Below are 72,089 nucleotides of genomic sequence, written 5' to 3'. Positions count from 1 at the left end.
TTATTGTCCCTCCTGTCCTGATCATCCGGGTCTTTGCATTGGTGAATGTTTCAAACGCTACCACACACTAGTGGAGTATTAGCATAGGGTACAGCACTGCACAGACTAGGACACACTTACACAGGGTCTCCAAAGATGCCATTGATTTTTGCTGAGAGGCATGCTGAGTCCATGGAATATTTGATATTTAGCTACAAGTTTCAGGAAAATAATTTTTTTTTTTTACACAAAGTTGTCACTAAATGATATGTTGTTCAAATGGCATGGTTATATGTGGAATTACACCTCAAAATACATTCTGCTGTATCTCCTGAGTACGGGGATACCACAAGTGTAAGACTTTTTGGGAGCCTAGCCGCATACAGGACCCCAAAATCCAAGCACCGCCTTCAGATTTTCTAAAGGTGTAAAATTGTGATTTTATTCATTACTACCTATCACAGTTACGGAGGCCTTGAAATGTCCATATAGCATAACCCCTCCCCCCAAATTACCCCGTTTTGGAAAATAGACACCCCAAGGTATTTGCTAAGAGGCATGGTGAGTATTTTGGAGCTTTCATTTATTTTTGAAAATGAAGAAAGAAAAGAAAAATTTTTTTTTTTTTCTTTTTTCAATTTTCAAAACTTTGTGACAAAAAGCGAGATCTGCAAAATACTCAACATGCCTCTCAGCAGCAAATAGCTTGGGGTGTCTAATTTGCAAAATGGGGTCATTGGGGGGAGGGTTGTGCTATCATGGCATTTTATGGCCTCCGCAACTGTAATAGATAGTGAGGAGTGAAATAAAAAATGTACGCCGTTAGAAAGCCTGAAGGCTGTGATTGGTTTTCGGGGTCCTGTACACGGTTAGACTGCCAAAAAGTCCCACACATGTGGTATCTCCATACTCAGGAGAAGCAGAATGTATTTTTGGGTGTAATTCCACATATAACCATGCCATGTTTGAACAATATATCATTTAGTGGCAACTTTGTGTAAAAAAAAAAAATAAATAATTTTCCTGAAACTTGTGGCAAAATATAAAATATTCCATGGACACAATATGCCTCTCAGCAAAAAGCTTGGAGTATCTTCTTTCCAAAATGGGGTCATTTGGGTGGGGTTTTGTGCTATCTTGACATTTCAGGGCCTCCGAAACTGTGATAAGTAACGAGGAAGCGAAATTTTACGCCCTTAGAAAGCCTGAAGGTGGTGATTGGTTTTTGGGGTCCTGTACAGTTTATATAGCAAAAAATAAAAATTGCAGAGGCAATCAAATAACATCAAAAGAAAGCTCTATTTGTGGGAAAAAAAGGACGCAAATTTTGTTTGGGTACTGCATTGCATGACCGCGCAATTAGCAGGTAAAGCAGCGCAGTGCCAAATTATAAAAAGTGCTCTGGTCATTGAGCAGCCAAATCCTCCGGGGTTGAAGTGGTTAAGCATAATTAAAATCACTGTTCCTGAAAAAAAATTATCTTTTTTTTTTTTAAATTGATACATGTCCTCCAGACCCGCATGCCCCTTTTTATGGCCAATTACTTGCATATAAGCCTTCAAAATGGGCACCTTTTTCCTGGTCAGCTTCCTTAGACTTCATTGGGGTTCGCCATTCTGGTTAGAACATTTCCCCTGTTCAGGAGTTCTGCTGTGAACCAAACAGGGAGGTGTTTGGCACATCCCTAGTCCCTGGTATCCATACTATAAGAGAGTTCAGCCTTGTGTCCATGCATTAATCTGGGCAGGAATACAATTGTTTTTCTTGTTAACTCTACTTGTAATTTTTAATTGTTTATTTGGGTAATACCCCTCTTGATACTGAGTTGGGCTGTCTTGTATATTAGTCTAGGCAAGTAAAGCATTGTTCTCTTTGTATACCAGCTCTAGCCATGTCCAACCTTTTTCTTACAGTAAGTATACCAACCCCCGACCATACATCATTTATCTTCCCACACCTGGTAGTCATGCTCAGATGTAAACTATCTGTCTCTTTTTGCTTTACAGTGGAGAACATCATAGGCAAATATTTGTTTCAAGAAGCCTTGCTTACCCAGCTTGGGCATTCATTTACCCAAGAAAAAGTGAAATTTAGAGTTAGTCCTGAAGTGAGCATTCTGCTCAAAGATGTCAAGGTTCAGGCCTTTGAACTGGAAAAGGGCAATTTTGGAAGAGGTAAGTCACACTAAGATGACAATATTGACAATCATTATATATCATTTTACATGTATCTTTAGCACATGGTGATCTGATCCCACCATTGCAGACAAGATCACCAACTCTCTAGCCACTAACATGCTCCTTATTCTCTTCCTTCTCACATTGGTGTCTTCTATCCTCAAATTATCTTTACTCTACCCCTCCTCTCTTCCCTGCAGCATGCACATATCACCCTCACTCCTACCCTCTCCCTACTATGGCACCCATCATCTCCTGCATTTGCTGCACCCACATGCTGACATAAACTCCAGGGCCACTAGACACGTGCGCTCATGCACATCCCACTCCCACCTTGCCTTCCTCACCCTCCTCCTTCTCCTAGTCTCAGGTGATATTTCTCCTAATCCTGGTCCGCCATTTTCCAAATGCAAGCCACATATCCAATACCCCTCCCCCTCTGGCAACCACCGCAATCCGCTCAGTTTAATTTCTATCCCCCTACTTCCTCAAAGCACCCCACCAATCTCATGTGCCCTGTGGAACGCCCGCTCCATCTGTAACAAGCTAACATCTGTACATGACCTCTTCATCTCTCATGGCTTGAACATACTGGCCATAACAGAAACCTGGCTGCAAAATTTTGACTCAGCTTCTCCTGCTGCCCTCTCCCATGGTGGTCTCCATTGGACTCACTCCTCCAGACCCAACAGACAGAAAGGAGGTGGAGTTGGCTTCCTTCTGTCCCCACAAAGCACCTTCCAAGTCCTTACTGTCCCTCCCTCTCTATCACTCTCTTCTTTCGAGATGCACTGTATTCGTCTGTTTTCTCCCATTTCTCTGAGGATTGCAGCAATTTATAGGCCTCCAGGACCGGTATCGCGCTTCATTGATGACTTTGCTGCCTGGCTACCCTACTTTCTCTCCTCTGAAATACCCACCATTATTCTTGGTGACTTTAACATTCCTGTCAATGTCAACAGCCCAACTACAGCTAAACTTCTCAACTTAACCTCATCTTTTGACCTAACCCAATGGACACATACTTCCACTCACTCCAATGGTAATACCCTTGACCTTGTATTCTCCCATCTCTGCAACCCTGGCAACCTCACCAACACCCCCTTTCCTCTATCTGATCACAACCTCATTACTTTCACTGTATCCTTGCCTCCAACCACCCATCCCTCCAAGCAGCAAACAATTACTTGTAGAAACCTTCACCACTTTAACCCTTCTCTTCTCTATTCTGCTACTGACAACCTATATGACATAATCTCTACCCTGTCCTGTCCTGACCTGGCCACTTCTGTCTACAACAGTTCACTATCATCATCACTAGATGCACTTGCTCCCCTAACCACACGCAGAATTAGGCCCCGACCGTTACAACCCTGGCAAACTGACAACACTAGAAATCTCAAGAGACATTGCCGTGCTCTTGAACGACTGTGGCGTAAAACCAAATGCCTGCAAGATTTCACCCTATATAAATCTGCCCTTCTAAAATACAATTCATGCCTCCATGCTGCCAAACAAGCCTACTTTGTCTCTCTTATTAATTCCTTGTCATCCAGTCCCCGTCGGCTCTTCATAACCTTTAACTCTCTGCTTCGTCCACCACCCCCTCTACCCACTAACTCACTCACTGCCCAAGAGATTGCCAATCACTTCAAAGACAAGATCAATGCAATTCGTGAGGACATCTCCACTGTGCGTACATCTTCCCCACCCATCATACCTTGCCCAGCAGCACATTCAATCCTCTCCTCTTTTGAATTGGCTACTACGGAAGAGGTTACAAAAATTTTCTCGAATGCCCACCTATCCAATTGTCCCTTGGATCCTGTTCCCTCACAACTACTACGGTCACCCTCTTCTTCTATCCTATGCTCCCTCACCCACATCTTCAATCTCTCCCTTTCTAGTGGCATTTTCCCCTCCCCTCTAAAACATGCACAGATCACTCCCATTCTTAAAAAGCCCTCACTGGACCCTACCGACCTGAACAACTTAAGACCCATCTCATTACTCCCATTCACCTCTAAACTTCTAGAACGCTTAGTCTACAACCGTCTTAGCTCCTACCTCAATGAAAATAACCTTCTTGACCCCTTACAGTCTGGCTTTCACTCGCAGCACTCCACGGAAACTACCTTACTAAAACTCACTAACGATTTACTAACTGCTAAAACCAACAGCCAGTACTCCATACTCCTACTACTTGACCTCTCTGCGGCCTTTGATACTGTTGACCACCCGCTCCTTCTCAATAAACTACATTCCCTTGGCCTCCGAGATTCTGCTCTATCCTGGTTCTCTGGCTATTTATCACAGCGCTCCTTCAGTGTCACCTACAACTCTGTCTCCTCCTCTCCATTGCCCCTTTCTGTGGGGGTCCCCCAAGGCTCGGTTCTTGGACCCCTTCTCTTCTCTATCTACACCACCTCCCTTGGTCACCTAATAACTGCCCACGGCTTCCAATACCACTTATACGCTGATGACACCCAAATCTATCTGTCTACTCCTCACCTCACTCCTTCAGTCTCCTCTCGCATTACTAACTTACTAACTGACATATCAGCATGGATGTCGCACCACTTCCTTAAACTAAATCTCTCTAAAACTGAGCTATTAATATTCCCCCCCGCCCGTGCCCCCCTCCATGACTTTTCCATCAAAATCAACAATGCAACCATCAGTCCCTCCCCTCACGCCAGGGTACTAGGTGTAATCCTAGACTCCGACTTGTCATTTCAGCCTCAAATCCAATCATTGTCAAAAGTTTGTAGAATTCACCTCCGTAACATCTCTAAAATTCGCCCTTTTTTAACAAATGAAACCACCAAGCTCCTCATTCACTCCCTTGTTATCTCTCGCCTTGACTATTGCAACTCCCTTCTCATTGGCCTACCGCTCCATAGGCTATCCCCTCTTCAGTCTATCATGAATGCTGCTGCCAGACTTATCCACCTTACCAACCCTCTACTTCAATCCCTACACTGGCTCCCAATCACCCAGCGAATTAAATTCAAAATTCTAACCACAACATACAAAGCCATTCACAACTCTGCCCCAAGCTACATCACTAATCTTGTCTCCAAATATCACCCAAATCGTCCTCTCCGCTCTTCTCAATACCTCCTGCTTTCAAGCTCTCTCATCTCCTCCTCCCATGCTCGTCTCCAGGATTTCTCCAGAGCCTCTCCCATCCTCTGGAACTCGCTACCTCCATCTATCCGGCTAGCCCCTACTCTTGCTACCTTCAGGCAATCCCTGAAAACTCATCTCTTCAGGAAAGCCTATCACGTCTCCAACTAATCTCCTACCACTTCCACCAGCTCATTCCCCACAGTTACAACCTTTTGTACCACCTGCCCCACCCTATTAGATTGTAAGCTCTTCTGAGCAGGGCCCTCTTAATCCTATTGTATTGTATTGTATTATATTATAACTGTATTGTCTCCCTTTTATATTGTAAAGCGCTGCGTAAACTGTTGGCGCTATATAAATCCTGAAAAATACTGTAATAATAATAATAATCACCAAGCTCTGCAGAATCATCTCATCAAGTCGTTTGTTACATTTGTCCTTCTTTTAACACAGACTTTACATTCAATATTTAAGTTTGCTTTGTATTAAAGTATAACTAAAGAGTAAACTTTTTTTTTTAATGTTGGTTAGAGTGGAGAAGGATTAGAACACCTGTCATATTTTATTGTTTGTGGCCCCCCATTAGAGAGATTTACGCTCTCTTTTTATCCTGTTTACCATAATAACTGAAAGTGAGAGTAAAAAATAAATCCCAAAATTTGAATTGCCACCAGAATAGGAAGTGAGAGGAAATTTTCCAATGGAGACACTCATTGTGGTGACAACCAGGAATTTCCTTACTTTGAAGGGATTTCCTCTCACTTTCTGTATAAGCTTTGGGATAGGACACAGATGGCAAAAAATTACATGAGTTATACCCCAATCCTCCTTCCCCCCTTCAAGACTGACCTTTAATGGCCTCTTTTTGTGTGTACAATATCTCTATAGATATCTGTCTATCTATCTATCTATCTATCTATCTATCTATCTATCTATCTATCTATCTATCTATCTATCTATCTATCTATCTATCTATCTATCTATCTATCTATCTATCTATCTATATATCTATCTATAGATAGATATACAGTGCCTTGCAAAAGTATTCACCCTCCTTGGCTTTTTACCTATTTTATTACATTACAGCCTTTGGTTCAATGTTTTTTTTTTAATCTGAATTATATGTGATGGATCAGAACACAATAGTCTCAGTTGGTGAAGTAAAATTAGAAAAATATATACATAAAACAATTTTTCAGAAATAAAAAACTGATAATTGGTATGTGTGTATGCATTCACCCCCTTTGTTATGAAGCCCATAAAAAGCTCTGGTGCAAGGCGCATGCGCGGCGGCTCCTGACATGGACGCTTAGTCAGGGAGCTCCGTCCCGCTTCAGCAGACCGGGCCTCCGCAGTGGCACTCTGACCGGCGATCGGCGCCTGGATTACCCCCCCCACGGACACCGGAAGACTCAGGGACTCTCCCGATGTACTCGGGAGCAGTTAAGAGGAATTTAAAGCCCGCATTTGAAGCCGCTCTGTCCCACGCTGAGACAGCTAAGATGGCGGCCGCTCCTTACTGCTCTGCAGCTACATGCCCTCCCTGTGCCCAGCTCACAGCATCCCCCTCCCTGCTACAACAAAACTCCTTCACAGGTAACTCTCCCCTGGAACCAGCTTCCCCAGCATCCACCGCATCTCTCCTAGAACACTCCCTGACAGGACTGGAGTACTCCCCCATGGATGCAGGCCCTCCCCAGGCACACCAGCTAATACAGCCCGGGGATTCAGGCCTACTACAACCGACCTCTGTGGCAGAAATGTTTGCCAAGTTTGCTGAACTACTGGACAGAGGCCTGCACAACACAGCCCTGAAAATAACAAATGACATTAAAGCAGACCTACAGCATATAGGCACCCGCATAGACCTCATTGAGTCCAACCTCGATTCCACCATTTTGAGAACAAACCAGAACACTACCTGTATACAGACCCTCCAGGAGCAATTAGAGACTGCCAATGCCAAACTTGATGACCTCGAAAACCGAAATCGGAGGTACAACTTTAGAATCAGGGGGCTCCCTGAATCGTTTAAGGATATTCCTGAAACTATACAATCCTTTCTTAAGGAATTACTCCCTGATACACCTCAACACAGACTGGAGCTGGATAGGGCTCATAGAGCTCTCAGACCTCCTAGGGCGGACGGACTCCCCCGTGATGTTGTGGTGAAACCGCACTTCTTCTCCGTCAAGGAGGAGGTCATGAGGAAATCAAGATCCATGCCTAAAATAGTGTTCCAGGGTCATCAGCTGCAAATCTTTGGTGATTTATCCCCCCTCACTATCCAAAAAAGGAGGGCCCTAAAGCCACTACTTCAAATCCTGATGGACAGAGAAATTAAATACTGGTGGCTCTTCCCATTCCAACTTAAACTAATCTTCAAAGGCAAGGCTTACACCTTTGGAACCCTGCAGGAAGGAGAACGACTGTTTCTACAACTGGGCCTCATCAGCCAAGACCCTAATACCCGTCAGTTGGGACTTCAACCAAACTCTGCGAAAAGACATATGCCCACCAGTCCCCTGAATCCAGTTTGGGAGAAGGCCAGATCCAAGAAGTCTAAGGAAACTATCCCTCCATGACTTCCGTAACTCGTTTATCCTCCAGGAATCACCTTTTTTTTCCTTGTCTCCTTTTCCTCTCAGCTACTGGCTGAGATGACGGAGCCCCCCCCACTTGAGCTTCCCGTGACAGGTTTTCTATTCACTGTTTAGATGATCTCACGCCTCGGCTGAGGCGGTTTCGGGTACATCTCAAACTGGGGAGGACACTAAATAAGATTTTTTTTTTTTATTTATGTTCTTTTATATTTTATATTTTTTAATTTTTTTTTTTTTTTACTGGCCCCATTAGGATGCTCCATTACTACCTCTAGGCGGGAGTTGAGGGAAGTACTTATGGCGCCTGTCTAATCCAGATGAAATTTTTTTATACAATCCACAAGGTTTTGGGGTGCCATACCAAATGTACGCCTTCCCCATCAGTCCTTTTCGCTTCCCCCTCCTATATACCCTTTGTCCCCTTTGTCCCCTCCACTCTATGGGAGACTCTCTTGTCCCCCGTCTTTCTTTCATGCTTTTTCTTTTTTCTTCCCCAACAATGTCTTATTTTACATTTCCCCGTAGAAGTCGGCTGGGGGGAACTATCCGGACAACAACAGGACATCTCACCGGTCTTTGCTCGCTATGCGGGATGTCTTGGCATCCGTGGACGTCAGATGGTAAGAGCTGCAGATTTCCTAGCCCTGCCCCCTCTACTGCTCGATGGCTGATGACCCACCGGTAAATGCACCACTTAAAATAATATCACATAATGCGCAAGGCCTAAACTCACCGACAAAAAGGCGCAAAGTCTTCCAATACCTACATGCACAAAAAGCAGACGTAGTTCTCCTCCAGGAAACGCATTTCCCCAAACGCTTCAATCCATCTTTTATACACTCCAAATTCCCCTTCTTCAAACTAGCCAATGCGGAAGATAAAACGAAGGGGGTGGGCATTTTTATCTCTAAACGATGCAAATTTACCCTCAAATCTGAACACAGGGACCCTGATGGTCGCTATATCCTCATTGTGGGGGAATTAGATGATCAACTGTATTCTTTGATTTCGTACTATGCCCCCAACAGAGGCCAACTAGCCTTCTTTCAACGCCCGTTTATAACACTAACACCACTGCTGGAGGGCACAGTGATATTTGGAGGCGACTCTAATTCGGCCTTTGACCAGGGCCTGGACAAGTCTGGCCCCCCTGGTAAACGCCTCACCAGACCCACTAAACAGAGTCTACGTATAGCCAAACTAATCTTTCAACATGGTCTCGTTGATATATGGAGGGAAGTGAATCCCACCCTACGAGACTTCACACACTTCTCTAACCCCCATAGATCCTTCGCGAGAATCGATCATATCCTCATCGCTTCTGCTTCTATTCCCCTAACAAACAGGGCATATATCAAAGATGTAGTCTGGTCGGACCACTCACTGGTGATCCTTTCCATTCAGCGCCCACTGGGCCCTAAACCCGGCAGACGTTGGAGACTAAATGAGTCCATCCTGAGAGATCCGATTAGAACCAAAGAAATCGAAACCAATATCTGCAAATACTTCACCACAAACGACCAACCAGAAACTAGCCCTTCATGCCTTTGGGCAGCACATAAGGCCGTAATTAGAGGTCATCTGATCCAAATTGCCTCTCAGATTAATAAAGCCAACAAAGCTGACATAGAGAAGTTAGATAAGGATTATACAACCTTAATTAAAAAACACAAGGCCGACCCAAGAGCTGTTCCCACCAGCAAGCTGGATGCAGCTCGCACGGCATTGAACCTCGCCCTGACCACACGGGCCGAAAAATGGCTACGGTGGAATAGATCCCGATTCTATTGCCAAGGCGATATAATTGGTTCTATGCTTCCAGGCAGGCCGTCCCCGAAATTTAAATCCCCAGCCCTTCCCAAGATCAAAATCCAAGGCGGCACTCTGTCCCAGAACCCTAAACGAATAATGGGGGAATTCCTGACCTTTTACAAATCCCTATATAGTGGTGAGAACGGTCCCACTACAGAGACGGTGGATCACTTCCTAGACAACATACAAATCCCCAATTTAGAAGAAAGACACCGCCAGAAACTAGACTCACCTATCTCCGCTGAGGAAGTATGTGCAGTTATTAAACACTTGAAATCTCACTCGGCGCCTGGCCCAGATGGTTTCTCCATACCATATTACAAATCGTTCTCTTCCATTCTTGCCCCTTATATGGCCCGATTCTTTAACGCACTAAGGCAGGGGACTTCACTAGATGCCTCACTTAACACGGCATACATTACGGTCATCCCTAAACCTGATAAAGATGCCAGCTCGGTTAGTGACTATAGACCAATATCTCTCATTAATAATGACTTAAAGATTCTGACTAAGATCCTTGCAGACCGCCTGGCCTCCTTCATTAGATTATACATTAACAAAGACCAAGTGGGCTTCATCCCAGGGAGGCAGGGACCTGACCAAACTAGACGAGCGATTGATATAATATCTCTTCTCAATTCTAACTGGGACGAGGGCCCTTCCAGACAGGGATGTTTACTCTCTCTAGACCTCCAAAAAGCTTTTGATACTGTCCAATGGCCATATATCTTCAAAACTCTTCAAAGGTGGGGATTTGGGAATTCATTTCTTAATGTCATGCATGCCCTTTATTCAACCCCCTCGGCTCAGGTGCGTCTGCAGGGATTTTACTCGGAATCCTTCCCCATAGCTAGAGGCACCAGACAGGGCTGCCCCCTATCCCCATTAATCTTTGCCATAGCAATTGAATCCTTGGCGATAGCCATCAGAAACAACCCGAATATTCAAGGCATTCAAAGTGGCCCCAAGTGTCATAAATGCGCATTATTTGCGGATGACATCTTTCTATTTGTTTCCTCCCCAATAACGTCACTCCCCAACGTATGTCACCTCCTAGATGAATTCGGGGCGGCATCAGGCCTTAGAGTTAATTACGATAAATCACAGTCACTCAATATTAACATCCCAGAACCTCACTTGACCAGGCTCAGGGAGAGCTTCCGGTTCTCCTGGAATGACTCCTCCATCTCATACCTGGGGATCAAACTGACCCCCAGGATAGAACTCCTACACCAAGCCAATTACCCACCTCTCTACAAAAAACTGGAGGAAGACCTCTCCCGGTGGTCCCGGCTATCATTGTCATGGCTGGGTAGAATCAACACAATTAAGATGACTCTACTCCCCCGCATTCTCTACTATTTTAGAGCCCTCCCGATTCCTGTAGACAAAACTCGCCTACAACGACTCCAAGCTAAAATCGTAAAACACATTTGGGGTAGAGGGGGACACAGATTCCCCAAAGCAGTCCTGTTCAGATCTAGAACTGAAGGAGGCATGGGACTTCCAAATCTGCTTTGGTACTTGCAAGCTGCTCATCTAGCTCAGATCTCAGCGGTATACTCACGCTGGGAACAACCTGACTAGATTCACATAGAAAGGCAGGCAGTCCCTCTCCACACTCTAGAATAGCTTCTCTGGAGCCATAGAAAACTCAAACCCTCCATACTTTCCCCAACCCTCTCACACTCCTTCGCACTCTGGGATAGTCTACGTTGCAACCAACATCTGACTTCCCCCACAAAACCATTGCAACACTTATTTTGAAATCCTGACTTCCCTCCGGGCCTTGACATATCAGCATTTAAATGGTGGCTCGACAAAGGGTTATACAGAATAGGGCACTTCCTTAGACCTCTTGGCCCACTCTCCAAAGCATTCTGTGTTAGTAACCTAGACATGCCTGTCTCTGAATCCTTCAGATTCTCTCAAATCTCAAACTTCTTACATAAAAGGTGTAAAACACTCCAAAATGGGCCCCAAATAACTCCCTATGAAGTATGGTGTGGTCAGGCCAGGGAGCAGAGAGGGGGCCTCTCGGTAATCTACAAAGCCCTGTCCTCCGCGCAATCCAAGACGTCTTACATGCAGGCTTGGGAATCTGATCTTTCCCAACGCTGGACATTGGAAACGTGGCACAGGAACTTTTTCCAATCCTACAAAGGTATCCTTAACTCCAACCTCATGGAAGCTAGTTTAAAAGTGTTGACTAGATGGTACCTGGTCCCTTCAAAGCCGGCGCACATGTACCCATCAGCATCTCCCCTATGTTTTCGGGGATGTGGTCTTAAAGGCAATATGCTCCATATATGGTGGACTTGCCCCAGAATTCGACCATATTGGCACAAGATCTTCACTTGGATTGGCAAGCTAACCTCAATACCTATCCAAATGTCCCCCCTCATAGCGCTCCTTAACTTCCCAGTGAAAGAAGCCTCCAGGTTTATTCAACGCCTTATATTCTTTATCATCTTAGGTGCCAAACTCACCCTGGCTCATGCATGGAAAAAACCATTGGTTTCATCACTTCTAGCCAAAAGAAAGATCTCTTGGATTATGAACCAAGAGAAGATGGCAAGTGTAATCCTGGATCGCTCAGCCAAATTTGAACGAATTTGGGAACCCTGGGCTACCTTTGTGGGGGTCACCCTCTAATTATCTCCTCCTGAATGTCTCCTTCCGGCTCTCTCTTTCCCCCCAGTCGACCCGTAATCACCTCTTCTATCGTTTACCCCTTCTTTCTTTTTCCTACCTTTTCTTTCCTCTCGTATTCTTTTCTATCACCTACCTCTCTAGGTCAGTCTTGGATCTCAGCCATTGATTGACTGGTTGTGACCGGGGCCGGGGTCAGGATTTACCCTGCTCCCGGTCCCAACTTTGACTACAAACTAGATTCTTACGGACATGTCGCTGTACTAAATCCCTGTTATATACACCATGTGATCCCATGAGTGTGTCTTTTTTGTATTTTACTGAGCAGTCTTCCTTTACAGGACTCGAAATTGTTCCCTTGTCCAGAAAACTTTGGACTAGTTTATACACTTACTGTTCTACAACTAGTTTTATTAACCCTCTACATCTTCTTTTTGTTTACACAAGATAAATCGATAGCTTCATTATCCATGATGAGGGGAGGCTGAGGGGGTAGGAAGCTTCGCCACAGCTTGTGCCCAGTTGGGGTGGCGGAGATTTCTCCCCTTCTGCACCTCTCGATGGATAAAGCTCCTGGGACCATATTTGATACCTGGGGATTCTGATCAATTCACTTGACAGGTTATGTTTGTTTTATGCAGATATGTTTTGTAATTATATCATTGATTACTATGTTTTCCACATGACCGTGTTGGTCACCCCAAGACAAATGTCTCGCGTTGTATCTATAACATGTGATGTATTCCTTTCATCCACTTTTGACAAAATAAAATATATTGAAACAGAAAAAGCTCTGGTGCAACCAATTACCTTCAGAAGTCACATAATTTGTGAAATGATGTCCACCTGTGTGCAATCTAAGTGTCACCTGATCTGTAATTACATATACACACCTTTTTGAAAGGCCCCAGAGGCTGCAACACCGAAGCAAGAGGCACCACTAACCAAACACTGCCATGAAGACCAAGGAACTCTCCAAACAAGTAAGGGACAATGTTGTTGAAAAGTACAAGTCAGGGTTAGGTTATAAAAAAAATCCAAATCTTTGATGATCCCTAGGACCATGGCACAACAGCAAACCTGCCAAGAGATGGCCGCACACCAAAACTCATGGACGGGCAAGGAGGGCATTAATCAGAGAGGCAGCACAGAGACCTAAGGTAACCCTTGAGGAGCTGCGGAGTTCAACAGCAGAGACTGGAATATCTATACATAGGACGACAATAAGCCATACCCTCCATAGAGTTGGGCTTTATGGCAGAGTGGCCAGAAGAAAACCGTTATTTTCAGCAAAAAACAAAATGGCACATTTTGAGTTTGCAAAAAGGCATGTGGGAGACTCCCAAAATGTATGGAGGAAGGTGCTCTGGTCTGATGAGACTAAAATTAAACTTTTTGGCCATCAAAGAAAACACTATGTCTGGCGCAAACCCAACACATCACATCACCCAAAAAACACCATCCCAACAGTGAAACATGGTGGTGGCAGCATCATGCTGTGGTGATGTTTTTTAGCAGTCAGGACTTGGAAACTGGTCAGAGTTGAGGGAAAGATGGATGGTGCTAAATAGAGGGATATTCTTGAGCAAAACCTGTACCACTCTGTGTGTGATTTGAGGCTAGGATGGAGGTTCACCTTCCAGCAGGACAATGACCGCAAACACACTGCTAAAGCAACACTTGAGTGGTTTAAGGGGAAACACGTAAATGTGTTGGAATGGCCTAATCAAAGCCCAGACCTTGATCCAATAGAACATCTGTGGTCAGACTTAAAGATTGCTGTTTACAAGTGCAAACCATCCAACTTGAAGAAGCTGGAGAAGTTTTGCAAGGAGGAATGGTCAAAAATCCCAGTGGTAAGATGTGGCAAGCTCATAGAGACTTATCCAAAGTGGTTTGGAGCTGTGATAGCCGCAAAAGGTGGCTTTAAAGTATTGACTTTAGGGGGTGAATAGTTATGCACATTGACTTTTTATGTTGTTTTGTCCTATTTGTTGTTTGCGTCACAATAAAAAAAAACATCTTCAAAGTTGTGGGCATGTTCTGTAAAGTAAATGATGCAAATCCTCAAACAATCCAAGTTAATTCCAGGTTGTGAGGCAACAAAACACGAAAAATGGCAAGGGGGTGAATACTTTTGCAAGGCACTGTATATACTGTATATACACTGTATACTCTCTTCTCTTTTACCTTACATAGACTTTGATTTAATGTACCAGTAAAATTCCCATGTACAATAAATGGTTGAAACTGATTGAACTTGAGGGTCGTGTACTTAAATATTTATTTGATCATGAAGTCAGTGGTTTACATTGAAGGTTAATGTGAGAAAATACCCAGAGTCTGTGGTCAATGGAAGGAAGAAAATGCTCACTGTCGATGGTCAAAAAACAGGAAACAGGGGAACATTGGTGCTCTGTGGAGGGAGAGGGGTTTATGGTACTCTGTGGAGGAAGAGGAGGGGCACTGTTACTCTGTAGTGGGGGGGGGGGGGCACTGGTACTCTATGGAGAGAGAGGGGGCACTGGTACTCTGTGGAAAAAGAGGCGGGGCACTGGTGCTCTATGTAGGGAGAGAGGACACTTGTACTCTGTGGAAAGAGAGGAAGGACATTGGTACTCTGTGGAAGGAAAGGAGGGATACTGGTTCTCTGTGGAGGGAGATGAGCACTGCTATTCTGTGGAAGGAGAGGAGGGACACTGGTAATCCGTAGAGGGAGAGGTGAACAATAACCCAAATGTTTACCCAAAACATCACACAATGGTTTAGATAATGAGATAGGGCTGACTCGTGGCTAATCCCTCTCCAGCAACTGCTAGCTGACAATGATATAATTAACATGGTAAATAACTCAGCACTTAAACCAGCCTGGGTGACCTGACTGCCTGGCAACAAGGCTTAAACAAAGTACATTACACATTATCCTAAGTATAAACACAGAATACCATTAGATCAGGGGTAGGCAATCTCGGGCCCTCCAGCTGTGGTGAAACTACATGTCCCATGAGACATTGCAAGACCCTGTCAATCCCAATCATGACTCCTAAAGGCAGAGGGATGATGGGATTTGTAGTTTCACCACAGCTGGAGTGCCGAGGTTGCCTACTCTTGCTTTAGACAATAGCAGGAGACCCCAGTAGCAGACTGTCTGGCTCCTACATTGGAATACATGAAACAGAGATCAATGTGACCAGCTCTTCAATAAACATGTATAGTTCAGAATCAAACAAACCAGGCATAGTCTTCATTTATTTCTTGAGAGATATTGTTGATAAATATTAGCTTCTCATTTGAATTAATCCAAACTACATTCTCAATGTCCATTAAGTAGTTGTCCCTGATTTTCTCAGTCACTCTGTGCCCCTAATAGACGCAGGTTTGCTTACACATAAGAGGGGCCGGGGGAAACTGAAACAAGATTTTCCCGACCTCTCTAAAGTAAACTGGGTTCCACGGGCCCCCCATCCAAAGTGACTTTCATCACAACCACAAAATAAAATTAAAGACAAAAAAGCCTCCAATAATAAGAACAATGAAAAAGGAAGAAAAGTTTTTTTTTGTCCAAAGAATTAAAGTACAGATGTTGCAGATTTCTTTATCCTTTCTTACAAGTTTCCAATACACAGACACTATGGTTATTATGTGCCCCTCCAACTTTACAATGAGGGGTCTGGCTTATCTCATGGGCCCTTTATTGGCCTTTCGGGGCCTGTTGGCCATAGTTCAAAGGTTGTGCAGTTTAAATGTGCCCGCCACATCTGTTCATAGATTTTTCTGGACTTCAAATTTTGCCCTTCCAGGATTGTCTTAAAACCCATCATTGCTATGCACCCAAAATTCATCCCTATTTACTGCTCACTACTCTCGAGGTTTTTTAAAAAATAAATAATTACCGTGAATAGGAGAAAGTTAACGCTTTTTTTTTAATAAAAAAAATTGTGTATATAAAGAGCTGAATAGTATGTTCTGATTGTATTCTTCTCTGACATTTTACTCCCTTACTTTTGCAGATGCAGAGGATGATTCTACATTTATCATCTATGGTAAGGAAGTTATTTTACAACACTAATTCTTCTTTAACACATTACTGTTTTGGCCTCAAATATGTCTACATGTTTTGTTTGCTTTTTCATTTTATTTGTTTTTTTTAACATTATCCTGTGTGCTCTAATTGTATCACTCTTTGCCCAGAGATGGGGCCACTTTAGTTCCAACTATATGCATATCACTTAATGTTATAGTGAACAATGTTGTGATAAGAGGGTCTGTAATGTTATTATGGACATGATTGGGGTAAAAGGACCTGTAATGTTATTATGGACAGGATTGGGGTAAGAGGACCTGTAATGTTATTATGGACAGGATTGGGGTAAGAGGACCTGTAATGATATTATGGACAGGATTGGGGTAAGAGGACCTGTAATGATATTATGGACAGGATTGGGGTAAGAGGACCTGTAATGTTATGGACAGGATTGGGATAAAGGGACCTGGAATGTTATTATGGACAGGATTTGAATAAGAGGATCTTTATGGACACTTGCCTATGGGGGGATGCTGTATATAAGTCCAGGGCTGTGGTCCATCACTATGGAACCCAGTACCTGAAGACCTTGTCAAGGTTATGACGTGCAAAGGCTGGACTTTATGAACAAGCCAGCATTCTGAACAGGTAAGACAGAGTCACCCTGTATAATTGACCATTATTATGTTAAAAATGCTGTGTTTAGAATGTATTCAATTTATAGTGCAAACTTCTTACCCTTGGCATTAAAATTCAACCACTTGGAGCTCAGTGTCAGGTGTTTGACCAGGTGTTACATCACATCACTGGTCACACATTTCAATGCAACCTAGAGCCCTTATAAGGTACTCAGGCACTTCATCCCAGCCTTTCACCATGAGGATTCATTGCAGGAAGGTCTTCTCCTGAGTTATCCCCCACTAGACATAATGATCTGTTACGTAACGGGTGACCCCGCCCCCTCTGACATCACGGGGAATACCACAGGGAATTCCCCGTCAAATCCCCGTGCGTCAGAGGGGATGGGGTCACCGGGTGGCCCCGCCCTCCGTTATTTAAGAACTGTCAGAAGAGGAGAAGCATCACACAGCGGGAGCCTCCCATCATGGTGGATGCGGAGCGGCCCGAGAAGACGAAGGGAAGAGGACGCCACAGAGGAAGATGCCGGATGAGAACACCAGAGGAAGAACCAGAAGAAGAAGAAGATGGAGGAAGAAACCGAAGGAAGATAGAAGATAGAAGAAAGAAGATAGAAGATAGAAGAAAGAAGAAGCATTTAAACAAAGGAATTGTCAAAAACTGTCTCTTGTCATTTTTAACATTTTTGACACTTTTTTTGTGAAATGGTAGGGGTACATTTGTACCCACTTACCATTTCACACAGGGGGGAGGGCCGGGATCTGGGGGTCCCCTTGTTAAAGGGGGCTTCCAGATTCAGATAAGCCCCCCACCCACAGACCCCCACAACCACCGGGCAAGGGTTGTGGGGATGAGGCCCTTGTCCCCATCAACATGGGGACAAGGTGTTTTGGGGAGCTACCCCAAAGCACCCTCCCAATGTTGAGGGCATGTGGCCTGGTACGGTTCAGGAGGGGGGGCGCTCTCTCATCCCCCCTCTTTTTCTGCGGCCTGCCAGGTTACGTGCTCAGATAAGGGTCTGGTATGAATTTTTGGGGGGACCCCACACCATTTTTTTTTAATTTTGGCGTGGGGTTCCCGACAGGTCTGGTATGGATTTTGAGGGGGACCCCACATCATTTTTTTTTACATTTTGGTTCGGGGTTCCCCTGTGGGGAATTCCCATGCCGTTTTTATCAATGAACTTTTATGTGTATTGTCGGACTGGCAATTCATTAATAGCCGCGAGTAGTTTTAAATGACTTTTTTTCCTTTGAAATGTCATTTTGCTGTCAGACTGTTCTAAACATGGGAAACATGCGCCCCTTTACAGGCATACTATAGACAGCCTCCAGGTATGAAATTTAAGGGAATATTACACTTTTATTGTTTCACTTTAAGCATTATTAAAATCACTGCTCCCAAAAAAACGGCCGTTTTTAAAACTTTTTTTGCATTGATCCATGTCCCCTGGGGCAGGACCCAGGTCCACAAACACTTTTTATGACAATAGCTTGCATATAATCCTTTAAAATTAGCACTTTTGATTATTCATGTTCGTGTCCCAGACTTTAACGGTGTTCGAACAAATTTTTTGCCTGTTCGCATGTTCTGGTGCGAACAGAACAGGGGGGTGTTCGGCTCATTCCTAATTATGGCCTTAAAGTGATTGTAAATGTAGCACTACCCCTGTAGGGGTTGCAGATGACAGTGTTCCCCACTGCTGCACAGCCAAGCACACAACTACAGCTTTCTCAGTCCTTGAGCTTTATTTTTATGTTTTTATTGGGAGGTAATAACTTGGATAGGGATGGGAATTATGAGATGCTCATCTTGATAGCAGAAAAACCAGGGACAACTTTTTCCCTATTTACAGCTTTCACTCCGATTCTTCACTCCTTTATCCTGTACAACTACAGCTCCAATTGATCCTTCTCCTCAGTACTGGCAGTCTCTAAAAATATGCAAAACAGACTACAGGCTAAGAACTTCCTCTTCTTTGTAGAAGTATCACAAGAAAGGTTGTGGACTGCCTCCTGAAGTACCTCCAGCTCCCTTGTAGACACTGATCCCAGTTCTACCACAGCAGGACATGCTAGCCCACATGGCTGCTTCTTCACCAGCCCACCTGGCTGCTTCTCTTCACCAATATAAACCCGACTAGCTCTTTTCACCAGTCTGCCCAACTGACTCTCTGGAGATTTTCCAGTGCAAGGAGGGAAGATTTAAGCACATCTTCTAGAGAGACCTGCTACCTCTAGCAGTCTCTTCCCTTGTCCCTTGATGCAGTACTCACACTGTCTCTCCTGGCTCCTGATGCCTCTCAAGAAGCCTCCTCCGAATTCACCTGTGGGAGGATCCTTTTAGGCCATCCACCTGAGCCCTAGCTTGAGGTAGAGCCCCTCCCTGTCAAGGGTCCCTCAAGGGCAACCAAAGGTCTCCCTCGGCTCGTCATCTCCATTTTCCACCCGACTCCCCTGCTGGCATGACTCAAACATATTTAAGGGCTCACCCAGTCCCCTGCTAGGCCTGCTGCCTGGGGATTGCCTAAGTTCCCCTAAATATGCAGGACAACCTTCCTGGCCTCTGTCCCCTAATTTCTAGAACATTCCCCAACATTCTAGAACCATGGGGAGGCCCCAGAGAGCTGCCTGGATGAGTCATCCAGCCCTAAACCTTAGTAAACCCTTACCCAGATTTCATGACTAACCCTGAATTAACTATTGTTTACCTACCCTCAAGCTAGAAGTACACTAAAGGGTGCTACACTAAGATAAAAGTTTTTTTACCTTAATGCATTCTTTGTATTAACCAATTAATGTACCTGGTTCATTTATTTGTGCTAATATTGTTTTATTTTCCTTATCTCAGATAAGATCTTAAGAATTGCAAGCATACACTGGAGTGTGACCAGACTTGTTCCATCGATCTATACTGTTGTGTTTCTTGTGGCTCTTCCTCTCAATATCATGGCGATCATCATGTTCCTGGTGAAGGTGAAGGTGAAGAAGCCAGCAGTGGTCTACATGCTGAACCTCGCCACTGCAGATGTCTTTTTCGTTAGTACACTGCCTTTTTATATAGTCTACAGATTTTTGGGATCCAACTGGGTCATTGGAGAAGGAATGTGCCGATTTGCCACGGCAGGATTTTACTGTAACATGTTTTGCTCCATCCTGCTCATGACAGGTATCAGCGTGGACCGTTTCCTGGCCGTAGTCTACCCGGTGCTTTCTCTCCCCTGGCGCACAGTGAATCGAGCCTGGCTGGTGTGTGGTGTCATCTGGGTCATCTCATTGGCCAGCATTGTGCCTCTTCTCACAATAGATCAAACCTGGAAAATTTCTAAACTAGATATCACAATGTGTCATGATATTCAGTACTTTGGTATTGATCTTGATTTCTATTTTTACTATTTCACCACTGTTATCTCATTTTTCTTTTTCTTACCATTATTCATTACAACTTTCTGTTACATTGGAACCATCCGCAGTCTCAGCATATCAAAATTTGACACACATAAGAGATCACGGGCTATCCGTCTTACCATGATTGTTCTGAGCATGTTCGTCCTTTGTTTTGGCCCCACCAATGTCATCTATTTAATTTATTATGTGAAGTTGTATAAGAATTATGATCGCTCTCTTTATATTGCCTACACTCTCTGTGTCAGTATCAGCAGCATCAACTGTTGTCTGGATCCTCTTATCTATTATTTTGCATCCACCAAGTGTCAGAGATACTTCTACAGCTTGCTGCGCTGGAAAAAAGACCCTCCAGTAAAACGAAATTCTATCCTCAAACACAAAGAGGAGCAACCAGAGAAAGAAACAGAAGAGGCTTAAAGGAGAAGTATGGGTTTGTCCCCCCCCTTACCCCCTTATACTTACCTAGGTAGATGTAGCATCAGTCCAATGCTGCACCTGTCCCCTGGCATCTCTGCACTGAGAACCGAGTGATCGAACACCAGCTGATGGCTCGGTTCTCTCGGCTCCCCGAGCAGAGAGTGACTGACTGTAAATCAGCAGCTCTCCTGCTCTGCTCCTGCTCTGCTCCTCAATGCTCATTCGAGCGCTGAGCTGTGGAGGGGCGGGGAGCGGCTCGCTGAAAGGTCGAGACAGCCATCAGTCCAGGCACCTGGTGGATCCAGACTTCCAGAGCCGGGATGACGCTGTGCCTGGACTGATCTGTGTGACGTCAGCAAAGACCGGACATCAGACCGCTCTCTGCTGAAAACGGGTCACAGGAGTGCAAAACGGATTGCACTCCTGCGACCAATAGGAGAAGCTCAGCCAAACGAGCTCAGGCTGGGCTTTTTCTTAAAGCCGGTCGTACATGGAACTGGCCAAATTTTGATCCATGTATAGGCACCCTGGTTGTACACAAGTCAATCTATTGATCAACTTGTGTACAAGCAGCCTGTCAAGTTTTTCCCAATTGATAAAATTAATCATTGTGTTCTGCCAGCAGAGAAGCCATTACGCTGGTAGAACACAATAGTGCTGTGGGGGGGACTACCATCAACAATGACTATGTTGATGGGGGACTCAAGCAGTTTTCTTTCCTTCCACCTGTGGTGGAAGGAAAGAAACATGCATAATCTATAGCCTAAGCAAAAAAAGGAAAAGGCAAAATGCCAGAAAGGAATTCTCAACTACTCTTGAATACCAGTGCCTGTAGTCCCTCCAGGAAAATATAATGGCCGTATCTTGGCCTAAACCTTTCAATAGGGATTTTTAAAAAACAGACAGTCACAACGTCAAAGTTCGGTATCTCGGATTATGAATAAAAATCAGAGACACCAGAACTTAGTTGTCCTCTGAGTTCTATGTAATCATATAAAACAATTTGTGGAAACCACAAAGACACTCTACACTCTTCCATGAGGACAAGTCGGTGATAAAGGTATACATTTTTATTAACAACTATCCAAAATATTAAACATACTACATTTAATTGTATAGATATCACTAAACAACCCTATTTCCCAATTAACATTAAAGGTATACCACCTTGTGATCGGGACTGCTCATTAACACTATCTATATCAGTCTTTTTTTACTGATTAACCTTTTGATCACCTGATGTGCACATCCACACTTTAAACAGATCTTATGAGCAATCTAGATCTTTCAGTGTGTGTGTATGTGAGAATGAATGTTGCATGAGATTTATTCAGGAATTGGTGGCCACCTATACCTTCTCCAGACAATAGGTCTTTTTAATGTTAATTGGGAAATAGGGTTGTTTAGTGATATCTATACAATTAAATGTAGTATGTTTAATCTTTTGGATAGTTGTTAATAAAAATGTATACCTTCATCACCGACTTGTCCTCATGGAAGAGTGTCTTTGTGGTTTCCACAAATTGTTTTATAATCTATAGCCTGCCTTATTCAACCCAATAAGAGTGGATGAGTTTTTTTTACCACCGCTCTTTATATTATTTCACAGTAATTTTCCTGAAAAACTGTTCAAATACCATACATGTCACTAGGACCTGTAATGGCTAAAGGTCCTCTTTGCTACCCTTAAAAATAAAGCTTGTACAAAAAAAAATATTTTCTTCAGCCCCGTCTCCCAAACCTTCCTGGAGGGGATGTCACCGTTCCTCCTGGAAAAGATGGGTGCTTGAAATGCTCCATGAATACCCTCCAGCTCATTGAAGTGTACAGTGGGCGGCATGATGGCATCACTCACACTACTTGAATGGTTGGAAGCCGAAGCCAAGGTATGAAAGGCAATTGGAAAACAAATTGTATCTTGTGAAACTGATTGTGTTGTGCATCTTCCACCACATTTCCCCTGAGGGTCAATTCATGATCACCTAAATCACCAAGCAACATGCTGCACAGCACACTATTGGATGCTTTACAGCATGAGCAATCCTGCAACTATGCTTGGTAATGCGTAAAATAGAAACTTCCTTGCTCTTTTCTCATTGTTTAACCAAAAAAAGTTATTTATCTCTAAGAGCCAATTTATAAAAATTATCTGTGGTGATGTGTCAATCATTTGCACAGCCATTATGAATAATCCCCAAAATGTGTCTATGTTTATTTCCTATGATCCTAATTTAGGTGTTTCAGGAAAATACTGCATTATGGCCACTAGCTGGAGCTGAAGATCATAGGAAATAAGCATTTTATGTAAAGTATCCCTTTAGTGACTGGCTACAATATACATCTCCACTGAACCTTTTTGGGAATTCATATATACCGATGGCCAATTACTTTGCTGCTGTGCAATGATAAGATTCCTTTGAGGCTTTGGCTCCAATAACTTTTTGTGCTTTTCAGCAATCATACATGAAATCTAAAGGCCTACAAGCTCCCTGCAATATACCCTAGGGTTAGAAGGGTAGACACATTGAACTACAAATTGGTTGAGAGATAACCATATACTCTCTTCCCCTTCCTTTACCAAGTATATGGTATAAAAATACAGCAAGCCTAAAGTGATGCCACCAGGTTCCTGTATGCATGTCTGTGGTTCTGCGCTTGACTCATACTGATCAGATTTTTTTTGGCTGATTTCTCTTTGGGTTTACCATACTTTACCCTTTGGCACCTGTTGGCCATCTTTGCTAAAGATGGCTATGCTCTCTGGCCACCATTCATTGCTTCATGGGCACATTATAAGTTTTACTAAATTGCATATCGGACTATCCCTGAAGAAGGAGTAAAAGTCACTTCGAAACGTGTAGGAATAGCGATTGCAATCAGAACCTATTGCTTACATCAATTGTGTTTTATGATTTTCAACTGTATTGATGTTGCGTATGTCATGCTGGTTCAGTATTTCAATGTTTTTATACATATTTTTGTATTTTTGACCATGAATTTTTGATACTATTAAACTTTAAATTTAAATCATTGTTTCACAATCTGTGCCTTTAAAGTCCCACCCTGAGGGGAAATCTGTATTCTCATTGAATAGAGGGATGTTGGCCATTTAATAGCAGATTTATATCACCTCCAATTTTTTGATATGTAAATTACAGGAATTATTTGTGATGGCTATGTAAAATAATACTAAACAAAGAAAATAATCTGCGCTAAGTGTCGTGATCTAAAATCAGGTATGAATGATTAATAAACAGCTGCACTCAAACAAACATATTCTCAAATAATCAAAATCATGTATTGCTCATACACTGATGAGAATAAAGTTCTATAGTGCAAAAAAAGGAGATTCATTCATATATACAGTGCCTTGCAAAAGTATTCACCCCCCTTGGCTTTTTACCTATTTTGTTACATTACAGCCTCTAGTTCAATGTTTTTTTTAATCTGAATTATATGTGATGGATCAGAACACAATAGTCAAAGTTGGTGAAGTAAAATTAGAAAAATATATACATAAAACTATTTTTCAGAAATAAAAAACTGATAATTGGCATGTGCGTATGTATTCACCCTCTTTGTTATGAAGCCCATAAAAAGCTCTGGTGCAACCAATTACCTTCAGAAGTCACATAATTAGCAAAATGATGTCCACCTGTGTGCAATCTAAGTGTCACATGATCTGTCATTACATATACACACCTTTTTGAAAGGCCCCAGAGACTGCAACACCTAAGCAAGAGGCACCAATAACCAAACACTGCTATGAAGACCAAGGAACTCTCCAAAGAAGTAAGGGACAATGTTGTTGAAAAGTACAAGTCAGGCCCCGCCCCCCTCTGATGCTACAGGGAAGCCATAGGGACGTCCCTGTGCCTCAGAGGGGGGCGGGGTCACCCGGCGACATCACCGCGTGGCCCCACCCTCAGTTATAAAAGAGCTGTCACCTGAGAGGAGGGTCATTACGGTGGGTGCATCCCATGGAGGGGGATTGCTGGCGGCGTGCAGGTTTTTTTTCTTTTTTCTTTTTGGTCCATCTGTGGAGCAAGAGAAGAAGAAGAAGACTTCGTGGGACAGTTTTATTTTTTTATTTTTTAATAAAGGACTTGTCCCCAAGCCATGTCATGTCATTTTTACCATTTTTACACTTTTTTGTGAAATGGTAGGGGTACATTTGTACCCTGTTACCATTTCACACGGAGGGGAGGCCGGGATCTGGGGGTCCCCTTGTTAAAGGGGGCTTCCAGATTCCGATAAGCCCCGCACCTACAGACCCCCACAACACCGGGCAAGGGTTGTGGGGATGAGGCTCTTGTCCCCATCAACATGGGGAAAAGGTGCTTTGAGGGCATGTGGCCTGGTATGGTTCAAGAGAGGGGGATGCTCTCTCATCCCCCCTCTTTTCCTGTGGCCTGCCAGGTTGCGTGCTCGGATAAGGGTCTGGTATGGATTTTTGGGGGAATACCCCATTTTTTGTTTTTTGGCGCGGGGTTCCCCTTAAAATCCATACCAGACCTGAAGGATCTAGAATACTTACGAATAAACATTACGTTAGATCCTGAGGAAGCCCTTATATTGCTATAAAGGAGGGGAACCAGGTAAGGCTATTGGTGCTGATGAACGTGATGTAGAACGGGCACATCAGTCAGATACGTAACATGGGGGCAATAGGAACCTGTGCTCACTCTGCTGAATACCAATGCCAGCCACAGTAAAAGGCGGTGGGTGGTCTTCAAGTGGTTAATGTTTTTAGTTCTGCCTGTCTGCTGGCTGTCACTTTTCACAACTTCCTGGACTCCCAGCATACTTTTCAATTTCCCCTCTGCTGTTTACTTTCAATTTCTAAAGACTACATATCCCTTGTAGGTAGGGATATGCAACCTGCAAGCAGTGATTTCTGTACTGACTCGTCCTCTCTGCACCTCTGTCGTTCAGAAGGCAGGCTCTGTGAAATGCATGACACAGCAGTACTTATTATTATTATTATACAGGATTTATATAGCGACAACAGTTTACGCAGTGCTTTACAATATAAAAGGGAGACAATACAGTTATAATACAATAAAATACAAGAGGATTAAGAGGGCCTTGCTCAGAAGAGCTTACAATCTAATAGGTTGGGGCAGGTGGTACAAAAGGTTGTAACTGTGGGGAATGAGCTGGTGGAAGTGGTAGGAGATTAGTTGGAGACGTGATAGGCTTTCCTGAAGAGATGAGTTTTCAGGGATCGCCTGAAGGTAGCAAGAGTAGGGGATAGCCGGATAGATGGAGGTAGCGAGTTCCAGAGGATGGGAGAGGCTCTGGAGAAATCCTGGAGATGAGCATGGGAGGAGGAGATGAGAGAGCTTGAAAGCAGGAGGTCTTGAGAAGAGCGGAGAGGTCGATTTGGGTGATATTTGGAGACAAGATTAGTGATGTAGCTCGGGGCAGAGTTGTGAATGGCTTTGTATGTTGTGGTTAGTATTTTGAATTTAATTCGCTGGGTGATTGGGAGCCAGTATAGGGATTGAAGTAGAGGGTTGGCAGACACTGAGCGGTTGGTAAGGTGGATAAGTCTGGCAGCAGCATTCATGATAGACTGAAGAGGGGATAGCCTATGGAGAGGTAAGCCAATGAGAAGGGAGTTGCAATAGTCAAGGCAAGAGATAACAAGAGAGTGAATGAGGAGCTTGGTGGTTTCATTTGTTAAAAAGGGGTGAATTTTAGAGATGTTACGGAGGTGACTTCTACAAACTTTTGACAATGATTGGATTTGAGGCTAAAATGACAAGTCAGAGTCTAGGATTACACCTAGTACCCTGGCCTGAGGGGAGGGACTGATGGTTGCATTGTTGATTTTGATGGAAAAGTCATGGAGGGGGCACGGGCGGGGGGGAATATTAATAGCTCAGTTTTAGAGAGATTTAGTTTAAAGAAGTGGTGCGACATCCATGCTGATATGTCAGTTAGTAAGTTAGTAATGCGAGAGGAGACTGAAGGAGTGAGGTGAGGAGTAGACAGATAGATTTGGGTGTCATCAGCGTATAAGTGGTGATATTTTATACACAAGGAATAGTAAATACATGTAAGTTAATTTGTGTGGGGGTCTTCACAAAGTACATTTACATACTTCAAGATCATTCAGATTACTAGGATTAGGCTAGAAATATTTGAAACACAATATGGAGATTAATATATAATTGTACATTTTGACAATATATATAATTTAACCACTTCCCGCCCGGGCTATAACAGAATGACAGCCGGGAAGTGGTTCTGATATCCTGACTGGGCGTCATATGACGTCCAGTAGGATAACATGTCAGCATGCGCCTGCGGGGGGCGCGCAGCGCGGCAATCGCGAGTGTGGCGATCGTGAGTGCGGCGTGTCAGTCTGACACACCGCATCTCTGATCGTGATAAGAAGCCTCTGACAGAAGCTCCTTACCACGTGATCAGCTGTGACCAATCACAGCTGATCATCGTATGAACCAGTAAACGGCATTCCTCGGTTCGTGCTGACAGGGAGAGCCAATTGGAAGCTCTCCCTGTCAGAGCGGGGTCTGTGATGATAATCAGCACATTGATTATCAGCACAGCCCCAATCAAATGTACCAATAAGCTGCCAATCGGTGCCCAGTCAGTGCCCCACCATAACCCCCTGCCAGTGCCCAATAAAGTGCCAATCTATGCCCACCACAGTGCAAATCAGTGCCCACCATAGTGCCAATCAGTGTCCATCACAGTGCCAATCAGTGCTCAACATTAACACCTGTCAGTACCTGCCCAATCAGTGCTGCCCATCAGTGCCATCTATTAGTGTCCATCAATGCCACCTGTCAGTGCCAATCAGTGCCGCCTATCAGTGCCCATCAGTGCCGCCTGTCAGTGCCCATCAATGCCGCCTGTCAGTGCTCAACAATGCCACCTGTCAGTGCTCAACAATGCCGCCTGTCAGTGCCCATCAGTGCCGCCTGTCAGTGCCCATCAGTGCTGCACATCCGTGCCACCTATCGGTACCCATCAGTACCGCCTATCTGTGCCCATCAATTCTACATATCAGTGCCTCCTCATCAGTGCCCATCAGTGCCACCTTATTAGTGCCATCTCATCAGTGCCCATCGGTGCCGCCTCATCAGTGCCCATCAGTGTCGACCCATCAGTGCCTGTCAGTGAAGGAGAAAACAAAATTTTATAACAGAAACGAAGAAAAACGTTTTTCTTTTTTTTTAAATGTCGGTCTTTTTTAGTTTGTTTAGCAAAAAATAAAAACCTCAGAGGTGATCAAATACCAAAAGAAAGCTCTATTTGTGGGAAGAAAATGATTAAAATGTAGTTTGGGTACAGTGTTACATGACCGCGTCATTCATAGGTGTGCGCAGCCTAATGCATTAGGGTGTGCACCACAAAGCTCCAACACATATGCGTTTGACATATTTACCGGCCTCTTCCTCGCTCTCCATCCTGAAACAATGGGAAGAAGGGGGAACAAGGGAGCACATGGGAGACCCAGGCAACAGAAGGAAGAGGATCAGGGAAATGAGGGGTGGCGGGGTGGCATATATTAGTAACAATCCCCTATATTTTCCTCCTGTGGCAGCTGAATGTTGACAAAAGGGAAAGGAGAAGCCTACTTTCAGCTGCTGCAGGAGGAAAATACAGACCGGTTCCACTAAATTCCACCCACGCCACTTCTCCTGTCCAGGTTCTGAGGGTCGGCAAGGAAGGGTTGTGGTTTACCTGTCACCTGCCCACCATTGACAGGTTGCCAACCCCAGGATTAGGGTGTGCCCAGGCACACCTGGCACACCCCATGCGCACGCCTATGGCGTCATTTGTCATTCAAAGTGCGACAGCGCTGAAAGCTCAAAATTGTCCTGGGCAGGAAGGGGCGATAGTGCCTGGTATTGAAGTGGTTAAGATAAACGTAATACATACTTTTTTTTTAAGACAAATTAGATTGTATCTCAGGTATTTTCTGTGTAATCTACAGACATAAATTGTTTTTTTTTTATAGTGTTAGTTTTAAGAATATTATTTTTTACTGAAATTACAAAATATATATTGTGTTCTATTTAAAAAAAAAACTAAAATAAAGGATTCTGGTGCAAAGTACAGCAATGTTATTTGCAAATTAATAAAGGTTTTATTTTATTTTATTTCATTTTGTACATTTTTTATATTATATTGAAAAAATATCAAGCCAAATGAATGTAAATGAAATATGAATGGATACAAAATAGAGATAAAAAAACTTAGCAGATAAATAATAGCTAATAGGAGAAGGGGTGTAGGGAGTTATGATGGGTTATTAGAGTTACCTAAAGGTTTATAAGGGTTTAAAAAGGAATAGACTTTATTTATTTATTTTTTAAATGTAAGAATTTTTTTAACTGATGCAAATCAATATAGGGAGGGCACACGCACACACGCCGTGTCACCGAGAAGCCAATGTGCGTGCCCGGGCGGCCGCGATGTCCGCCAAGCACCCACGATTGCTCGTGACAGAGCAGGAATGTGGATCTGTGTGTGTACACACAGATCCACTTCCTGTCAGGGGAGAGGAGACCAGTATATAGGAACACCGATTGGTCTCCCCCCCAGTCAGTCCCATCCCCCCCACAGTTAGAATCACTCCCTAGGTAACACATTTGACCCCTTGCTCGCCCCCTAGTGTTAACTCCTTCCCTGTCAGTGACATTTATACAGTAATCAGTGCATTTTTATAGCACAGATCGCTGTATAAATGTCAATGGTCCCAAAATAGTGTCAAAAGTGTCCGATCTGTCTGCCGCAATGTCACAGTCATGTTAAAAATCGCAGATCGCCGCCATTACTAGTAAGAAAATATAATAATAAAAATGCCATAAATCATTGACTTTTTCTGTTATTTTGTCCTATTTGTTGTTTGCTTCACAATAAAAAAAATCTTCAAAGTTATGGGCATGTTCTGTAAATTAAATGATGCAAATTCTCAAACAATCCATGTTAATTCCAGGTTGTGAGGCAACAAAACACGAAAAAATGCCAAGGGAAGGTGAATACTTTTTAAAGGCACCGTACACAGTAATCAGTGCATTTTTATAGCACTGGTCGCTGTATAAGCAACAATGGTCGCAAAATAGTGTCAAAAGTGTCCGATGTGTCCGCTGCAAATCGCAGTCACGATAAAAATCACAGATCACTGCCATTACTAGTAAAAAAAAAAATTAATAATAAAAATGCCATAAATCTTTCCCCTATTTTGTAGGCGCTTTAACTTTTGCGCAAACCACTCAATATTAGCTTATTGCAATCTTTTTTTTACCACAAATATGTAGAAAAATCGGCCTAAACTGAGCAAAAATGTTTTCATTTTTAAAAAAAAAAAATTGGGATATTTATTATAGCAAAAAGTAAAAAATATTGTTTTTTTTTTCAAAATTGTTGCTCTTTTTTTTGTTTATAGCGCAAAAAATAAAAACTGCAGAGGTGATCAAATATCACCAAAAGAAAGCTCTATTTGTGGGGGAAGAAAAATGATAAAAATCTCATTTGGGTACAGTGTTGCATGACCGCGCAATTGTCATTCAAAATGTTACAGCGCTGATAGCTGAAAATTGGCCGGGGCAGGAAGGGGGTGAAAATGTCCGGTATTGATGTGGTTAAATTGTAGATAGTGTCAAGGAGTAATACATTGTTACACTCTATTACTCAATGACACTTGTAGGCTATTTGCAAATATAATTTTACAGTGTGAGCAGCTTCATTTTAACAGCATTAGGGTGCATAAGGTTGTTCCTAAACAGAAACACAAAGGCAATGTGCTGCGCACTGGTAAAGTCCGGATATCCCTGAGAAACAAATAGATAATTGGAGGATGATTATGTGGCCGTAGATAAAGCACACAGTCTAGATAAAAGCGCAGTCATGTGTGAATAACACAGTGACAGCTTTGGTCCGGAGCCGCTATACTAACCATGTGAGGTTTGTCCAGCGATCTCCCCCCCCGCTAAGCTGTTGTGTTCTGACAGAGGGACGGCCCCTCCACCAAAACACTCCAATCAGCGCTTTCTGTCAATGGCTGAGAGTGCTGATCGGGAGTCGGTCGGCTGCTGGTTTTCCAGCATGCATGTCCGACAGAAGCCGGCCGAACAGCCAGTCAGAGAGACTGACATACGCACGGGCAGAATGTCAACCGGTATTTTTTGTACCCGCAAATGTCTCCCGACATTCTGCCCGTGTGTACGAGGCTTAATTTAAAATGTAAAAGCCCGAGTCTCCTGCAGCCTCAAACACTAAATGGAGGGCCCGGAACTTTTGATGGAAACAGGCTCAAGGTTCACATACCAGCTGGAAAGGCACAGGAAGGCTCGCTGGGACCAGCTGTTGGTGTCCTGTGGGAAAGGCACAATTCAAGTGGTTGTAAACCCTAAAAAAAAATTCCCAAAAAAACCTGTAAGACAAAGGCATAATGCGCTGGTATGCATAGCATACTAGCGCATTATGAATTACTTACCTGAGATCGAAGCCCCCGCAGCGGTCCTCGTTCACCGCTTTGGTGGCCGACATCTCTCCCAGAGGTTACTTCCGGGTACCACTGCTCTGGCGCTGTGATTGGCCGGAGCCACGATTACATCACTCCTGCGCATGTGCCATTGCTTCAGTTTGCTTCAGTTTGCTTAACTGCGCATATGCTGATGACGTCGGCACATGCAAATACAGGGATATCTCCTAAACCGTGCAGGTTTAGGAGATATCCAGTGTAGCTACAGGTAAGCCTTATTATAGGCTTGCTTGTAGTAAAAAGTGGTTGTAAAGCGTTTACAACCACTTTCAGTGTAGTGTATAGTAAGGCTGGAGCCCACCAGAAAGATGGCTGCTCGCAGGATGGAGACAATAATGTGGTGGGCCAAGGGAGATGACGCGGCCACCCTGGTGGCCCATGTCAGAGGAAGGGGTGGGACCAGGTGGGCTCCCTCTCCAATCAGATAACACCAGAAGCTTTGAAACACGTTGAATTTACTTTTTTCTTCCCTGACTTTACCAGTGCGCAGCATATAGCCTTTGTGTTTCTGTTTTGGATATCTCCATTCCTCCCTGGATTGCATGCAGCACATGACTTGGTCAATAGGATGCATGTTACTACCACATACTGTATAACTGCTATCCAATTCTATGGTGGAGTGCCTTGGCTCTGTTTGTTGAATTTTTATAAGGCTGTTCCTAGTCATTAGCTATAGTTACACAAAATAGTTAAATATTTGAAGACACCTGACCATTACCCCTTTATTAGCCACATGGCCATCCAGTTCAAAAAACATGGTCAATGTTATGGTCTTGGCCCCACTTTGCAACTAGAACAGCTTCCACTCTCCTGCAAGGACCTGCCATAAAATATTGGAGTGCGTTTGTCAGAATTTCAGCTACTGCTTTTGGATGAGAAGACCTGGCTCACAATTCATTCCGACGATGTTTGTAGGGTTTGCATTCAGTGCTCTGTGCAGGACACTTGAGTTCCTCCACACCAAAATGGTCAAACCATGTCTTTATGGATCTGGCTTTGTACACAGGAGCACATAGAAGGGCCTTCCTTAATCTGTTACCACAAGGTTGAAAGTACAACCTGTCTGCTGTAGCATTAATAGTACTTGTCATTGAAAGCACTTAGGCCGAGTTTACACATATGCAAATTTGCATGAAAGAAGAGTATGACCGGCTCTCACTGGAACCGGTTCACACAGCTCCGAGGCTGTGCATCTTTGGTTCTGATTCAGGTGCAAATTCAGGCAAAAAATTTGGACCTGATTCACACCTGAACCGGTGAACAGGGATGCACCGGACTCCATGCTGGGAACCGTGGTCTCAGCATATGTGAACCCGGCCTTAAACTTGACCATTTGCAAGAGGGGGGTCCACATACTTTTGAGCACAAAGTATATTAAATAAAAAAAAGGATTAGCACAATGACCTTGAAACCAGCATTTTACAAATTCAATAGCAGCCCCTTTCTCAATTGGCTTTTTTGTCCAGGATTGGTCTGGTGCCCCAGATCCAATTGATGCTGCCTATGTTTCCTTTAAATATGACCAATTAATAAAATTAATTAAAAATGCTGCATGCATAAAATGGCCTTTTTGGTTATACCAAAAGAAATTCAATAAGCATCACCCTGAACTAGGAGATGATGCATTCATGCCTCTCTGGCAGGCAGGGAGTTCATTCTTTGCTCTGTTGCAGATCTAGGAGAACTACTGCTATCTGACACTTCCGGGTGTGTTCAATACCATGCCCCCCCACTGCCCCCCACTTCCCCCCCACAGGGTGCCGTAGTTCCTCACTCTGGCCACTATGTTACTACAGAAATGACTGTAGAACCCATGGTAGCCAGTGGAAGGCACAGAGTCCGACACAACCAGATAGTAACAGTGCTATGAAGAATTTACTTTTCACCCACCAAAGGGGTAAGCATGCATCCTCTTCTATTAGAGGGTAAAGCTGTTTGCTTGTTTTTACAAAAGTGTCAGGGTCACTTTAATACATTTTATTAAAGAGAGATAGTTACCATTTTAAAAAGTTACAAGTTAAAGCATGAAACAAATCAAGTATTTTAAAACCTTACATGCAGCGTTTTTCCTTTCCATAAATGATTTTTACATTTCCTTGTAAGTTATTGCTTAACTTGCTAGAACATGTGACTACTCCAGGATAGTCATTTTTCTAACACAACCCCCACAACCTCTCCTCCACTGGGTATGTCTATTTACTGTATGTGCTGGCCCAGCTCCTCCATCCCTCCCCTCATCATCCTACATGTTCTTTTATGTAGCTTCCAAGAGAGGAGCAAAGGAGAATAGTACAGAGTGTCATTTGAGTGGCAGCTCTGAGCTTTGCTGGGGCTGATAGCATCAAATCCAAGATGGCGGTACCCAGTAAAAGTCTCAGGGCTTCTGAGAGTGTCTTATTATTGTCTTTCCTGGCCCAGCTCATCCTCCCCTCTCTACATAATCTTTTATGTAGCTGCTGGGGGAGAATTGAAGGGTAATACTAAAGAGTGTCACCTGAGTGGCAGTGCTGAACCTGCTGGGGCTGATGACATCACATCCAATATAGCGGTGCCTAGCAACAGTCTCAGAGGTTCTGAATGTCTACACAAGGGGCATTTTTACAGGTAAATATCATGGCTAAAATACATTAAATGCACATAACATATTATGGGAATGTTTAGGTTGATATGAAAATCCCAATGGGTTAGGCTCCTGAAGTCTTGATTGCACCACATCCACTGAGATGTACATCTGAGGCTGCAGACACTGCAAGCAAGGAGGCAGTTCCCAGCAACAGTCTAAGGGCTTCTGGGAGTGTCTAATTATTGTCTGTGCCGAATGGTGGCGAATGTGCCTTACCTTGTCATAGGGGGGAGGAAGAGCCAAGAAGCTCTGGCGAGCACACAATGGGGCATCATCCTTCCGGACACACAGGAACAGGAAGTGTGTGCTGAGACACAATTGGCCAGGTAGTCCTAAGACCCAGCCAATAGAGGCTTCCTGATTGGCTGGGAGTAGAATCAGTGTGTCAGTCTAAGGGGTTCTGAATGTCTACACAAAGGAAATGTTTACAGGTAAATATCATGGCTAAAATAATTTAAATGCAAATAAAATCTTATGGGAACATTTTATTCAAAATTAAAGTTTCAACAAGTGGGACTCTTGAAGGGCTTGATGGCACCATGTCCACTGAGATGTACAGCTGAGGCTGCAGATAACGCATCCAAGATGACAGTGCCCAGCAATAGTCTCAGGGCCTCTGGGAGCATCTAATTATTGTCTGTGCTGGCCCAACTCTCTTCCCCATCCTACATTTTCATTTATGCAACTGCTGATGGAAGAGTTAAGAGGAATACTATAAACATGACTTGATTGACAGTTCTGAGTCTCCTGGGTCTGCTAACATCACCTCCAAGATAGCGGCACCCAGCAGGAGTCTTGGGGCTTTTGGATGTCTACAGAAGTGAGGCTTTTACAGATGTACTCCTAAAAAGTTCAGGCGCTGTATGGAGAACCAACATATGGCAGTCTGTGTAATTAATGTTAGCCCTCTGCAGCTAGAGGGGAACCAAAACACCTGGAATGGTGTTGTGCAAATAAAAAAAACAAACGATTGATTCCTCTTAATTCAGCGCTGGTGGTTGATGGCTACAAACCACTTGAGGCATACCTCAAAGAAGTCATAAAAAACGTCTATGCCACGGTTTGTGTAAAAAGATTTATTGTGAAATCAAAGTATTCCAAGAATGGAAAAGGTTAAAACATGGCTGGCAGACAATCAATGTTAAACATCATGCTTGATATTGAACTTCAATCTCACCCAGACCTCAGCAGGCTGACTTGGGCATATCAAGGCAGGTGCTAGGGGCAACCAAAAGGTGTATAGGTGCCAGATGTCGCATGGGCATCCACCCAATGGAAGAGATGACAGACCACTGATGCAACCCGTAAGGGTCAGTGATGTGGAGAGGCCCCCAATAGACCAGACATTGGACTCCAAACCGCCGGAGGATGCAGCTGGTGTAGTGGGGTGGCACACTGGATGTGACGTTACCAAAAAGAGCGTTGTGGAACTGACTCACCACAACAATGCTTGGGATGGAACAAAGATGCAGTTGTAGAACACATGGAAAGCTGTCAGCAGGCTGTAATACTGATAACTCATTTCGGGCGTGGCCCTTTATCAAATCATGTGGATTGGACAGCCTGGAAAGTTTAAATAGGAGCTACGGGGGCATGGAAATTAGGTCTTAAAGGCACAAAAAAACCTTTTGGCTCCCACAGCACCAAGCACCATAACATTTTCTTTTGTACAAAATGACCATTTTACAATAAGGCAGACAATAATTAATAAATAATCAGACTTGAACTTAGAAAATAAGACACAAAAATATAAAAATAAAAACAAAAGTAAAAGAGTAAAAATCACCAAGGTAATGTAATATAAAATGCAGCTTTTTGGACTCATTATGCACATACCATCACACCAAAGAATAATGGCAACAGCCAAGGGTAATGGGAGAAAAAAAATGGGAAGAGGACGGTAATACAAAAAAAGGGGGGAAGAAGAAGCAAGGGGGGGGGGGGGTGTAATGACACATGGGAAGGGAAGAGAGAAAAACTAACTCAATAAATACATATAATAGAAAAAGGGAGGGGTGGTAATAACAGATGGGAAGGAGGTGTAAAAAAAATAAAAAAAGAGAGTGATGATATGTATACAAGTATAAAGAGAAACTTGAATGTGTATTATATCCTAGGTTACAAGGTCTCAACTGCTATAGTCGGAATTACATGAGACATATTGATGGAAAGGAAAGGCAAGACAGGAGTTGACTGGAGGAACTGCATCATAGAATGGTGTGTACATCTAGTTCCTCATTTAACCCATTAGGGGACATGGTGGACAATTTATATATCCAAAAAGTCTCCCTTCTGCACAACAAAGCTAATCTTTCATTGGCAGTGAGGGAGCCTTCTGGTATACACTCAATAGCTGTTACGGATAGTTTGCTAATGTCCATCTTATGATGAATTTTAAAGTGCCGAGGTACACTGTGTTCATCACAGCCCTTTGAAATTGCATCAGTGGTCTGTCATCTCTTCCATTGGGTGGATGCCCATGTGACATCTGGCACCTATACACTTTTTGGTTGCCCCCAGCACCAGCCTTGTAATGCCCAAGTCAGTCTGCCGAAGGTTTGGGTGAGATTGAAGTTCAATATCAAGCATGATGTTTAACATTGATTGTCTGTCAGCCATGTTTTAACCTTTTCCATTCATGGAATACTTTGATTTTACAATAAATCTTTTTACACAAACCATGGCATAGACATTTTTATGACTTCTTTGAGGTATGCCTCAAGTGGTTTGTAGCCATCATCCCCCAGCCCTGGATTAAGAGGCTATTACAGGTTAATACCATGGCTAAAACATGTATAATAAATGAACATATATTCTTATGTGAACATTTTGATCTAAATGATAGTCCTAGTGACCGGGACTCTTTAAGGGCTAATTCACATCCTGTCTATTAAGCTGCATAGCTCGATGAACATGGTGCTAAAAATCCCTGAGCTAAATTAGCATTAAGCCTTGGTTCAAACTGCTGCAACCCCAGTGTCTTGTGATTTCCAGTTTGACTATGCAGTGCAACTTTCGTGCCACTTGATGTGACTTTAAGGTCTATGGGACTCAAGTGGTGCTAAAGTCACAACAAATTATTGCAGGAACACGAATAAAAGTAGCTACAATTTGAGTCGCATTGATTGGAAACCCATTGAAATTAATCGGTTTTCACTTGTCATGCAACTCTTCATGGTTGATTTACAAAATCTGATGCAGCTCTGCATAGAAATCAATCAGCTTCCAGGTTTTTTTTTTTTTTTTTTTAGTGAAAGCTTAACAACTTGCCGACCGCCGCATGTACATATACGTCGGCAGAATGGCACGGCTGGGCAAATGGGCGTACCTATACGTCCCTTAGAATTTGCCACTGTGTGGTCATGTGTACACCATCGGCGGCACACGCACGACCCTGCCACGAGCTCCGTGAGTAGGATCGTGGGTCCCACGGACTCGATGACTGCGGGTATACTCTCCATCATCTCACGGAGAGGGAGAACGGGGAGATGCTGATGTAAACAAGCATCTCCCCGTTCTGCCTAGTGACAGGACACTGATCACAGCTCCCTGTAATCGGGAGCTATGATCAGTGAAGTGTCACTCCTAGCCACGCCCCCTAACAGAATCACTCCCTAGGACACACCTAACCCCTTCCTAGCCAGCTAGTGGTTAACCCCTTCACTGCCAGTGTAATTTTACAGTAATCAATGCAATTTTTTAGCATTGATCGCTGTAAAAATGACAATGGTCCCAAAAATGTGTCAAAATTGTCGGATGTGTCCGCCATAATGTCACAGTCATGATAAAAATCGCAGATCACCGCCATTACTAGTAAAAAAAAAATTATTAATAAAAATGCCATAAAACTAACTACTATTTAGTAGACGCTATAACTTTTGCACAAACCAACCAATAAACGCTTATTGTAATTTTTTTTTTACCAAAAATATGTAGAAGAATACGTATCAGCCTAAACTGAGGAAAAAATATATATATATTATAATATTATTATAGCAAAAAGTGAAAAATAATGCGTTTTTTTTTAAATTGTCGCTCTATTTTTGTTTATAGCGCAAAAAATAAAAATCGCAGAGGTGATCAAATACCACCAAAAGAAAGCTCTATTTGTGGGAAAAAAAAGGACATAAATTTTGTTTGGGAGCCACGTCACACGACCGCGCAATTGTCAGTTAAAGCGACGCAGTGCCGTATCGCAAAAAGTACTCTGGTCTTTGGCCAGCCAAATGGTCCGGGGCTTAAGTGGTTAACCACTTACGGACCGCCTCAGGCCGGTATACGTCCTAACTTTGAAGAGGAATATAGTTGTTATGGCAGCAGCTAGCTGGTCGGCGGTCCGCTTTCAGATAAAAGTGCTCTCTGTGCGAGATCACTTTTACTGGCGGCGGGAGAGGGCCCCCGCGACTTACCGGAGCCGTCGGTAGTGGCGGAGGTGATCGGATGTTGCTCCTTCCTTAGCATGGAGAGGAGTGAGGGGAAGATGGCCCCACCCCTCTCCATACCATTGCAGGGCAGAAGCGTTGTCAAAACGTCACTTCCGCCCATAGCTCTTAGAGGGACCTTTTTTTTTACATTTTATTTAAAGGACAATTTTTTTTAATTGCATTTTAATGTAAATATGGGATCTGAGGTGTTTTTGACCCCAGATCTCATATTTAAGAGGTCCTGTCATGCTTTTTTTCTATTATAAGGGATGTTTACATTCCTTGTAATAGGAATAAAAGTAACAGATTTTTTTTTTAAAAAAGAGCAGTGTAAAAATAAAAAATAAAAGGTAAAATAAATAAGAAAAAAAATGTTTTTTAAACGCGCCCTGTCCCGCCAAGCTCGCATGCAGAAGCAAACGCATACGTGAGTAGCGCTCACATATGAAAACAGTGTTCGAACCACACATGTGAGGTATCGCCACGATCAGTAGAGCAAGAGCAATAATTCTAGCCCTAGACCTTCTCTGTGACTCAAAACATGCAACCTGTAGAATAATTTAAACGTCGCCTATGGAGATTTTTAAAGGTAAAAGTTTGTCGCCATTCCACGAGCGGGCGCAATTTTGAAGTGTGACATCTTGGGTATCAATTTACTCGGCGTGAAATTATCTTTCACAATATAAAAAAAGTTACTGTTGTCTTATTTTTTAATTCAAAAAAGTTGTATTTTTTCCCAAAAATAGTGCGCTTGTAAGACCCGGTGTGACAGAAAGTATTGCAATGAACGCCATTTTATTCTCTAGGGTGTTAGAAAAAAATGTATAATGTTTGGAGGTTCTAAATAATTTTCTAGAAAAAAAAAACTGTTTTTAACTTGTAAACAATAAATCTCAAAAAGAGGCTTGGTCCTTAAGTGGTTAATTGAACAAGCTGACGTTAAAGCTGATTGGCTACCATCCACAGCTGCACCAAATTTTGCACTCTCCAGTTTTAGTAGATCAACCCCTATGTCACACCAGTGTGAACCGGGGACTAAATATGACATACAGCCAACATATATTTTCAAATCTGCATACATTGATTTTTATTGTATTTTAAATTCATATTAGTTTAGGAAATGCTAAGCAAAAAGGAAGCACAGCAATCTATATACTAGTTAATGATAAATTCAAAAGCACTGAAATGGTTCATATTAATTTTTTAAAGGCTTTGCAAAAGTTCACAGCATAGGACAAAAAAGCAAAACATAAAGTACCCAAAGCAACCAATCAAAATGGATCTCTGTGGGATTTTTGTCCAGGTAAAATTGGATTGGTCATTGTGGCCTACAGCCCATCACTTTTGCTTGGGAGTTTCAGCAAGTCTCTTCCCGAAAGATCACCTCTGTGTATTCCTCTTTGTCTGTTAGGGCTGAGTGTTGTCTTCTTGGAGGGCGATAATCTTTCTTCCGGCCCAACAAGCTGTAGACGTATCTCTGACACTGGGAGGAAGCCAGATAATAGATAAGAGGATCCAGACAACAGCTGATGCTGCAGATAGTGGAAGAGAGGGTGTAGGCCTCATACAGAGAGTCATCATCATAATAATACATCTGAAGATAATAGGAGAAATGGAGGACGTTGGTGGGGCCAAAACAAAGGGCAAACACACAAAGGACAATTACGGTCAGGTAGATGGCTCGTAATCTCTTGCGCATATTATTCATCTTTATTGTACTCAGGTTGTGGATGATTCTGATGTAACAGAACGTTGTAATGAATAAAGGTAAGAAAAATAACAAAGATAAAAGAGTGGTAAAATAGTAAAAATAGAACCCTCGCAAATCTTCACTATACTGCACGTCATAACAAGTTGTGATATTTAGCTCAGAAATAAACATGGTTTGTTCACCTACAAGTAGAGGCACCGTGCTGGCCAATGAGATTGTCCAGATGACACCACAGACCAACCAGGCTCGGTTTACTGTGCGCCAGGACAGGGACCTCACCGCGTAGGCTACCGCTATGAACCGGTCCACGCTGATACTGGTCATGAATAGGATGGAGCAGTACATGTTACAGTAAAATGCCGCCATGACAAAGCGACACATTTCTTCTCCCATCAGCCAGTTATTTCCAGAAAATCTGTAAATGATGAGAAATGGCAGGACGCTAACGAAGAGGACATCTGCGGTGGCGAGGTTGAGCATGTAGACCATCGCCGGCTTCCTGACCTTCATCTTCACCAGGAATATGACGATCGCCATGATATTGAGAGGAAGAGCCACGAGGAACACAACAGTATGGATGGATGGAATAAACTCGGTGTTCTTCCAATTTACGATGGATAACACGCTTTCTGAATATATTCCATAATATGGGTATGTTGTGTCTGAAAAAAGAAAAAAAGATTAGATTCACAGAAATTAAAAATTAAATAAATTTAGCAGCTACATATTGATTAACTGAAGGTGCAGGTCAGCTGTGCAGAATTATGTATACACATACGCAGTTCCGGCACCTCCAGCACTGAATGTAGTAATGGCATGGGGTGCTGCGGTATGATGGAGGGTCCATTGATGCTGGCTGCTGGGGAATCTATTCTTTCTGGGGGGTGTAATCTATTGTTGACAGTTGGGTCTATTGTTGCTGGGGTTGTCTTATGTTGCTGGGTGGTCAATTGTTGCTGGGAGGGATGTACTCTTAAGGGTGGGGTCTATTGTTGCTGGCTGTGGGAAAGTCTATTAATGCTGGCTGCTAGGAGATCTACTGTTGGCTGGCTGGTAGGGGTTGGACAACAATAGGTTTCCCAGCAGCCAGTGATGGCTGGTAGGGGTCTATTGTTCATGGGGTGGATCTGTTGTTGCTAGGGGGGATTTTGTTGCAGGGGGTCTGTCACGGGCATGGCCAGAGCGGAGGCTGTTGGAGAGGACTGTGTGCAAGCCTGTTGCCCACCGATTATGGGCCCTAGCATTTGAGGTGAATGAGAAATCCAGTCTGAACTGTATTAATCGGACTCAGTCATGTATATATTGTATGGGGACTCCTTACTGTATATTTGTGTCCCTGAAGAGGGAGGGGGGATTCCTCCAGCAGCCCCCTGCTGATAAGACTGATTCATTCTGCTGGGACACATCCTGTGAGGAGATGCTGGTGTTATCAACATGTGTTTATGTTAATTGAGAGAGCTGATCACATTAGCCACCAGCCCTGGCTAATAGACGAATGGTCTAGGCTGAGGAGGGGGGAGATTGTTGTTTGTATTGTTAATTGTATTAATGTGTGAAGCCCGGTGCCCACAAGACTGTCATCTGGTCTGGGTACATTTTGTAGTAAATTAGGTCATGTTAATTAGGTTAGCTTTGAGTCATCCCTGATATAAAAAGGTCTGTGAGATCTCAAAATAAAGGCAGTTCTGATGTACTCCAAGACTGGTGTTGTCTAGTTCTTGGGGTTCCTATGGCCAGATCCATTGGACTCGTGTTCCAGAACTTAGGAAGCGGTATATGACGGAAGCACTCAAGCGGAGTGAGGGGCGTTCCGTGACAGGGTCTATTGTTTCTTGGGGGATCTGTTGTTGTGGGTAAGGTCTATTGTTGCTTGGGGAGCTTTTTCTTTGTTGCTAGTTCCAGGGGATCTATTTTACTTAATTTTCTATTATCATTAACAAATTCCATACAAATTACTTAGCATCACTAAATAATACTTGATACGCTGATTTACGTTGGCAGAATGGCACTGGCAAGCAAAAGGGGCATACAGATACTCCCCCCTTAGGAAACGGTGTTGCGAACGCGTGAGCGCCGCCGGAAGCGCACACCCGCCGCGGTCTCCGTGACCGTGGGTCCTGCAGATTCGATGTCCGCCGGGTGCCTGCGAACGTGTCACGGAGAGGAGGAATGGGGAGATGCTTTTGTAAACAAAGCATTTCCCCGTTCTGCCTAGTGACAGGACAGTGATCAAAGCTTTCTGTCATCGAAAGCAGTGATCACTGTCCTGTGTGTTGAAGTCCAGCCCCCTCACAGTTAGAATCACTACCTAGGACACACTTAACCCCTTCACTGCCCCCTAGTGGTTAACCCCTTCACTGCCAGTGTAATTTACACAGTAATCAATGCATTTTTATAGCACTGATTGCTGTGTAAATGACAATGGTTTCAAAATAGTGTAAAAAATGTCAGATGTGTCCGCCATAATGTCGCAATCCCTATAAAAATCGCAGATTGCCGCCATTACTAGTGAAAAAAAATTAATAATAAAAATGCCATAACACTATCTCCTATTTTGTAGATGCTATAAATTTTGCGCAAACCAATCAATATAAGCTTATTGTGATATTTTTTACCAAAAATATGTAGAAGAATACATATCGGCCTAAACTGAGGAAAAAAATTGATTTTTTGTATATTTTTGGGGGATATTTATTAAAGCAAAAAGTAAAAAACATTGCTTTTTTTTCAAAATTATCTTTTTTGTTTTGTTTATAGAACAATCAATAAAAACCGCAGAGGTGATCAAATACCACCAAAATAAAGCTCTATTTGTGGGAAAAAAAGGACGTCAATTTTGTTTGGGTAAAACGTCGCACGACTTTGCAATTGTTAGTTAAAGCGACGCAGTGCTGAATCCCAAAAAGTGCTCTGGTCAGGAAGAGGGGTAAATTCTTCCTGGGCTGAAGTGGTTAAAAGGGGCAGTACTGGGAGGTGGGTAGGTGGTGAGAACAAAAGATGGAACTTGTACTGGGAGGTGGGTAGGGGGCGGAGATAAGGGGTGACTTGGAAGAGAGGAGTACCTGTACCTACTCTCTGAGTATACATATATATGTGATTCTGCAGTTACGTGTAGGGGGCGCACACACGTGCCACCTGCCCAGCTGTGCTTTGATTCATCACAGCACATTAGCAATCACTGGGTCCTGGCCAGTGATTGACCGCCGACACCCGGCGATCAGCTCTGAGTTTCACAGAACACAGCTCTGTGAGTGTAAACCGCTGAAAACTAGATCCCCAGTAAAAGCAGCACATGCATAAACACTGGTTAGGCACATATTTAACCCCTTGATCATGCTAGATATTAACTCCTTTCTGCCCAGTGCCATTAGTACAATGAAAGTATATATTTTTAGCACTGATCACTGTAATATTGTCACTGGTGATGGCAGTGGCAGTTTATTAGTTCCCACAAAATATCAGTTAGTGTCAGATTGTGCTGTCCCACTATAAGTCGCTAATCACCGCCATTACTAATATAAAAAAATAAATGAATACAAATTCCAGTATATACCTTTCATGCAAACCAGTCAATATACACTTATTGGGATTTTTTTTATGTAGCAGAATGCATTTTGGCCAAAATGTATTAAGAGAGTTTATAAAGCATTGTATTTTACATGTTACAGTAAAATGCCGCCATGTTTTTTTACCATCCTGAAGTTTGACTCATAACATGGCTTTTAACCAGTTTCAGGGTTTCCGGCAACCAGCTCCAAGGAGCCAATCGGTGAGTCCAGCACACCTGATGTCCACTGGAACCCGCCAATTGTTCCCAACAGAGACAGAATGCGGTCTGCCTATGTAACCAAGGCAGATCACCGTTCTGTGACAAGGGATGTGCATGACGAAAACATGTTTTTCTTTTAGATTCATTAATCTAGTTATTTAGTTACGTTAAATTCAGTTGATTCAGTTGATTCATTCAATTGTTATTCAGGATTTGTATTCTGAATTTGTCTTCAGAATTTGTATTCGGAATTCATTTTATGTCTTTTTTGAATTTAGCTATTTTTTTTGGGATTCGAAATGTTCGAGTCTATACATTTTGAACCAGTCGAATTGAAAAATTTGGATTTTTTTTTTTTTTTTTTTCGAATCAAAAGTGGCAAAGTGAACAAACAAAAGAAAAATCTTCATCAAATGACTACAATGACTCTTTGAATCACTTCTGGCTTAACAAAAAGAGCATTATTTCAAAATGGTACTATAACAACACACACAGTCTTTGATTTCAGCAATATGTGTACAGTTATGCCCCGTACACACGATCGGAACTTTGGCCAGCAAAAGGCCGATGAGAGCTTTTCGACGGAAAATGCGACCGTGTGTATGCTCCATCGGACTTTTGCTGGCCGAATTTCAGCCAGCAAAAGAATGAAAGCAGGTTCCTAATTTTTTGATCGGAAAAAGTTCCTATCGGAAAATGCTATCGTCTGTAGCAATTCTGACGCGCAAAATTCCTTTGCATGCTGGGAAACAGGTCGACGCATGCTTGGAACTTAATTTTCATTCTTCATTTTCTTCATTACTTCATTGAACTTCATTTTCTCGGCTCATCATAGTGTTGTACGTCACCGCATTCTTGACGGTCGGAAGTTCAGCTAACATTTGCATGACCTTGTGTATGCAAGGCAAGGTTGAGCGGAATCCCGTTGGAAAAGCCATCATATCTTTTTCCGATGAGAATTCCGATCGGCATTAGAATTCGACTGGAGTTCGATGTAAAATTCAATTTGAATTTCAGTCCAAATTTCCGAAATTTGAACAAATTTTGTTTCGTTATTCGGAGCATTCGGTAAAATGTGTTTATTTTGTAATTCGGGTATTCGGATATATCCGAATCTCCGAAAAATGAAAAATTTGTCTGAATATTAATTTGGAACGAAATGAACTGTACATGTCTAAAGGGAAGACAGAGATCCTGTGTTTCTGCTAACCCCTGTAGGGGTGTATGTTTAGCCCCCTGAAACCTGTTGGCTGTTTCCTGTTTACTAATGTGAACTAATTTTATCATTAGGAAAACTCTTGGACATTTGTTTGGTGCTCTCATTAAAGTGTATAGACACAGATTCTCTACTCTGCCCTCCCCTTCTTAAGGGGTGTCCTCTTTTGTAGATATTTGATAAACATGTATGATTAGTTTAGTTACGATCGAAATTAGGACACATTTTTTGTTTTTTGGATGTATCCAAATTTTCGAATCACAAAAGTAAGGAAGTTCAATTAATCCAACATAAATTATATAAAAAACAAATTATCCAAATTTGAATTTGAAAGTGAATTTGAATTTCGAACGTAAATTCGAAATGGAAACCTATTTCAATAAATACTGTAAGGAATAAAAGTGAAATAAGATGATGATTCCTACTTCGGCAATAGAATAGAATAGAATAGAATAAAGCAGAAAATAATGTAAATAATATAAGGATAGAATAGAACAAATATACAGTAGCTGTCTTCTGAAATTCAAATTTTGAAATTCGAATTTCAAATGTCAAAATTAAAATTTCGAATGTTACAATTTGAATTTCAAATCGATTTGAAAATAAAGAATATACAAAACAAGTCTCAATATATGAAACAAATTCTGAAAACAAATTATTCTAACATAGCAGATATGATGAAACAAAATTTATAAGCTTAACAAATGAATTCAAAATAAAGCAAAACACATTTTTTCCATTGTGCACATCTCTAATATTTGACACCATCTGAACCAAATAAGTTTATCTTGGTCTCATCAGACCACAGGACATGGTTCCAGTAATCCATGTCCTTAGTCTGCTTGTCTTCAGAAAACTGTTTGCAGGCTTTCTTGTGCATCATCTTTAGAAGAGGCTTCCTTCTGGGACGACAGCCATGCAGACCAATTTGATGCAGTGTGTGGCGTATGGTCTGAGCACTGACAGGCTGACCCCCCACCCCTTCAACCTCTGCAGCAATGCTGGCAGCACTCATACGTCTATTTCCCAAAGACAACCTCTGGATAAGATGCTGAGCATGTGCACTCAACTTCTTTGGTGGACCATGGCGAGGCCTGTTCTGAGTGGAACCTGTCCTGGTAAACCGCTGTATGGTCTTGGCCACCGTGCTGCAGCTCATTTTTAGGGTCTTGGCAATCTTCTTATAGCCTAGTACATCTTTATGTAGAGAAACAATTCTTTTTTTCAGATCCTCAGAGAATTCTTGGCCATGAGGTGCCATGTTGAACTTCCAGTGACCAGTATGAGAGAGTGAGAGCCATAACACCAAATTTAACACACCTGCTCCCCATTCACACCTGAGACCTTGTAACACTAACGAGTCACATGACAGAGGGGAGGGAAAATGGCTAATTGGGCTCACTTTGGACACTTTCACTTCAGGGTGTACTCACTTTTGTTGCCAGCGGTTTAGACATTAATGGCTGTGTGTTGAGTTATTTTGAGGGGACAGCAAATTTACACTGTTATACAAGCTGTACACTCACTACTTTACATTGTAGCAAAGTGTCATTTCTTCAGTGTTGTCACATGAAAAGATAGAATAAAATATTTACAAAAATGTGAGAGGTGTACTTACTTTTGCGGGATATTGGAGTATGTTCCTAACATTTATTAGAACTGAGGAAACCATTTGCATCGAACAGGTGAAACATGTGCAACATTACAGCATTATCAGCTACTAAAGAAAGAAAAGCTTCTTACCGTATAAATCTGGTGTCCATTCATCTGTAATAGTTTTGTTGAAGTCATATGTTGGATAAACTGCCAAAAAAATATAATTTAATTTATATATTTAATTATAATAGAATTTTCATTTACAGATGTGTTAAAATCATTAAAAAAATATTTTTAGACATGAGATGACATTCACCAAATTTGGCGGTTTTTCAGGTCACATGCCAGTTAGTAAGGAAACACAAATTATGCCAAAACCAGTGATATGTGATTTATGTGGGTTCTGTTCCAGTTTTATGACATGTTGGCAGTAATAATGTTTATGGTTACGGATGCACCAATACACTTTTTTTAGGAGTACCCGACAATACCAATTATCATTACCTAGAGAAAATTTTTGTTTAAACTTCAGCTGTCAGCAATAGTATATATATATATATATATATATATATATATATATATATATATATATATATATATATTTTTTTTTTTTTTATTATTATTTTTTTATTTTTTTTTTAATTTGCACTTTTTTCAATGTGAAAGGTGTAAAAATATTATTGAACAAAGCAAACAAAAAAAAAGGTTTAATTACTAATAGTTTATAATAATAAAATTGAACAAAAAAAATCAGCAGCAAAATAATTAAATGAAGAAGGAGAATAAGGAGTTAATTAAGGCTGATTATAGTAAATTAAGGGGTTAAACAGAGGGACTTTTAATACAAAACCAAAAAAATATACAGTAAAACCTCGGATTGCGAGTAACGTGGTTTACGAGCGTTTCGCGAATACGAGCTTTTTTAAAAAAAAAATCCTGACTCAATTTGTGAGCGTTGTGTCGCAAGATGAGCAGGATTCAAGCTGCTGGGGTGTGCAGAACCGCATGTGGCCAGAGGTGCGGGCCGCCGGTGATGCTCGGAGATGCTCAGTTCCCGAGCGTCTCTGAGTGTCTGCGGCGCCTGCGCGGTACTGCATACACCAGCAGTTACTGTGGAACTAATTATCTGAGTTTCCATTGATTCCTATGGGGAAACTCGCTTTGATATACAAGTGCTTTGGATTTCATGCATGCTTCTGGAACGAATTATGCTCGTAATCCAAGGTACCACTGAATATATCTTTTACTTGCCAGGTTGCTCTAAACTGACTTCATCTGCATATCGAAGTTCATTCCTTTGATCTGTAGGTGAAACAATGTTTCTTTTTATCTTTCTGTTTCAGCAGCTGAGCAATGTTGTTGATAAACATTGCCTGGCTGATTTTTTTTATTATCTGACAGCTCCATTTGCTGGGACTTCACTTACACTTCAGCTGTCAACAGGGGAACCCAACTGACAGCTGAATGAGTCATTGGTTGTTAGGGACGCGGCGGCCCGGCTTCTTAACCACGTACGGACCGCCGTTGTTACACGTCGACACTTTAAAGAGGAATATCGTTATTATGGCATCAGATAGCTGCCATAACCCTGGTATTGTCAGAAACCATGAAATCAGACCGAGACAGAAGTACAGCTAAATCACACATAAAAAGAACAAACATAGTCAAAACTTAGCCAAAGTTCAGTAACCGGAACGGATAGTCAGCCAAGCCAGAAGTCAGGGATCAATGTAGTGGAACAGCAAGCAGGATCTGGAGCCAGAAGGGATGTCAGCAAAGCCAGTCTTTAAACAGGAACGCAGTAGATGTTTCTTGTGATGTTGACCAAGGTGAAGGCAGAGATCCTCTGGACTGGACGGCTTAAGTGGACGGCAGGATCATCAACAGCTGAGTAACTGTAGAGAGATAGGAGCTGGCAATTAGCCGACAGCTGAGTGGCCAGTTCAGAGAAGGAAGGGCTGAGCCCAGCCCTGACAGGTATCCTCTTCTTCAGGGGGCGGTTCTCTTTCAGACAAAAGTGGTCTCTGTGGCAGATTCGCCACAAGATAACTTTTATCGGGGGCGGGAGAGGGCCCCCCTCCCGCCACGTTTCTGGTGGTCTCCACCGCTTACAGGAGCCGCCGATAAGCGGTGGAGACTATCGGGTCCTCTCTCCTGCTTGGCGGGCTGTTGAGTGATTGGAAGATGGCCGCCACTCAGCTCCATACCATTGACTTGCTCTTAAAGGAGAATTTTTTTTTTCAATTTACATTTTTTTTTTTTTATTGCATTTTAGTGTAAATGTGTCTTTTTGACCCCAGATCTCACATTTAAGAGGTCCTGTCATACTTTTTTCTATTACAATGGATGTTTACACTTCTTGTAATAGGAATAAAAGTGACCCAAACTATTTTTTTTAAAAGGATAGTGTCAAAATAAAAAAGAAGTAAAATAAAAAAAATAATAATAATTTAAAGCGCCCCGTCCCGACGAGCTTGCACGCTAAAGCGAACGCATACGTGAGTAGCGCCAGCATATGAAAACTGTGTTCAAACCAGACATGTGAGATATCGTCGTGATCATTAGAGTGAGAGAAATAATTCTAGCCCTATACCTCCTCTGTAGCTTAAAACTGGTAACCTGTAGAAATTTTTAAACATCGCCTATGGGGGTTTTAAGGGTAAAATTTTGTCGCCATTCCACGAGCGGGCGCAATTTTGAAGCGTGACATGTTGGGTATCAATTTACTCGGCACAACATTATCTTTCACAATATAAAAAAAAATTAGCTAACTTTACTGTTGTCTTATTTTTTAATTCAAAAAAGTGTATTGTAAGACCGTTGTGCAAATACGGTGCAACAGAAAATATTGCAACGACTGCCATTTTATTCTCTAGGGTTTTAGAAAAAAATATATATAATGTTTGGGGGTTCTAAGCAATTTTCTAGCAAAAAAAATGATTTTAAAATGATTTTAACTTGTAAACGTGTAAGTCTGAAAAATAGGCCTGGTCCTTAAGTAGTTAACAACTGATAATTGCTGGCTTTTTTTTTCTGTTTACCATTTCATTTGTCAGTGGGTGAATCCCACTGACGGCTGAAAGAACCGAGCCTGAAAGTATCAGTTTTTCAGGTATCGGAGCAAATGCAAATGCTTAGTATCGGCTCTGATACCGATATCGGTATTGGTGCAACTTGTAGTTTTGCAACAGCTGGAGGTCCGCTAATTGCATATCCCTGGACTATGTAAACAAGGCATTTCCCCATTCTGCCTAGTGACAAGACAGATCTACTGCTCCCAGTGATCTCTGTCATGTTGTGGTGAGCCCACCCCCCCCTACAGTTAGAACACGCTGAGAGAACACATTTAACCCCTTGATTGCCCCCTAGTGTTAACACCTTCCCTGCCAGTGTTATACATTGATCAGTGCATTGTTATAGCACTGATCAATGTAATAATGTCACTGGTCCCCAAAAAGTGTAATTTGTGGTCAGATTTGTCCACTGCAATGTCGCAGTCCCGCTACAAGATCGCAGATCGCCGCTATTCCCAGTAAAAACAAAAAACAAAATAAAAAATAAATGAAAGTCCCTAAATCGATCCCATAGTTTGTAGACACGATAATTTTTGCACAAAACAATCATTATACACCTACTGAGATTTTTTTTTTCAAAAAATATGTAGAAGTATATATATCGGCCTAAACTGATGAATATATTTTGTTTTTTATATATTTTTTTGGATATGTATTACAGCAGAAAGTAAAAAAAAAAGTTTTTTTCAAAATTGTCGCTTTTTTTTGTTTATAGCGCAAAAAATAAAAACCGCAGATACCACCAAAAGAAAGCTCTATTTGTGGGGAAAAAAAGGACATGAATTTTGTTTGGGTACATCATCATACGACCACGCATTTGTCAATTAAAGCAACGCAGTGCCTTATCGCAAAAAAAAGCTCTGGTCATTAAGGGGCTAAAACCTTCCGGGGCTGAAATGGTAAAGTGGATGTAAACCCCATTCATGAAATCTGATCTGCACATTTATATATGTAGTGTTTACTTATCTCTCTCCAAAGCACTAGTACTGTGTCTTTCTGCTGCTCCTTTCCTTATCAGCATGAGAACTTCTGACAAGTTCTCAGACACAGGAGATAAAAGCAGCTGAACATTTGTGTCGGGAAGGTGCTTTAAATAAGCAGAGAGCTTGTCTATTCACAATACAGCTCTGCAAGTTCCTTCATTCCTCTGCCTATGTGGAGGGGGCATGTGTCTTTTCTCCAATCAGCTCACACACACAGTGTATGCCCAGACTCCCCTCCCACTGATGAAACAGAAAGAGAGATTTGTAACACACTGTGCTCTAGAAAGCAAAGACTTCAGATAAACATGTAAAACTTATGTAGGGAGATTTGTTTCAACTCTGTGTATCATTTGAGGCTGTTCACTTCACTGGGTATAGGGGAGGGTTTACATTGACTTTAAAGTGGAGTTCTGCCCAAAAAAAAAAATTAAAAGCCAGCAGCTACACATACTGCACCTGCTGGCTTTTAATAATAGGATACTTACCTGTCCTGGAGTCCAGCGATGTCGGCACCACAGCTGATGTTTCCATCAGTTGTCGGGTGCTGCCGTCACCATTGCAGGTAGGGGAACCCTGCAGTGTAGCCTTAAGGCTTCACACCGAGAACCCTACTGCACATGCGCAAGGTCCTGCTCCTCTCTCCTACTGGCCCGGCGACAGGGGGAGGAGGAGGGAGCCCCGCGGTGATGTCATGGGCCGTGGCGCGGACTCCCGGAAGTGGGAACAGGATACCTGTCAAAGGAGTTCCGCTTTAAGGTAGTTTTGTACAGCACAAAATAATGGAGAAAAGATAAGTAAGAAGAAGAAGGAAGAAGAGCAAAATAAAAATGTTTCTACTAAAAGTCTGTATGTTATTAAAAATAACCAATTATTCTTTAATATAGTGATTTATTCAACTGTATCACCACACCAGGTTAGAAACTATTCTTAATCCTAGCTTTGCAGGCTTTCATTGTTCTATAACACCTCCCACATAGCAGGAGTGCAAACAGACAATAACAAGGCTCTGAGAAAGAAGGTTATCCTTCGAAACGCATTAGCAGCCGTGGCACCTGGGTCCTCTCCTTCACCTTATTGCGGTTCCTTTCACATGCTTGTGAGTAGTTTTTTATATTGTTACTCAATAAAATGTATCTAAGGATAATGCACAAGGTGTGCCCTCTCTCTTTTATTCCTTTTTTGACTGTTAAGATACCCCCATCCCGGAGGGCAGCAAGGCCTGAAACATTATCCATTTCGAACTATAGATTACCTGATAAGCATACTTGTGCACAAGAGCTTTTGTTTTCCTCTAGACAATAATAAGGGTCAGAGGGATCCTTCACTATATTTAGTGCTTAATAGGGATGAGCTTCGTGTTTGAGTCTAACCCATGTTCGACTTGAACATCGCGTGTTCGGCCTTTTGCCGAATTATGAACGAGATGGGCCGTTCGCGCCAAATTCGAGTGGCGCATCATGGCCCATAATTCACTGCGGCATCGCAGTGCATTGCTGGCTGATGATTGGCCAAGCATGCACTATGACCCGCATGCTTGGCCAATCACAGAGGCGTCTGTACAGAGAGCCGTAATTAGCCAAAGCCAGGGCAATTATGGCTCAGGGGGTTTAGTACACGCCCCACATTACATAAGGCCGCCTGCACAGCAGCCCTGTGTAGTGTGTTCAGGCGTTGAGAGCAAGAGATAGATAGACAGGGAGACAGTGTCATTTGATGTAAGTTAGATTACAAGTTAGTGTAGTGCGTCCTCTGCACAGTGTGCCCATAAAAGCTACCTGAAAAAAATTAGTGGTGTTCTTCTGACCCTATTAGTACAGTACCGCAGGCAGCTGCAGTATTTACAAATTAGTGTAGTGTGTCCTCTGCACAGTGTGCACCTAAAGCTACATGAAGAAAATTAGTGGTGTTCTTCTGATCCTATTAATACCACAGGCAGGCAGCTACAGAATTTATAGTTAGTGTAGTGCGTCCTCTGCACAGTGTGCACCTAAAGCTACCTGAATTAAATTGGTGGTGTTCTTCTGATCCTATATTAATACCACAGGCAGGCAGCTACAGAATTTACAGTTAGTGTACTGCGTCCTCTGCACAGTGTGCACCTAAAGCTACCTGAAGAAAATTGCTGTTGTTCTGCTCCTATTAATACCACAGGCAGGAACAGTATTTACAGTTAGTGTAGTGCATCCTCTGCACAGTGTGCACCTAAAGCTACCTGGTGACAATTGCTGTTCTGCTCCTATTAATACCACAGGCAGGCAGCTACAGTATTTACAGTTAGTGTAGTGTGTCCTCTGCACAGTGTGGACCTAAAGCTACCTGAAGAAAATTAGTGGTGTTCTTCTGATCCTATTAATACCACAGGCAGGCAGCTACAGTATTTACAGTTATTGTAGTGCATCCTCTGCACAGTGTGCACCTAAAACTACCTGAAGAAAATTGCTGTTGTTCTGCTCCTATTAATACCACAGGCAGGCAGCTACAGTATTTATAGTTAGTGTACTGTGTCCTCTGCACAGTGTGCACCTAAAGCTACCTGAAGACAATTGCTGGTGTTCTCATACTAATAAAACTACAGGCAGGCAGTTGATTCTGCTAGCTGCAGTATCAGTATATATATATACACATTCCAGCTTTGTGCAGTTACATCTCACTGCAGGCCATTACTATGTCTGGAAGGCCAACAAGGTGAGGCAGACAGTCACAAGCCAATAAAAGAGGGCAAGCAGGCTCTGTGTCTAGAGGCAACAGTGCTGGTCGTGGAGACGGTACATCCTCATCAGCAAGTGGCCGTGGGACACACTTGTCCTTTTTTTCAGCAGCTGGCCGTGTTGAGCCGCAACATGCGGAAGACTTGGTAGAGTGGATGACCAAGCCATCCTCATCCTCTCATCCTCTCTCACCCAGGCTCAGGGTACTTTGTCTGGCAAAGCAGCTGCCAATGCGGCCTCTTCCCTCGGCTCAATGGCATCAGTCACTCCTTCCCTAGCCCCACCATGTCCTCCTGAGGAGTCCCCTGAACTGTTTGACCACAGTGTTGGGTACATGCTCCAGGAGGATGCCCAGCGTTTTGAAGGCTCCGATGATGGTACCCAGCTAGAGGAAGGCAGTAACGTGAGCCCAGAGAGAGGGGGTGCCCAAGAAGGACAGCAATCTGGCAGTCATGTTCCCCCAGCTGAAGCATACTGCCAGCTTTGCTCCAGTGATGAGGAGGGAGGGGATGATGAGGTCACTGACTGTACGTGGGTGCCTGATAGGAGAGAGGAGGAGGAGGAGGCACATCACCAATGAGGCAGGATGCCCTCCAGGGACCAGTTTAAGGGCAGCACACCGACTACATCACACCGCAGAGCACTGCATGTGCAGGGCGCAGCCGTCTCTGCACGTTATTCCAAAAGTTCTTTGGTGTGGGCCTTTTTTGAGACGAAAAAAAAAGAGAAAAAAGAGAAAAAAAGAGAAAGGTCTGGTGTCCCCAGTAAGACACTTCCATCCCTATAACATAGTAAAACGAAGGATTCGCCCTGGGACTTTAAATGAAGTGGGTACCATTTCCGCCAGTAAACATAACAGTAGTAAATACAGTATATAGTTTATTCAAGTAAAATTGTTTACATGCATAGATAACACCAACAGTTCCAAAAAAAAAAAAAAAAAAGATATATAAACAAGAAATATTGGTACATGGGTGTAATAGAAGTCATAGTACACAGGCATCATACTACCCGACTAGTTTCACGAGATCCAGCTCGCTCTTCAGGGGTGGATGTGTGTAACATTGTACCTAAGATAAAAAAGTATATAGTTGGCAAAATGGCACAGTATTAGTTATAAAGGCACAGGGTAGGAGGGGTTATGGGTCCCCATACTCACCACTGAGCTTGACCATGGCTACAGGTTTGCGGCTCCAAGATAGTGGCAGCAAGTGCCTCACCAGGGAGCTGAGGGGGCAAAGTCAGATGGGACCCCACCAGGGGCCAAAGGCGAGCAGGCATGGCATAGGTGTAGTGATGTAACTCTAGAGACCTCGTTAGTTCATAAAGAGTGTAGGCTGTAAGCGTAAGTATGTTTGTCAGGCATCTAAAGTAGTACATGGCTACAGGTGTGAGGCTGCCGCTATCTTGGAGCCTCACACCTGTAGCCATGGTCAAGCTCAGTGGTGACTATGGGGACCCATAACCCCTCCTACCCTGTGCCTTTATAACTAATACTGTGCTATTTTGCCAACTATATACTTTTTTATCTTAGGTACAATGTTACACACATCCACCCCTGAAGAGTGAGCTGGATCTCGCGAAACTAGGGTAGTATGATGCCCGTGTACTATGACTGCTATTACATCCATGTACCAATATTTCTTGTTTATATATATTTTTTTTTGGCAACTGTTGGTGTTATCTATGCATGTAAACAATTTTACATGAATAAACCATATACTGTATTTACTACTGTTATGTTTACTGGCGGAAACGGTACCCACTTCATTTAAAGTCCCAGGGCGAATCCTTCGTTTTACTTTTTTAATGAGTGCATCAGATCCCACCGCTGCTATTTGCAACATGTGTCTCAAGCGTATCTCACGTGGCCAAAACATCTCCCGCTTGGGCACCACATGCTTGACCAGACATATGTTGACCTGCCATGCAGTTCATTGGCAAGCGTACCTAAAGGACCCACACCAAAGAACAAAGAGGACCTCTCCTTGCTCCTTCTCAGCTGGGATCTCCAACCCCACTATACCTTCAGTCCTCCCTGAGACCTGCACTGAGAGGAATGAAGGTGTAGAATTAGGTGAGTAGGTGTAGAATTAGGTGTGTCACAGCCAAGTACTTGGGGGCAATCTGCTATCGGTACACCGATGTCAGATTGTACCAGACAAATTTCCCTGCCCCAGCTGCTGCACCACCGAAAGAAGTTCGCTCCCAGCCATCCACATGCCCAGCGGTTGAATGCTAGCTTGGCTAAATTGCTAGCACTTCAACTGCTGCCTTTTCAGTTGGTAGACTCTGCTGCCTTCCGTGAGTTTGTGGAATGTGCGGTTCCTCAGTGGCAGGTTCCCAAATGCCACTTTTTCTCACGGCAATTCCGGCTCTCTACTGGCATGTGGAAGGCAATGTCTTGGCTTTGTTGGACAGGGAGGTCAGTGGTAAGGTGCATATTACCACTGACTCGTGGTCCAGCAGGCATGGACAGGGACGTTGCCTATCTTTCATCGCGGACTGGGTGACTCTTCTGGCAGCTGGGAAGGATGCAGGACAGGGTGCAGTAGTGTTGGAGGTTGTTCCGCCACCACGCCTCCAAAATACTACTAGTGAGGATTCTGCCACACCTCTCTCCTCCACCCCCTCCTCTTCTTCTTCCTCCATGGCCTCTTCCTGTGCTGATTTGTCTTCGAAACCAGTGGTGCTCCGTAGGCAATCAAGGGGCTACGCAAGTACGCAGGCGAAAAGATGCCATGCGGTGCTTGAGCTGGTGTGTTTGGGGGACAGGAGCAACACTGGGGCAGAGATTCTGTCAGCTTTGCAGGGGCAGCTTAAGGCAGGTATGGTGGTTTGCGACAATGCCACCAACTTCCTCTCTGCCCTCCGATAGGGACAACTGACCCATGTGCCCTGTTTGGCTTACGTACTTAACTTGGTGGTGCAGCGGTTCTTGGGCAGGTACCCGGGCTTACAGGATGTCCTGAGGCAGGCCAGGAAAGTCTGTGTGCATTTCTGCAGGTCATATAATGCCAGTGCTCAGCTGGCTGACCTTCAAAAGGAATTTAACCTGCCCAAGAACTGCCTAATCGGCGACTTGGCCACCAGGTGGAACTCAACGTTGGCCATTCTGCCGTGGCTGCACACACAGCAGAGGGCCATCAATGAGTACCTGTGTGACTATGGCACCAGGACAAGGTCAGGGGAGCTTGTTTTTTTTCCCCATGCCAGTGGGCCATGATCAGGGATGCATGCACTGTCCTGTCACCGTTTGAGGAGGCCACGAGGATGATGAGCAGTGACAGTGCATGCATCAGTGACACTGTCCCTCTTGTCCACCTGTTGGAGCACACGCTGCATGGAATAATGGACAGGGCACTTGAGGCAGAACAGAGGCAGGAAGAGGAGGATTTCCTTAGCTCTCAAGGCCCCCTTTATCCAGACAGTGTTCCTGCATGCCCGCTGATCACACAGGAAGAGAACGAGGAGTAGGAGGAAGAGGAGGATTGTGTCAGCATGGAGGTGGAGCCTGGCACTCAGCATCAGCAGCAGTCTTTAAGGGATCATTTACAGTCCCAAGAAACCCATGGACTTGCACGTGACTGGGAGGAAGTGGCTGCGGATCATGTCATCCTTAGTGACCCAGAGGACTCTGGACCGAATGCCTCAGCAAACCTACGCTGCATGGCCTCCCTGATCCTGCAAAGCCTGCGGAAGGATCCTCCTATTCGTGGTATCAAGGAGAGGGATCAATACTGGCTACTCTCCTTGATCCACGTTACAAGGGTAAGATTGCAGACCTTATCTTGTCACAGAGGGAGTAGAGGATGAAACATCTTCAGGATAAAGGTCTGTGCAAAGCGTTCCCAGAGACTGGGAGGTTACAAACTCCTGTTCCTGGACAACGTGTTGCTGAGGCTTCGGTCAGTCTAAGAAGGAGCGGTGGAGAAGGTGGCCGTCTGACCGATGTGTTCAGACAAGTTTTTAGTCCGCAGCTCCAAGGTATGATCGGTTCCAGCAACCATCGCCAGCGTCTGTTTTACATGGTGCAGGAATACCTAGGGGCAAGATCAGACTTGGACACCTTTCCCACCGAAAATCCTCTGGGTTACTGGGTCTTGAGAATGGATCACTGGCCAGAGCTTGCACAGAATGCAATTGAGCTACTGGCCTGTCCTGCATCCAGCGTTCTTTCGGAACGCACATTCCGTGCTGCTGGAGGCTTTGTAACCGATCACAGGGTGCGCCTGTCCACCGACTCGGTCAATCGACTGACCTTCATAAAAATGAATCAGTCTTGGATCACCACCAGCTATCAAGCACCTGATGCTGATGTAACCGAATATTTTTTTTGAAATGCCAGATCCCTTCAAGACTGCCTATGCTGATGCTGAGTGACTATCCTGTTATGCTGAGTGACAATCCTCTTCCTCCTCAATGATCATGCTGATAGCTTGTAAGAATATTTTTGGTTCTGGGCGCCGCCACCAGTGGCTAAGGCCCAATTTTTCTGCTCCTGTTTAACAGGGGCGTAATTACAATTTTTGATGCAATACTTTACAGCAGGGCTCATTCCTGCGTTCCAACTAGAGTATCTGTGAGGGGTTGCAGTATTGTGGCACCAGCACCAGTGCCTAAGGCCCAATTTTTCAGCCCCTGTTTAACAGGGGTGTGTAATTACAATTTTTGATCTAATATTTCACAGCACAGCCTGTTCCTGCGCCCACCAAGAGTAACTGTGAGGACTTACAGTGTTGTGGTAACACCACCACCACCAAAGGCCTGATTTTTCTGCCCCTGTTCAACAGGGTCATGTAATTGCAATTCTGGATCTAATATTTTACAGCAGAGCCTGTTCCTGCGTCCACTAAGAGTAACTGTGAGGACTTATAGTGTTGTGGCAACACCAACACCTAAGGCCCCAATTTCTGCAGAGTATATAGGGCAGGCCCCAACTTTCAAACATCCAACTTACAAACGACTCCTACTTGCAAACGGAAGGAGACAACAGAAAATGAGATGAAATCTACCCCTAGGAAGGGAAATCCTCTCCTGTAAGAGTTAATATGGGAAAAACGTGTCTCCTCTCCACTGATGCTTTATCACCAATCCTTGTTTCACTAAAAACCCCAAATTGTCAAAAAACATTTGTTATTGGGACAGAAGGGAGGTGAAATCTTCTGAAGAGATGCACAGACAGCAAAACAAATGTCACTTGGGTGATAAGTTTAAAACCCCAGTTGACTTTTATTCCTTTAAAAATCTAATTTTGTGCAGGGACTGTTCTAAGCACGGGAAACACGCGCCACTTTACAGGCATACTATAGACACCCCCCAGGTATGATATTTAAAGCAATATTTCACTTTTTTTTCACTTTAATCATCATTAAAATCACTGCTCCCGAAAAAAACGGCTGTTTTTAAAACTTTTTTTGCATTGATACATGTCCCCTGGGGCAGGACCCGGGTCCCCATCCCTTTTTAGGACAATACCATGCAAATTAGCCTTTAAATTTAGCACTTTTGATTTTGAACACTCGAGTCCCATAGACTTCAATGGGGTTATAAAGTTTGCGCAAATTTTCGGTCCCTTTGCAGGTTCTGGTGCGAGCCGAACTGGGGGGTTGTTCGGCTCATCCCTAGTGCTCAATGAATATGTAGCGTTACTCCCGTAGGAGTCGCAGGACTACTGTCCAGGTCTTCCAAACTTCTGCCCCACAGCCAGGCACACAATAGGCTCATTCATTCTTTCTTCACAGACCAGTCTAGGGGATGTTGTTTTTTTGGTTGTTATGTTTGGAGAACTTGAATTAGGTTGAGAGAAGCGGTGGGATACTCCAAACATAATACCTGTGTACAACTTGAGGAATTGGTATTCCTTTCTGAGCAAGCTATAACAAAGTCCGGGCTTGTAACAAGCGGTAGATTTCAGCTTAAGTAATAATTAGAGCCACAATAGAAGAGTCCCTTTATGTCTTGTACACACGAGCGGACTTTTTCACCAGACTGGTCCGACGGACCAAATCCGTCAGACAATCAGACAATCCGAACGTGTGTGGGCTTCATCGGACTTCCAACTGACCTTTTCGGTCAAAAATCCAACAGACTTCAGATTTGAAACATGTTTCAAATCTTTCCACTGGAACTCCGCCGGACCCAGTTCCTATCAGGTAGCCCGTTCATCTGTATGCTGGTCCGACGGACCAAATGCGACGCAAGGGCAGCTACAGCACCTGCCCGCGAGAATGTTTCCAACTCAATCCTACCGTGCTGGGTCTCGGCGACAGGGTACTATACATGTGTTTTTCCTATTGCAGCGAGCGCAAGGGGGAGGCAACAATGTCTCTTAGGTCTGGATTTTAAGGGGAACCCTCTATGTCGAAAAAACGCTGTGTGGGCCCCCCAAAATCCATACCAGACCCTTATCTGAACACGTAGCCCGGCTGGTCAGGAAAGGGGGTGGGGACGAGCGAGCGCCCCCCCCCTGAACCGTTCCAGGCCACATGCCCTCAACATGGGGGGTGGGTGCTTTGGGGAAGGGGGGCACCCTGCGGCCCCCCACCGCAAAGCAACTTGTCCCAATGTTGATGAGGACAAGGGCCTCTTCCCGACAATCCTGGCCGTTGGTTGTTGGGGTCTGCGGGTGAGGGGGCTTATCGGAATCCGTGAGCCCCCTTTAATAAGGGGGCCCCCATATCCTGGCCCCCCGCCCTATGTGATTGAGTATGGGGTACATCGTACCCCTACCCATTCACCCGGGGAAAAAAGTGTCAATAAAAAAAACACACTAGACAGGTTTTTAAAGTAATTTATTAGGCAACTCCGGGGTCTTCTTCCGACTTCAGGGGTCTCTTCCAACTTCTCCGCTCTCTCCGGCCTCTTCTCCCGGTGTCCAGTTCTTCTCCCGTTCTCTGGTTCTTCTGCCGGGCTCCTTCGCTATCTTCTGCTCTTTTTCTGCTCTCTTGCTAGCGGTGGCCCAGTCTTCTTTGTCGTCTTCTTCCCTCTTCTCTTCTTCCAATGTTGACATGACACTCTCTCCCGCTGTAATGCTGTGTTCAAGGTGTGCAATGACTTATATAGGCATGGGGCGTGGTCACCGAGTGGTGACCCCGCCCCTTATGATGGCACAGTCCCAGCATGCCCTGGGGCCTGTGACATCATAAAGGGCGGAGAAGAGGCCGGAGAGCGGGAGAAGAACCGGACACCTTGAGAAGAGGCCGGAGAGAGCGGAGAAGTCAGAAGAGACCCCCAAAGTCAGAAGAAGACACCTGGAGCTGCCTGATAAATTACTTTAAAAACCTGTCTAGTGTGTTTTTTTATTGACACTTTTTTCCCCAGGTGAATGGGTAGGGGTACGATGTACCCCATACTCATTCACATAGGGTGGGGGGCCGGGATCTGGGGGCCCTCTTATTCAAGGGGGCTCCCGGATTCCGATAAGCCCCCCACACGCAGACCGCGACAATCAACAGCCATGGTTGTCGGGAAGAGGCCCTTGTCCTCATCAACATGGGGACAAGTTGCTTTGGGGTGGGGGGCGCAGGATGCCCCCCTTCCTCAAAGCACCAGCCCCCCATGTTGAGGGCATGCAGCCTGGTACGGTTCAAGAGGGGGGGCGCTCGCTCATCCCCACCCCCTTTCCTGACCGGCCGGGCTGCATGCTCGGATAAGGGTCTGGTATGGATTTTGGACCCCATGCCGTTTTTTAGGCATAGGGGGTTCCCCTTTAATTCCATACCAGACCTGAGGGCCTAGTATGCTCTGTGACGGGGCTCACCAGGTGTTAATCTCGCCGATAAAAACGGCGAGATTGACTTATCATTTTCTAGTCCCGTTGTACCTCATCATGTTCAAAATGAACAGACTTTAGTCCAGGTGTTGGCAAGTCCGTTCATTCGGAAGTCCGCCATAACTCCATCGAAAGTCCATTGGGAAGACTGTTGGACCTATTCTGCCAGAAAGTCCGGTCATGTGTGCACGAGTCCATTCAATTGGAAAGTCCATCTGAAGTCCGCAGAAAGTCCGTCGGGAAGACCAGCGGACCTAGTCTGCTGGAAATTCCGGTCATGTGTACAGGGCATTAGGTAGAAGATTATCTGGACAAAGCTTCTCAGGACACCAGTCGGTGTCCCCTTAAACAGAGCCACAGCTGACTATATGCTACCAGGGGGGGAGCCAGATCACAAGGTCCCCAAGATCTCTCAGTGTCTGCATTCACTAAGCTCAAGGACAGATGGATGCCTCCTTCCAATCTCCCAAGCAATGCCCTCCAGTGATACCAGACAGATCTTTGGCAAACAGCTCCCCTCAATCAGCTTCTCCTTAGCACCTGGGTCTGTATTCCTCCCCTCAGGTCACCCACCTGAGGCCTCACCAACAGCATCTTCCAGCTGGGAGGGCAGCATGCCCCCCCAACTAGACTCATCCACTCTGGGAAAAGACCTGGAGCTCAGTGTGCTCACTGAATGTATACAGTTACCCAGCATGCCATCAGACCCTGCCTCTCTGGGATAGGCCAGGGCTGTATCAATATTCATGCTGCCATCTGCAAAGTTTTGCACCTATTATCCAGAAACTTCTCAAGTTTTCTAGATACAGAGGAAGCTAGAGGGCCAGACTGGCAGCAGCTGAACACACTGAGCAGACTTTACTAGCAGATTACAGCTTCACTAGATACAGTGAGCAGAATATGATTTTGCCTATCAAATAAATGCAGACACGCTGCCTACAGTGTAGCAACTAAATTTACATCTCAAAAACGCAACTAATACTAACTTGTCTAATCCTAGCACCTACCTAGGAGGGTACTTTAAGCACAAGTATGATAAATATCTTCTACAGCTAATGTAGTGCTCACCCCGGAGGAGACACTGATGATTTACAGGTTCTCTCACAATAGTACAGAGGCTGCCGGCCACAGACACAGTTCCAAGCATACTGACAATACAGGCTCAGTTTAGAGAATGTCCCTTTTTGTGGATTTTATTTGCAGAAAACTTAAACAGGAGGGGATGTAAGGGCTCAGGATACTCCAAATCAACAGGAAGAGCACAGATCCTGTAGTAGCGCTTTTACTGGAGGTGACAGGGAATAACCAGTAACTCCAGGTGTTTAGAGTAGACCCAGTCCATAAAGTAACCCCTGTCACTCACTTCCATCTACCAGCAGGAACACTTGACAATCCCAAAACCAGGTCTTTGTCACAATGTCCTAGGAGTTGTCTGCCACCCAGCTTCCACATGACACTCTTCAGTGAGGGAGACAAAGATTATTCTCCAGACCAGGACTCAAGAATGATGCCCTCCAGCAAAAATCCTTTAGAAATCATCTCTAGGCCCCCGGCTCAGCATGTGCTGAGGCCCAGACTACAAGTCTTGTCACACTAGCTGTCTGCCAGGGGCTGCTACCCCAACAGAAGAGGAACCCACCAAGTGGAAAAGGAACCCTCTCCCCAGGCTTTCCGAACATATATCACCTCCCAGGCACCTTCAGGGCACAACCTTCCCAAGTGTTGGTCAGAGTCTGATATATATTCATAAATCAGTGGTTGATGCTCCTACTCTATGTTCTTAAAGCCCCTTCCATGGGCAGAAAGGCGTAATCAGCACTGACCTTGAGAAAACCTGACCAGACAAAAAATAAAGATCACCACTCCACTAAGTACAGTGAACCAAAAAATTTAATTTAGTGATCTCAGTGATTCTGAGCGTGGCATGATTGTTGGTGCCAGATTAAGTTGTTTGAGTAGTTTGAGTAAAGATCCTTTCAAATGGACTTTCTGATCAGGTCTGCCTTTTAGTTTTTCTGGGAGCTCTGATTGCAGGTATGTGACCAGGCAGATGCTACCTCAGGGTTTTTTCCAGGTCCAGAACAAAAAAAAAGGAAAGGGACAGCATCCGTTTCCATCTTTCTGGATCAAAATGGCATGGATAGGAGATAAACCAAACACAAGGGAGTGAAGGCACTAATTAAATCAGTGTTAAAAAGAACAGTGGTCTCCAAACTGTGGCCCGAGGGCCAGATGCGGCCCTTTGCTTGCCTTTATCCGGCCCTTGGGGCACTATCCCTCCCTCTGATACGAGACACTAGTCTGCCATGTGACATCAAAAATAGAGTACCATTTCTCCCACTGACACCACGAATGGGGCACTATTCCTCCCTATGATACCAACAATGGGGTACTATTCCTCTTCCTAATACCAGATGTTTACTCCCACTGATACCAAGAAAATTTCCACACCCGCTGGCCAAAGTCTGGCTCTCCTAGAGTCTGAAGGACAATAAATCGACCCTTTGTTTAGAATTTTTGGAGACCCCTGATCTAGAACCACAGTAATACAAAAAATTGTGAAAATGAATCAATTAAAAATGTGCTACAAAATGTTAATCTGAAAATATATTACTTATCAAAAATTTCATATATCAATTAATCTTAATCTCATAATATTACATAAATAAATAAAATACCAAAATTCATTAATAAAGTGACAATTGATTAACAAAATGTCCACAAAGTTCATCAATACAGTGAGTAGCTCATAGTGCACCATTAAAGTGCAAAATTGGTGCAAAAAATATGAGCAAATGAAACATTTAATATCTCCAATCTACAGAATCGTACCATATCTCTTTATAAAAATAAAAGGAAAACCTCCATATAGTGTAAAACTGTATTACATCTGTATAAAAAAACAAAAAAAAATGGCAATTACACTTACAGGTTCAAGTGTCAGACCTGACACTAAGGAATGAGTGCATAAACATCGAAAGCACCACCAGCTCCAGCCGCAAGGACTACAGGATGGGTGCATGTGGGGTGACGTTACTCCAAGCTTAGCTACAACCTACGTGTTTCGACATAATGTTGTCATCAGGGGTGGTTTTACCCTATGTTGAGTTTTTCTTGTATTTTTATGAAGAGAACGAGTATACTGTTTTTTGCTATGTAGAGTTTTCCTTGTATTTTTATGAAGAGAACTGGTATATGGTTTTATGCTATGTTGAGTTTTTCTTGTATTTTTATGAAGAGACCTGGTATGACCCTGTGGATTGGAGATATTTAACCCCCATGTGTGCTGGAAGGCATTGATTGATGCAATCCCATTTGTACAATGGATTTAACTGTGTATGGTGTTTTTCAACAGCAAGCTTTTTTAATTCACTTTGGGGGTCATTTAACCCTTGAAGGTGATGGGCACGCATTTTTGCACAGATTAAATCATTTGATTGCACATATTTTTTTTGCACCATTTTTGCACTTCAATGGTGAGCTATGGGGTAATCTGTTGATCAACCCATCAACAGCAGATCAAATGTATTGATTAGCTTTTTGGACATTTTATTAATTAATTATCACTTTATTGATGAATGTTTGTATTTTATTTACTGTATTTATTGGCGTATAACACTCACTTTTTTACCATGAAAATCGGGTGCAAATAGCGTGTGCGTGTTATACGCCAATGCTTCAATTTTAGCTGCCTCGGAGGGGACAGGGAAGGGGCGGGACGAGCGCCGTCAGATTACGTCCAGTGAGAATCTCCTGTTTACTTGGCTGCCTGTGTAATAAGAAGGCCCGTCTCCTGGGCTGCCATTGGACCACTGTTCTGTCTATCATAGGAGATTCTCACTGTATGTAATCTGTCGGCGCTCATCCCGCCCCCCTCCCTGTCCCCTCTAGGCTGCAGATGGGCATCGATCAGGCTGCATTGAAGGCAATGGTGAGGCTGCTGCATTAATGGCAATGGTGAGGCTGCTACATTGATGGCAATGGTAAGGCTGCTGCATTGATGGCAATGGTGAGGCTGCTGCAATGACGGCAATGGTGATGCTGCATTGATGGCAATGGTGAGGCTGTTTTGATGTGGACTGATGAGGTTGCATTGATGGCACTTGTGAGGCTGCAGATGGGCATTGATCAGGCTGCATTGATGGCAATGGTGAAGCTGCAGATGGGCACTGACCCTTATTTTGCTTCAAAGTCCCTTATTTAAAATTTAAGTTTTTTTTCTGAAACTTCCCTCTTAAAAGGAATGTGCGTGTTATACGCCTGTGCGTGTTATACACCGATAAATACGGTATTTAATAATATGCGATTAGGATTGATAGATATATGACATTTTGGATAAGTAATTTATCTGTAGATGAACATTTATGTTTATTTTAGTAGCAAATTAATTAATTGATTCATTTTCACAAAGTTGTTTTATTGCTGCGGTTCTAGATTAGCACTGATTTAATTACCGTGGTCATCCCCTTGTGTTTTTTTCTTTTTTTTAAACCTTAATTATTAGCAACTGCTGCTGGCTTATCCTAATCTGTGAGGCAAATTGATTTGTGTATTTATGGATAGGAGATAGCCTCATGTAAACTGATGCAAGTTTGAACAAACACGGGTTAGCAAAGGTAAGATGTTAAAACGTGGACACCAACTCAACAGACACAGATGTCACAAAATAGTCATCCATCTAGGGTTGCCACCTCATCCCTTTAAACCCGAACACATATTAATTACGTTCCCATGACGATGTCTTCGTGAAACGAAATGTACGTCGGAGGGTTGACACGCTGACGTCATCGCTGACTACCTCGTCCCGAACGGGTGTCTGTAAGCCGTCCGGCTGCTGCTATTGTTTGTTTCCATGCTTTTACCTACATTCCGCATGTAAGTGTAATTTTTAATCTCTATTAAACGTGGATTTTATTGATTTACACTATGGAGAGCCGTTGTTTTATTATTTTTTTGTATCCTGCCTACTGATCGCCTATTGGATGGAGCAAGACAGAGGGAGAGCTATAGAATGTAGGGGGGATACTAGTCACAGAGGGGTCGTAAAACTTTAACATAATGTGTAAGGAAACCAATATCTAAATTCAGGCCATTATTTTTTGTGTCAAAAAGAAGTTCATTCTTAGTTCAAACATTTTCCTTTCCTGGATAGTTCTAAAATTCCCTTTAAGAACTAAAACATTGAGGTCTTCTATAGTGTGGTCCGGTTGTGAGAAATGATGTCCCACAGGTGTGCATAAACTGTCTTCTTTATGTTCTTTGATGGTATGTCTGTGCAAATTCATCCTCGCTTGCAACTTCTGTCTGTTTCACCAACATAAGATCCTTTGCTGCACCTTTTGCATTGGATGATAATCTAGAATTGGAGACCTTTACATGCTGCCCAAGATTTACAAGCCAGGAAATCCAGGCAGATCCATTATAACAGGTATGAATACACTTACCGAACATATCTCAGGCCTTGTAGAAAACATGTTAAAACCTTTAGTCATGAACACTGCGAGTTTCCTGCAAGACACCACTGATTTTCTGAACAAGCTTAACAATATACAACAATTACCACCAAATACACTTCTAATCACTATGGATGTAGAATCTCTGTACAGTAACATCCCTCACAAGGATGGGTTGGCGGCATGTAACAGATTCTTATCATCCTCACCAAACCACAAATACAGGGCTGAGGATGTGACACAGCTCATCAAATTCATTCTTACACACAACTACTTCACTTTCAATAATGACATCTATCTCCAGTGTATGGGTACTGCTATGGGAAGCAAAATGGCACCCCAATATGCAAACCTATTTATGGCTGACCTGGAGGACAAATTCCTGAACAGCATACAACAAAAGCCATACAGATATTATCGCTATATTGATGATATCTTCATGATATGGACTGAAGGTGAAGAAAATCTAAACCAATTCTTCTCACTGATCAACACTTTTCACCCATCTATCAAACTAAAAATGGACTATTCAAACACACATGTCAACTTCCTGGACACAACAGTATACATCAGGGATGACAAGCTACACACATCCATATACAGAAAACTGACTGACTGATGCAGCTATCTTCATAGTTCCAGTTTTCACCCCAACACACTAAACGGGCCATCATACACAGCCAGGCCATCAGATACCACCGAATTTGTTCAGACCCATAAGACAGAGATAAACATTTCAGAACACTGGCAGACTCCTTCCATAAGAAAGGTTACAAAGACAAAACCATCAACAACAGCATAAACACAGCCTTGAAAACCCGAAGAGAAAATCTCCTCCAATACACAGAGAAAGAAACAAATAACCGAGTACCTCTAGTCACCACATACAACCCAGCACTTGAAGGGATCAAAAAGATAATCAAAGATTTATAACCCATTATAACAGAGGATGAAACTCTGAAAGGAATATTCCAACAACCCCCATTACTGGCTTTCAGACAACCACCCAACCTCAGACACAAACTAATCAGCAGGAAACTTCACTCTGATTATGAAGTCACAAATAATGGAAGCAAACCCTGCAATAAAAAAACGCTGCAAACTATGCAACCAGATCAATCTATCCAAAAGTGTTACACACACAAATGGGACCTTCAATATCATAGGATCTTACAGCTGTACCTCCAGTAATGTTGTGTAGCTCATCCAATGCAAAAGGTGCAGCAAAGGATCTTATGTTGGTGAAACAGGACAGAAGTTGCAAGTGAGGATGAATTTGCACAGACATACCATCAAAGAACATAAAAAAGACAGTTTATGCACACCTGTGGGACATCATTTCTCACAACCGGACCACACTATAGAAGACCTCAATGTTTTAGTTCTTAAAGGGAATTTCAGAACTATTCAGGAAAGGAAACGTTTGAACTAAGAATGATACTTCTTTTTGACAAGAAAAATAATGGCCTGAATTTAGATATTGGTTTCCTTACACATTATGCTAAAGTTTTACCCCTCTGTGACTAGTATCCCCCCTGCATTCTATAGCTCTCCTTCTGTCTTATCTCACTCACTCTGCTGCTATCTTTATTACCATTGATTTGTATGTGTTTGTTTTTCTCTCTTTTTTTTTTCTTTGTTCTTTAACATTCTGTTTAAAAATTTGTGAATCAGTACTGCTTGGACCTTAAAGAAGGGGACATATCCCGAAAGCTTTTCCTGAAAAATTGTATGTTAGTGCAAATAAAAAAAAAGTATCACAGACAGTACTCAATTTTCACTTTCAATGATAATAGTAAACACCACAAATAGAGAGGGGACGGAGACAGCAATAAAAACTGACAGGTGATCTAATCCATCTCAACTTTATCCAAAACAAAAAAAAATGTTTTGTCTTTAGTTATACTTTAAGTGTCTAGTTGAGATAATAAATTACTGCAAAGCAGTTAGTTTGTGAATTACTATACACATATAAAAAGAAACTGCTACACTATTCTACTGATCTAATTATCATTAGGGAAATTCATGTCCAGTTCAGAAAGATCCCAGAAGTTGGACATCACCATTGTAGAATAAATATGTCCAGCTTAGATTTCAGATTTCTCAAAAGTATTCAGCCTTCAAGTGACTGTTTGTTCAGTTGCTGAATAAAAAACCCGTAATCGTATTATAACCCAGACATGACACTTTTGAAACTCCACAATCCATCTAGACATCACCTACGGGTAGAGTTAACCTATTACCTTTTTATCTCCTTCCCACCCCATCCACATGCCCAGGATTGGTCTGCTGAAGTGCTCTGGGTACTCACTCTCCTGATTGTCTCCATTAACTGTGTGGCACAGGATGACCGCATGTAGGAGGACGAGAGGCGACAGCGAATGGACTTCCATCTCCAGTCCAGGCTAAGCACTGATATGATGGATGACTGAAGCTGAAGCTTTTTTGCCGTTAATGGGTGTGAACTGTCATGAAAATGGACAAGATGGACCCTACAGATAATGTCTCGGAGATGTACAGATTGCTTCATGTTCATAACTGACGGTTCCTAGTAGTTGCACTGAGAGAAAACACTTTGAAAGTGTATGTCAAGTCAAAAACTTTAATTCAAGTTTTGAACAGAGCGGAGGAAGATTAGAACCCCCTGTCCACTTTTTACTACTATGCGGAGCTCCGGAGATTTCCCTTCAAGTCCTGTCCTGCTGTCAATGGTTCCACCAAACTGGAAGTGAGATAGAAGCTGCGACAAGAACACGGGAAAAAAGTAAAAGTCTAAAAAAGGTTCAATCTTTTCCCTACTTTACTTAGAAAAAGTTCCCTCACTTCCTATCGGGCAAGATGTTGTCAGCAAGATAATAAGTGAAGTGACAGTAAACCTCTTTAACAGAACCCAAGATAGTAGTAAAGACCAGAGAGTGGTTCATACTTCCTCACTCCATGCCAGGGGTCTTAAACTGGCGGCCCTCCAGCGAAACTACAAGTCCCATCATGCCTCTGTGGGAGTCATGCTTGTAACTGTCAGCCTTGCAATGCCTCATGGGAATTAAAGTTTTGCAACAGCTGGAGGGCCACCAGTTTCAGACCCCTGCTCTATACCATAGCTGCTTGAGCTCCGGAAGATTTTACCCCCTTCATGACCAGGACATTTTTTTGCTATTCGACAGTGTGCTACTTTAAGACCAGCTATACACAGGGAAAATGTATTTCCTCCAACCACGGGTTGCAGGAAAGAAATTCACATGATTCCCCCATCAACACAGGCAGTGCTGAAGGGGGAATCACCAATTGTCTTCTCCCAGCGGGGGGAGGGGGGCGGGCGGGGGAAGACATCCTAACCGGGAGAAGAAAGTGATTATTGCTAGTGACTATAGCAGCCGCTAGCGATAATTGCAAGAGAATCCGGCAGGCTGGTTGTACCCAAGTTGATCAATCGATCAACTTGGCACATTCAGCTTGCCCATTAACAATTCAAATCTCGGCCGGTTCCTGCTTGGCCAATTGGCCAAGATTTGAACCATGTATGGCTGACCTAACTGGCAATTTTGCAGTCATACAACGCTGTACCCAAACAAAATGTATATTTTTTTTCACATAAATCAAGCTTTCTTTTGGTGGTATTTGATTACCACTGGGTTTTACATTTTTTTGCGATGTAAATGAAAAAAGAACTATGTTTTTTTTTTTTTTTAAGAATATTTTTTATTTTCTGCTATAAAACATATTCAATAAAAAAATGTAAAGAATTAAATGTCATCATAAATGTTAGCTAAAATGTATTATGCTACATGTTTTTGATTAAAAAAATCCTAATAAATGTATATTGATTGGTTTGCATGAAAGCTATAGTATCTACAAACTCTGGGACATATAATGGAATGCTTTTTTTTTTTTTTACTAGTAATGGTGTTGATTATAGACTTATAATGGGACTGCAATAGTGCAGTGGTGGGCAATTTGACCTTAAATGACGCTGGGGGGAACTGACTAACTGCCACTGACATCACCAGTGACAGTAATACAGTGAAAAGTGCTCATACTATACACTGTCACTGTACTTATGACACTGACTGGGAAGGGGTTAACATCTAGGGCAATCATCTCATGGCACGTCTATAGAACTCATGAAGGAAGGGCTCAGAACAGACGTAGCAGTGGCAGGGATTCTGTCCCTTACCCACAAATAAGTGCAGGTTAAGGTACCCAGAAACACTCCGACATGTTGGAAGTTGTCCAATAGTGCATTGCTGGATTGCGTCACACTGGTGTTGTGTATAAAAAGCACTCTGGTGCACTTAGGGCCAGTGCTTGACTATTTCGCATCCTAGGCAAGACTACCAACATTACCCCCCTCGGCGGGCAGGCAGGGGCTGTCGTTGTCTTGCCTAGGGCATGGGTGCCTATAGCCGGGTGCTGATTGCCAGAGCCGACTTACTGGGGCAGCAGTAGCCGGGTGCTGATTGCCAGAGCCGACTCACTGGAGCAGCAGAACTTCTCCTCCATCCTGAGACATGGTGCCCACCTTTTCCACCCCCCCCCCAGCTGTCCTCCGACTCCCGGGAGCCAACTCAGTGTCGCCTTCCTCACAGGCTGAGCTGCTGCTGACCTCCTCCACAGCAGCCATGATAGATGTGCTCCACGGCTGCTGCTTTCTCTGGATTGGCCAGCAGAGAGTCAGTCAGCACCCCAGGCCTGTGTTGGATGGCGGTCTTCAGCCCCTCGTGTTCCCAACAGCAGAAAGAGGAATCAACGCCACAGAAAATGCCTAGACAATTGTGGACCCCAAATACGAATGCTGCCGTTCAATCCTAGTAAAATGCTATTAGATAATGACAATAAATTGCAGCGCAAATCTATGGAATATCAACAATTGTATGAACAATTTCCACCAAGAAATTCTAAGAATTTCTAAGAAAAATTGACTTTTTATGGTTCTAGAAAACCCAGCTCCTCACTACACCACTCTACTGCTATTATATGTGTAAAATCAGCCTAAATTGTGTAATTAATCATATGTAAATTAACCACTTCCCACCCAAGGACATCATATGACGTCCTGGAATTTCAGTGGGAATATCTGAATGATGCCTGCAGCTATAGGCATCATTCAGATATCCTTGTTTTCAGCCGGCGATTCTGTGCACCATAAGAATGATCATAGCGGCAGTTCTGCCACTTGATCATTCTTACAGGCAACAGGAGGGGACATCCCCCCTCCCGCCGCCATTCGGTGCTTCTCCGGGCTCTCCCGTGCCATCGGGGACCCGAAGAAAGAATTGGCCACCACCGGATGACGAGCATATAGATGACCGGTGACAAGATGGTCACCGGTCATCTCTATGACCATCGGAGGCCCAAAGCCACGATCATGGCTGGTAAGCATGAGATCGTGGA

The 72,089-nt window shown here is 43.4% G+C and overlaps 2 protein-coding genes across 2 annotated transcripts; one reads left to right on the top strand and one right to left on the bottom strand.

The window, feature by feature from the left end:
* The first annotated feature begins 19,885 nt into the window (after positions 1–19,885).
* On the top strand, positions 19,886–20,875 carry LOC141134888 (proteinase-activated receptor 1-like). The gene has a single exon (XM_073624317.1). It carries the CDS (start codon positions 19,967–19,969, stop codon positions 20,840–20,842), a length of 876 nt encoding a protein of 291 aa, XP_073480418.1. The 5' UTR covers positions 19,886–19,966; the 3' UTR covers positions 20,843–20,875.
* An 18,186-nt stretch (positions 20,876–39,061) lies between these two features.
* Positions 39,062–69,118, bottom strand: LOC141134887 (proteinase-activated receptor 1-like). Its single transcript, XM_073624316.1, has 3 exons — positions 69,010–69,118; positions 46,854–46,913; positions 39,062–40,787 (listed from the first exon to the last, which is right to left on the bottom strand). The coding sequence occupies exons 1-3, from the start codon at positions 69,089–69,091 to the stop codon at positions 39,772–39,774; spliced, it is 1,158 nt and encodes a 385-aa protein (XP_073480417.1). The 5' UTR covers positions 69,092–69,118; the 3' UTR covers positions 39,062–39,771.
* Between the last annotated feature and the right edge of the window lie 2,971 nt (positions 69,119–72,089).

This window comes from Aquarana catesbeiana, linkage group LG03, assembly GCF_042186555.1.
Source record: "Aquarana catesbeiana isolate 2022-GZ linkage group LG03, ASM4218655v1, whole genome shotgun sequence".
Lineage (NCBI taxonomy): Eukaryota > Metazoa > Chordata > Amphibia > Anura > Ranidae > Aquarana > Aquarana catesbeiana.
This window is presented reverse-complemented; position numbering and strand designations above follow the sequence as displayed.

Coding starts and splice junctions, on each gene's coding strand:
- LOC141134888 (XM_073624317.1), top strand. CDS start 19,967: ATGGCGATCATCATGTTCCTGGTGAAGGTGAAGGTGAAGAAGCCAGCA.
- LOC141134887 (XM_073624316.1), bottom strand. CDS start 69,091: ATGGAAGTCCATTCGCTGTCGCCTCTCGTCCTCCTACATGCGGTCATC. Junction 46,914..69,009: donor TAATGGAGACAATCAGGAGA/GTGAGTACCCAG, acceptor TTTTTTTGGCAG/TTTATCCAACATATGACTTC. Junction 40,788..46,853: donor ATGGACACCAGATTTATACG/GTAAGAAGCTTT, acceptor TTCTTTTTTCAG/ACACAACATACCCATATTAT.